The sequence below is a fragment of the Sparus aurata genome, chromosome 18, assembly GCF_900880675.1.
Source record: "Sparus aurata chromosome 18, fSpaAur1.1, whole genome shotgun sequence".
NCBI lineage: Eukaryota > Metazoa > Chordata > Actinopteri > Spariformes > Sparidae > Sparus > Sparus aurata.
The window spans coordinates 33001119-33070925 of record NC_044204.1 but is presented as its reverse complement, the minus strand read 5'-3'; the positions used below and the strand labels follow the sequence as shown (position 1 = coordinate 33070925).

Below are 69807 nucleotides of genomic sequence, written 5' to 3'. Positions count from 1 at the left end.
TAAGTGGTCAAGTCTTTTCTCCACATGTAGTTTAGGTTTATTATATTCACACATCAGTTTAGAGCAGGGAGCATCTGAATCTATCTGTTGTTGATCACTGCTATATTTGTTTTTATCCTCAGGATGCACAGACGATCTAAACTTTGGGATGAAGACTGTTGAAGTCGGAGATTATGTGACTCTGACCTGTGCCCACCAGGACTCTTGGCTCTCAACACAATTGTTTTGGATCCAGTTGGTTTCTGGAAACATGCCTGAATTGTTGGGAGAAACATATAACTTTGATTATGATGGTGTGAACAAAACTCCTCGCATTACAGCAAAACAAGGCGATGGAACACTTCTCCTGTATATTAATGAAGCACAATTAAGTGATACTGGACTTTACTACTGTGTAAAAGTAAAAAGCCTTAACATGAAATTTGTGGAAGGAACATTTCTAAGAATTCAAGGTAAACATCATTTATATCAGCAATGTATACATTTGGATGCTTTAAATGTATATATGAAGATGTCACATGTTTCATTAAGTTATAAATTAACATATTTTAATACTTTAATTTCATTAAAGGGAGTAAAACATCTTTATTTTCCAGGACCGGAACCTGATGTCACTGCCGTCATTCAACTTCCTCCATCTGATCCACTCCGTCCAAGAGACTCAGTGACTCTAAGCCAATGGAGGATCACTGGCAGTGGTCGGCCTGGGAGCCGACGGAGAATCACTGGCAGTGGTCAGCCTGGGAGCCGACGGAGGATCACTGGCAGTGTTCAGCCTGGGAGCCGACGGAGGATCACTGGCAGTGTTCAGCCTGGGAGCCGACGGAGGATCACTGGCAGTGTTCAGCCTGGGAGCCGACGGAGGATCACTGGCAGTGTTCAGCCTGGGAGCCGACGGAGGATCACTGGCAGTGGTCAGGACGTGATCAGGAACGTTGACTTTTTTTTGGGGGGGGGGGGCTACCAAGAGTGGGTCCACTGGGGATTTGTTTGGTCTACAGGATGAGGCACGGGGCTGTAAGCAGGGTTGAAGCGTGGGCTACTGAAGATACACACAAGGGCAAAATATCAAAATCAAAACACAAGATTAAGGCACAGAATCCTGAATCATGACACATAGTTCTCAGTCACAGAATCCTGAATCATGACACATAGTTCTCTACACAACGCTTTAACATTAAAGCTACTCCATCCTTATTTATTGTTAATTATATACTTTCTTTTCCAAAATCCAGCTGCTGTTGGCAGGCAGAAAATCAATGGTGGTCAAAAAAATCAACAGGTGAGGAATTTAAATGATGGATTAACTTTATTGAAACAGTTGTGATTGTTTGTGTTTTTTAACTTTGTCTTCTGGTGTATTTTCACAGAGAGATGTGGACATGAGACTTTATTCTGTGGTTGTTTTCACTGTGATGAAAACTGACAGAGGTGTGATGAAGCATGCAGAAGCAGCAGAGACAGAGAGGATCTACACTGCTGTCAAGGCCTTTGGGTTGGATCAGTGACTTAAAATGATGTGTTTGGTTGATGTCAGTCCATTTAGAGCTCAGTGGGTTTATATGCAGTTGCTAGTTGTGGCTATTAGGTAAAGCTTATATACATATTATACACATATAACTGGATAAACAAGTTAGATTGAAATAGATATATAGAAATACATTGAATGTGGAGTTGAACTCTTCCGATCGTGGTATTGACCTTCTTTTGCTGTTCGGGGTCTCCAGAGGCTCCAATGTATCAGTGAAGGCACTGACATGTTTCATGGCTCAGATATCAGAGGATCTGATCAGAAATTAGAGGAAAACACTGATTTCTGATCAGTTCTCCTGATATGTAACAAATTGATTCAATAAATACAAAACTCTGTGCTTTGTAGTGCCAAACTACTGACTTCATCTGTTATTGTTTCAAACAAGTTTTGGTTATTCTGCAGATTTCCTGTCTCGTAAAATCCAGCCGGTATTTAACTTGAACAAAAACGAGCTCACCCACAAAAACACTGGTCAATATTTTTTGGGGATATACACAGTCTGACTGATACACAGCTACCTTTGTCAATATGTTGTCTGTTGGGGATAACACATCGCCTGTGAACACTCCCTAATCAAACTGAGGTCCTCTGAACACAGTTGCAGAGCAGCTGACTCTGCCTGTAGAGAAAGGTGGTGCTGGTTGTGGTGAGCTGCTCTAAAAACAGAGTACAAACACTCTTGCGGCGTCTCTCTCCTCTTGATTCACCTTTTCACTTTCCTTGTGGTTAAATCGAGTGCTGCAACGTTCACTGGCTGCTTCAACTTCATTATCCTGCAAGATATATGGTAGTGTTTGTGTGTAAATGACGCATGTGTCAGAGATTCAGGCTGAAACCTAAAAGGTCAATCCAATCAGACTCCCTTAAAAAGTCACAGAGTTTAGTGAGCAGCTGAGTTAATATTAATAAACTTAGTTAAACTCTGTCTGCAACAAATTGTCAGTTATGTGTCCCTGCTTTTACATCCAGTAAATGTAACACATTAATTTAAAAAAATACATGATCAGTATATCATTGTGTTGCAGTACTGGAGTCTAACTGACATGTCAGACCGACATTTTGAGGTTTTGACAGTGAGCTGCTGTGTGTCTGTTCACCACAACTGTAGACAAACACTTATGGAAACTTTTATGTTTTAGTCACAATGAATCTTTCCTCAGAGAAATGCACTGATAAGAAAATACATTGCATGATTAACTTGAGGGAAAAACCTCTAAACTTAATGAACTCCTCCTTTGTTCTGTTGCTGCAACACTTTGTGAAGCTCTTCTGCACGTCGTGTCGTGAGAACGAGCAAAGCCACATGCAACAAGCTGCACTGACAGCTACAGGCTGCGGTCGACTGTTTGACCGACCACCGAGGCTGTTTACTCAGAACAGAACCTGACTACGGGCCTCAACAGGATACGTAGCGAGGGAAGAGCTGAGACAGGTTTCAGAAGGCTAATTTTAGTTGTACAAAAGACAAGTTTTAGTTTTATTTGCTGGTTAATGTGTTCATTACGGTACAACTAATGATTCTAAACTGGGTTTTTAAAGCTACAACAATAGAGGTCTACAACTGTACTGATCAGTTATATTGAAACACACAATCATTATGTTGGTGTATTGATTCCTGTCCACTTGAGACTTCAGTACACATGTGAAACCTGTTTGTAGATAATCAGGCAGACTTCATGTAAGTTCTCTTTCATTTTAGAAGTCTTGTTGAACAGATCAGGGTTTGTACCAGTGAGTGATTAGCACCTCCCCCCTCTGACAAGAACTACCAATCAGAAGGACTGAAAACTGAGTTGAAGGTGATCGTGACATAGCGTGACCTGGTAGGAGTGTCTCCAAACGTCCTGCTTCTTGTAACTGCCCCTTTTTAAAGTTGTTGTGATATCAAACACTTGCCATAAAAGGAATATACTTAAGTGTTACAGGCCACTTTCATGAGGCTGAAATAGTGAGTTAGAAAGGCAGAAGAGTCTCACCTCAGTTTGAAGTCCGACCACAACAACGCTTCAGTTTCCACGCAGCGTTTGTTTCTCAGCGGTGACTGTGAATGTGTGTTCTTGTGTGTCTGTTTTGGAAGTACGAAGCTGAAAAACAAACAACATGAAGAGCTTCTGTTTGAAACTCTATTTTACAGTTGGAGCTTTTCATGTAAAAGACAATGAGGTCAACAGTACTGACCCTGATAAAGACCACAGAACACAACACACCAGTCCAACAAATAGACTGCAGATCCTATAGATAGAAAGATTATGTGTGTCAGTGTGTGGTGTTGTGTTGGATTGTGTTATGTTGTGGTTTAACATAGTTCAGAAACTCTCAGTCGCCTTCAGCTGAATGTGTTTCTGTGACACTGTGAGAGTGTCGCTCTGCTGCTGACTTTCACCCTCTGAAGAGAAGTGAAGCGAGTGTAGAGGATGGACGCTGTGCTCTTCCTGCCTATGTGAGTGACAGGCAGAGGGGCGGGACATCATAATTTTTTTTAAATAGCTCCTGGGTCTTTATGTATCACCGTGTAAAATGGCTCAGTACATCTTTCTCTCAAGCACGGTACACTTTCTTGGCCCTGGCACGGTTGGAAGAAATATGGTCGCTCATGCTCGAGCACAGGCACGGGTGTGTAACATGGCCATGAAATTTAATCGTGCATATTTTGACGCCTCGCATAATCAAGAAATCCAGGAATTTCAGAGCCGTCTGCGACCAAAACCACACAAAATAAGCCACAAAAAGTCTGTGCTCTTCTCTGTGTCTGAGTGAATGATATCATGGTAGTTAAATCTTCCTGTCTGAACTTTGGCCAGAGCTTCATTTAATGATGGTTGAAATTGTTATTTTAAGCCAAACTGTGAATTTTCTCCTAAACGTAACTTAGTAGTTCTGGTGCCTTTATTTTGAAAAATGTAATCAAACATTGCCTTTTTGTTATTTCTGACTTGAACACAGGATGAAACTGTGGTGTTTTCACGGGCAGGTGACTGCAAAAGAGAGTTTGCGAGTTACACATTATGGCGTGATACATCCACGATTAATGTTCAGGAACTACTGCACCGTGTCATTTATGTAGCACCCTTATTTAAAGGACCGGTCCTGCCCAACAACACATGTGTTATCTTTTACCCTGTTTGATTAGATCTCCAGTCAGGTGGTAGTTGGGTGAAGACACGTTGATGTCATCAAACTTGACGTCCTGTTGAGGATCATAAATGCATACACCAACAAAGGAAGAGTGAGGGTATGTGAGCTAAATGCAGGTTGTCAATGCTCACACAGTTCTGTCAAATTTCTAATTATACATAACATGTGTAAAAACATCTGTGTGGGTGGACCTTCGTGTACATCCTCAACTTTACACCAAAGTGTGACGTTTATGCAATCTTTGTCCTTGTGGTCAGAAAACTCTCTTACTACATGTCATTTAGGGTGATGGGAGTGTGTTTCCTCAACATCTTCATCAGTAGAGTCAGTGTCAGATTAAAAGTCAAAGTCCAATAAAACCCACCACGAAACTCTAAACAGAAGCTTGCTGTTAGTTCTGTTTGTGTTTCTAGGTTGGAAAGTGGTCGATATCATTTCCACTGTGGTGGCTTACTGAAACTACACCGTAACGAGGAGCCAATCAGACTGCTCTGAAGTGATTCCCTCCCCCTTGATGCCGTTACATTAAGATGAATCTTCCTCTAATGCGATCTGATTTAACTGCTGTCTCAAGGGAATCAACAACAAAATGCTGATCGTGTTTTATTCACTGCTGATGCTCAGAGTCGGACGTAAGTAGTCAAGTCTTTTCTCCACATGTAGTTTAGGTTTATTATATTCACACATCAGTTTAGAGCAGGGAGCATCTGAATCTATCTGTTGTTGATCACTGCTCTATTTCATTTTATCTTCAGGATGCACAGACGATCTGAACTTTGAGATGAAGACTGTTGAAGTCGGACATGATGTGACTCTGACCTGTGCCCGTCACGACTCTGTGCTTTCAACATTTAATTTGTTTTGGATCCGGCTGGTTTCTGGAAACATGCCTGAGTTGTTGGGAGGAACACATAGCTTTAATTTTGATGGTGTGAACAAAACTCCTCGTATTACAGCAAAACAAGGCGATGGAACATTTCTTCTGCATATTAGTGAAGCACAGTTAAGTGATACTGGACTTTACTACTGTGTAAAAGTAAAGAGCCTTGACATGACATTTGTGGAAGGAACATTTCTAAGAATTCAAGGTAAACATCATTTATGACAGCAGTTTACAAATTTAGATATTTTAACTTTACATGAAAAAGATGTCACACGTTTCCTTGAATTGTAAATTATCATGTTCAAAATCTTTTATTTTCATTAAAGGGTGTAAAAGGTTTTTATTTTCCAGGACCAGAACCTGATGTCACCACCGTCATCCAACTCCCTCCATCTGGTCCAGTCCTTCCAGGAGACTCAGTGACTCTGCAGTGTTCAGTCCTCTCTGACTCCCAGAACAAACCGTGTCCAGGAGATCACAGTGTGTTCTGGTTCAGAGCCGGATCAGAAGAATCTGATCCCACTTTCATTTACTCTCATGGAAACAGTAGTGCTGAATGTGAGACGAGTCTCGAGGCTCGATCTCCACAGAAATGTGTCTACAGCTTCTCTAAGAACATCAGCTCCTCTGATGCCGGGACTTATTACTGCGCTGTGGCCACATGTGGAGAGATTCTGTTTGGAAATGGAACAAAACTGGACATTGAAGGTAAAGATTTCCCCCCAAAAAATCTATAATAATCATTCATTCTGATCTCTTCAAGACTCTTATTATTTTCTCCTTGTCATATTGTCTCAGCACTGTCGGATTTGCCGACGGCCAATACAGTTGTGTTTCTGCTCTGTGCTGCTCTGGCGATAAGTCTGATTGTGATTTCCTACCTGACTTACACCATGAAGAAGAAATCTTGTGGTTGTTGCAACGGTAACAGAAGTTTCTCATACTTCAATCCATCAAACAGCATTTTGCAAAAAGCTAACCACACAGGATTTACATTTAAATATCCATTGATAAATCTAAATTAACAGACAGCATCTTTTTATCTAATATACATTTTTATCATTTTGTTTTTTAATACAGACGCTGTCGTGGAAACAAATGCCAGTGTTGGTCCGCAAAGTCAGCAGGTAAGGAATGCAGAAGTTAAAAAGTTATTAACAAATGTAAATCTTAACATTCCTCATCTCATTAAATTGTTTCTGTATCTCTGCTCAGAGAGATGAAGACTTGTTGGTTTATGCTGCACCGACCTTCACCAAGAGGAAACCTCGCAAAGCAGACAGAAAGACAGTTAAACCAGCAGAGGCAGAGACGACCTACTCTGACATCAGGACTTTTGTGATAGATTAACAATCTCAACTATGGATTCGCTAATTCAACACAGTGTCATTTGGAAAAAAGGTACCGCTGCACAACAGTTTCACACCTGATATCAGTAAATTTCTCTCATTGTGACATTATTTTAGTATTTTTGTAATCACTGTAAAAAAGGTTTGTTCTGTAATTGTATAAAAGAGAATAAATTATCATAAAGGAAATTATCATGACAAGAACATTTAGGTTTAAATGGCTGTCAGTAATATCCTGCATCTCATATATATTAAGTCTTGCTTTATTTTTGAGCATTTTTTTTTATCGTTGAAGAGTTTAATCATGCAACCGATCCAACAGACTATTGAAAGGTTGTTGAATGAGGTTCCCGATCTGTCTGTTAACTCCTCCTGTATGTCTCAGTGCAGTGTAAAAATAATTGTACAAAATGAAATCAATGTTTTCTGTTTAAGCTTTGTGTGTTTCTGAACAACTTTTTTTTAACAATTATTAAAAAAGAAACCAAATCTATTAACCTGCACCATTTTCAGTTTTCTTGTTTGTTTTATTTTGTAATTTTTCATATTCAGTATGTTCATCATTGTTAATTTATTTTTAAAAATGACTACATGAAATTAAGAAAATTAGATTGATATATTGTTTTGTTTAATGTTCATGACATGTTTATTTATGATCAGTATATCAGTGTGTTGCAGTACTGGAGTCTAACTGTCCATCACTTTAGACTTCAGCATACATGTGAAACCTGTTTGTGGATAATCAGGCAGACTTCATGTAAGTTTCCCTTCATTTAAGAAGTCTTGTTGAACAGATCAGGGTTGGGACCAGTGAGTGATTAGCACCTCCCCCCTCTGACAAGAGCTACCAATCAGAAGAGCCAAAAACTGAGCTGAAGGCGATGGTGACATAACGAGACCTGGTAGGAGTGTCTCCAAATGCCCTGCTTCTTGTAACAGCCCCTTGTTAAAGTTGTTGTGATATTAAACACTTGCCATAAAATGAATGCACTGAAGTGTTACAGGCCACTTTCATGAGGCTGAAATAGTGAGTGAGAAAGGAAGAAGAGTCTCACCTCAGTTTGAAGCCCGACCACAACAACGCTTCAGTTTCCACGCAGCGTTTGTTTCTCAGCGGTGACTGTGAATGTGTGTTCTTGTGCGTCTGTTTTGGAAAGTACGAAGCTGAAAAACAAAGAACATGAAGAGCTTCTGTTTGAAACTCTATTTTACAGTTGGAGCTTTTCGTGTAAAAGACAATGAGGTCAACAGTACTGACCCTGATGAAGACCACAGACCACAACACACCGGTCCAACAAATACACTGCAGACCCTATAGATAGAAAGGTTGTGTGTGTCAGTGTGTGGTGTTGTGTTGGATTGTGTTATGTTGTGGTTTAATATAGTTCAGAAACTCTCAGTCGCCTTCAGCTGAATGTGTTTCTGTGACACTGTGAGAGTGTCGCTCTGCTGCTGACTTTCACCCTCTGAAGAGAAGTGAAGCGAGTGTAGAGGATGGACGCTGTGCTCTTCCTGCCTATGTGAATGACAGGTGGAGGGGCGGGTCATCATTCATGATGTAAAATATCTGAATTCCTTAAAAATGGCTCCTGGATCTTTGTTGATCACTCTATCAGTACATCTTTCTCTCAGGCATGCTACACTTTCTTGGCCATGGCATGGTTGGAGGACACACAGTCACTCATGCTTGAGCACAAGCACGTGGACATGAAGTATAATCATGAGTTGTTGTAGATATAATGGTTCGAACTGGAGTCACCAGGAAACACAGGTTGCAATCAATTATTATTTGTTTATTTTCCCAAAATGATAAAAATGTTGGTATTATAATGATTCCTGGTTGACTGCCATGGTTCTAAAAGAAAATAAACAAAATATAATATGTTGCCCAAACAAAATATACATCCACCTTCCAGAAATAATCAGAAGGAGTTAGCTTGAAGAATATATTACCCGAAGAAGAGAGGAGTCGGGCCGCCCCATCAACAGCATATTTGGTGTGACTGGATCTGGATCAGCAAGGTCAGAGGAGACATATCCGAGGATGCTTTCAAGCTCAACCACAACGACTGTTCCTGTCGTTGGTTGCTTTCCCAACGCAACATAGAGGGCCATTTTAACTGATTTTATTTCACATTCCCAGCTTCCACCAAAATGTGGGCCAGATGGAGTATTGAATTGGAAATTCACTTCACTTGTGTGTGGGCTAATTGCTGCTCTAAGTCTGGTTCCATAGCCTGGAAAGCATTTTGCAGCTCTGCCTCTCCTGCTCTGAAATTTGTCCCACAATCAGAGAGGAGTTCAAAAGGTTTCCCTCTGTGTGAGACCAATCTTCTGAAGGCCATTAAGAATATATCTGCATACGTACTGTCCAGTAGTCCAAGGTGTCTGCAGCGAGTTGTTAAACGTTTTAAGAGTATGCCCCACCTTTTCTCTGTACCACGACCAACTTTCTGCACGAAAGGTCCAAAACAGTCCATGCCTGTGGACCAGAATGGGGGCTTTGATAAGCGAAGGCAGGCTAGAGGAAGGTCTGCATTTTGGGAATGACTGGATTCGCACCCCATTTCTGACAGTCTTGATGCTGGTGTTGATGTTGGCGAATAGCTTGGCAACCATGAAGGATCCTGTATCTCCGTCTCATTTCTCCCAGGAGACACTCAGGCTGCTTAAATGCTTAATAATGAGTTTGGTTATGGGATATTTTGGATCCAATATAATTGGGTGGATATAGTCATGATCAAGGGTCTCTGCTCTGTGAAGTCTGCCTCCCACTGTGATTAAGCCAAGTTCAGGGTAATATTCAGGAGACAGGGAGTAGTTTGCTATTATTTGGAACAGATTTATCAGTTTTGAGGGCATTGAATTCCTCAGGGAAACACTCTGATTGGGATCTTTGCAGAAGATGTCTCTCTGAGTTTATGTAGTATTGGCATGTATGTTTGAGCTGTGATCTGCTTCCCCATAAAGCACATTCTTTGTTTCCTTTATTAGATCATCCCAACTCCTGTGTTTGTTCAGATTGGGGAGTTTTATGTAATCTGACATCACTTTCCCACAGAACATGGATCCTGACTTCCTCAAGAGGTTCTGATTCAGTTAGTACACATGGACTGACTGGCCATCAGTTAGCGTTCAGCAGGAGAAATGGAGGGCCTTGCCTCCATCTGTTTTGCTGGGAGAGCTGTAGGAGAGTTTTTACCTGTGTTATGTCATCAGCTGGGTTATTCTTCAAGTCAACCTCCAGCTCTTTGTGTCAACCCAGGTCTGAATCCCAGCGACTCTTGTTCCAACAAACACCTTTGTAGTGTCAGGAGTAGGATATTAGCCATGATAGGACTGTTGCTGAATCTGTCCAGGGTGCCACCAATTGAGAGGGGACAGTGAGCTCAGAACTGCGAAGATTAGCCAGCTGGGCACCACTTAGGGCTGCACACAGTTCAGAGGGATAGATAGTTGGTGTTTAGGGGCTATACGAGACCTAGCCATGATGAAGCTAACATTGGTGTTGTCAAGCTTGTCCTTAGTCTGAAGGTAGGAAACCGCACCATAGACACGTTCGGAGGCATCACAAAACACATGCATATGGGATTCTGACGTGGCTGTGCTGGTACAGAGGGGTAGATAACAACGAGAAGAGTGAATGTCAGGGAGATTTTGCAGTTCCAGCTCTCATGCTTGCCATTTCTTCAAAAATGTATCTGTTTTGATTATATTATCCCATCCTCTTTCCTGTTTCCATAGATCCTGTACTAAAATGTTTTGCACAGGTTGTAAAAGGAGTCAGATAGCCCAGGGGGTCATATTGGCTTGCCAGCACTTTGGAGATATTCCTCATTGTAGGTTGATGGTAGATGTTGGGTCTGGTTTTGTAACTAAGCATGTCTGTCAAGCAGTTCCATTTGAAGCCTAGTGTCCATTCTTTGGGGTCTCCATTTTCTGAGAGCCACAATTCATTAGTTTTGGACATGGCATCAGGTGGAAGATGGTGTCTTACAGCTGGATCGTTACTAGCCCATTGTCTGATGTGGAAAAACCACCATTAGCAAGCAGAAGTAAGGAAGCTTTGGAGGCAGTAATCAACATAACAACATTGTTGGACAGATTGAAGGACCTCCTCATTTCCATCGCAGTGATCTTGGACATGTTTATGGATTGCTGTAGGTGGCACAGCATGAGATACAGGTTGTTCCAAAAGGCAAGACTTGCCACTCATAAACACTAGGCTCCTGGTCTAGTCGCATCCCTGTCCATGTGAAACACAGTAGAGGTTTGTCCTCTTTCAAAAGGCGTACTTGATGAAACATACCTTTGATATCTCCACAGATGGCAATGGGATAGTGGCGGAATCTAAGGAGAACTCCAAGCAGAGAGGGACCAAGTGTCAGGCCAGGCAGGAGACATTTGTTTAGACTTTGTCCCATGTACTCAAAGGAGCAGTCAAATACAACTTCGTATTTGTTGTTGTGTTCAACAATGTGATGTGGGAAATACCAGGTTTCCTTTGTTGGTCTATCTGCTCACTAGGAATCCTTTGAATGTAGCCAGACTGCACAAGATTATCCAGTTCCTCTTGATATTTATCAGACAGTTTGGGATCTTTGAGGACAGAAATATTAGGGGCTATAAGCAGTGGAGCGGCATAGCGCATTACACCATCTATATTACTCTAGCTGTCTTAGAATACAGTAGCTCAAGAGCTATCTTGTCGGTTTTTGACCTTGTGACTGTCTTTTCATTCATGTAGGGCAAAGTGTCAATCTGCCAGAGTCTTTCAACATACCTGAGCAATTTGGTTTTTGAAGCAGGTAAAGGTGAAGAAGAAAGTGTTCTGGGTTTGCATTAAGGTGGCTGGTTCTTGGAGAGCCCATCCTAACCTGGTATGTACTGGCACTGGGCCACCAGGGGGTCCCATGAGTATTGGCTCTGTTGCTGTGATGAGATGGGCATAGTCTGAACCTATTATGACAAGAGGACATGTATGATCAATAGACTGTAATGGGATACTTCTGAGATGGTGATACTGCTTTTGTAGCTGCTTCACAGGGTTTGTGTGTCCTGACAGTCCAAGATACTCGGCAGAGAATGCTCCATCGATAACGTCTTTAATTTGGCTGGCTAATAGGGGAAATTTCAAAGGAGATAGATGCTCCATCCAATTGCACTATATCATGTCTTATTGTGCGTAATGAGATGGTTTCGGGCTGCGTTGCGAGGCCCCTAACACTGGACAGCTTGTGGGAGCAGGATAGGTCCATCTGCACTATCATCAAGGACTGCATACGTTTTAAGAGTTTGTTCACCATTGTGGATGCATACATTCACAGCCTTCAGCATTACTATACGTATAGGAGCGATGAGGTTTGTAAATATAAAGGAGCTCAGAGGGAGAGGATGTCAACATCGCTGTCGTCAATTTGGTTGCATTGACATCATGGAGAATAGTCAAGTGAATCTCTTGACAGATGTTACACAGTCTCTTTAGGGTACAACTGTCCATTTTGTGTATTCTCCCACATTTGTTGCATCTTTCTTTCTCTCTGATCCATTTGTCAATGACCCGTTTGGAGAGATTTTAAACCCTGTGCATGAACCAACTATTTATAAAGTGGGAGGAACAGTGAGAGGCGCTTTGACCACTATTCCACTTGGTCTCCTTGTCACGAGCCACTGACATGAAGGAGAACAAACCTACAGTTTCTAACATGCGTTTTAGGACACTTCGCATAATCAAGAAATCCAGGAATGTCAGAACCGTCTGAGACCAAAACTGAAAAATGTTATCGAACAGTGTGTGTTTGTTATTTCTTACTTGAACACCGAATGAGGCTTGTGTTCAAATGGTGTTTTCAGGGGCAGGTGAGTACAGAAGCAACAGTTTCACAGTGGACCAGCGAGAGTATTACATATTATGGCGTGATACATCCACGACTGATAATCAGAAATTACTGCACTGTATCATTTATGTAGCATGGTAAAATAAACCTTTGCCTCTTCTTTGAAGGCCTGGTCCTGCCCCCCAACACATGTGTTATCTACTACCCTATTTGATTAGACCCCCAGCCAGGTGTTAGTTGGGTGAAGACACGTTGATGTCATTAAACTGGGCATCCTGTTTGGAAGCATTAAGGTGAATACCAACAAGGGAGAGTGAGGGTATGTGAGCTAAATGCAGGTTGTCAATACTCACACTGTTCTGTCAAAGGTCTGATTATAAACAACATGTGTGAAAATGCCTGTGTGGGTGGACCTTTGTGTACATCCTCACCTTTATACCAAACTGTGTGTTTGTGCAATGTTTGAATTGTGGTCAGAAAACTTTTAATACATGTCATTTAGGGTGATGGGAGTGTGTTTCCTCAACATCTTCATCAGTAGAGTCAGTGTCAGTTTAAAAGTCAAAGTCCAATAAAACCCACCACGAAACTCTAAACAGAAGCTTGCTGTTAGTTTTGTTTCACGTGTTTCATGTTGGAAAAGTGGTCGATATTATTTCCACTGTGGTGGTTCACTGAAACTACACCGTAACGAGGAGCCAATCAGACTGCTCTGAAGTGATTCCCTCCCCCTCGATGCCGTTACATTAAGATGAATCTTCCTCTAATACGATCTGATTTAACTGCAGTCTCAAGGGAATCAACAACAAAATGCTGATCGTGTTTTATTCACTGCTGATGCTCAGAGTCGGACGTAAGTAGTCAAGTCTTTTCTCCACATGTAGTTTAGGTTTATTATATTCACACATCAGTTTAGAGCAGGGAGCATCTGAATCTATCTGTTGTTGATCGCTGCTCTATTTATTTTATCTTCAGGATGCACAGACGATCTGAACTTTGAGATGAAGACTGTTAAAGTCGGACATGATGTGACTCTGACCTGTGCCCGTCAGGAGTCTTTGCTTTCAACATTTAATTTGTTTTGGATCCGGCTGGTTTCTGGAAACATGCCTGAAATGTTGGGAGGAACATTTGACTTTAATCATGATGGTGTGAACAAAACTCCTCGTATTACAGCAAAACAAGGCGATGGAACATTTCTTCTGCATATTAGTGAAGCACAGTTAAGTGATACTGGACTTTACTACTGTATGAAGGTAGACAGCCTTGACATGACATTTGTGGAAGGAACATTTCTAAGAATTCAAGGTAAACATCATTTAGGACAGCAATTTACAAATTTAGATATTTTAACTTTACATAAAAAAGATGTCACATGTTTCCTTGAATTATAAATTATCATGTTCAAATACTTTTATTTTCATTAAAGGGTGTAAAAAGTATTTATTTTCCAGGACCAGAACCTGATATCACCACCGTCATCCAACTCCCTTCATCTGGTCCGGTCCTTCCAGGAGACTCAGTGACTCTGCAGTGTTCAGTCCTCTCTGACTCCCAGAACAAACTGTGTCCAGGAGATCACAGTGTGTTCTGGTTCAGAGCCGGATCAGAAGAATCTGATCCCACTTTCATTTACTCTCATGGAAGCAGTAGTGCTGAATGTGAGAAGAGTCTCGAGGCTCGATCTCCACAGAAATGTGTCTACAGCTTCTCTAAGGACGTCAGCTCCTCTGATGCCGGGACTTATTACTGCGCTGTGGCCACATGTGGAGAGATTCTGTTTGGAAATGGAACAAAACTGGACATTGAAGGTAAAGATTTCCCCCCAAAAAATCTGTAATAATAATTCATTCTGATCTCTTCAAGACTCTTATTATTTTCTCCTTGTCATATTGTCTCAGCACTGTGGGATCTGCAGACGGCCAATGGAGTTGTGTTTCTGCTCTGTGCTGCTCTGGTCATGAGTCTGATTGTGATTTCCTACCTGAGTTACACCATGAAGAAGAAATCTTGTGGTTGTTGCAACGGTAACACAAGTTTCTTATACTTCAATCCATCAAACAGCATTTTGCAAAAAGCTAACTTCACAGGATTTACATTTAAATATCCATAAATAAATCTAAATTAACAGACAGCATCTTTTTATCTAATATATATTTTTATCATTTTTTTTTAAATACAGATGCCATCGTGGAAACAAATGCCAGTGGTGGTCCGCAAAGTCAGCAGGTAAGGAATGTAAAAGTTAAAAGTTATTAGCAAATGTAAATCTTAACATTCCTCATCTCATTAAATTGTTTCTGTATCTCTGCTCAGAGAGATGAAGACTTGTTGGTTTATTCTGCACCGACTTTCACCAAGAGGAAACCTCGCAAAGCAGACAGAAAGACAGTTAAACCAGCAGAGGCAGAGACGACCTACTCTGACATCAGGACTTTTGTGATAGATTAACAATCTCAACTATGGATTCACTGATTCAACACAGTGTCATTTGGAAAAAAGGTACTGATGCACAACAGTTTCACACCTGATATCAGTAAAATTCTCTCATTGTGACATTATTTTAGTATTTTTGTAATCACTGTAAAAAAGGTTTGTTCTGTAATTGTTCGTCGTTTTCTTCCGCTTTATCCATGCGGGTCGCGGGTGATGTTACCGCTTTTATACCACCTTTTTCAAGGTGGAGCGGGGATACTGGGGCCAAATCCAGTGGCTCTATGGGCGAAGGCCAGGGTACTCCCTGGATGAGACGCCAGCTCATCGCAGGGCCCTTACTGATGGCAGTGGCTGCCACGAAGGTGCCAACTGCACATCAGGAGCAGTGTTGGGGTTCAGCATCTTGCTCAAGGATGCTTCGGCTTGTAGCTCAGTCCCGCCCAGGGGAGCCAGGGATTTGAACCAGTGACCTTCTGGTCACTAGTCCTCAGCTCTACCCACTGAGCCACAGCCGCCCCCATACTGTAATTGTATAAAAAAGAATAGATTATCATGAAGGAAATGTTCATGACATTGTTTTATCGTTGAAGAGTTTAATCATGCTACGGATCGAACAGACTTTGAAAGGTTGTTGAATGAGGTTCCCGATCTGTCTGTTAACTTCTCCTGTATGTATCAGTGCAGTGTAAAAATAATGTATGAAAATGTATGTTTTCTGTTTATGTTTTGTATGTTTTTCAACAACTTTTTCAACAATTATTAAAAAAATAATAATAATCTATTAACCTGCACGATTTTCAGTTTTCTTGTTTGTTTTATTTCATAATTTTTCATATTCAGTTTGTTCACCATTATTAATTTATTTTTTTAAATCACTGCATAAAATTAAGAAAATTAGATTGATATATTATTTTGTTTAATGTTCATGACATGTTTATTTATGATCAGTATATCAGTGTGTTGCAGTACTGGAGTCTAACTGTCCATCACTTTATACTTCAGCACACATGTGAAACCTGTTTGTGGATAATCAGGCAGACTTCATGTAAGTTCCCCTTTATTTAAGAAGTCTTGTTGAACAGATCAGGGTTGGGACCAGAGAGTGATTAGCACTTCCCCCCTCTGACAAGAACTACCAATCAGAAGGACCAGAACTAAGCTGAAGGCGATGCTGACATAGCGTGACCGGGTAGGAGTGTCTCCAAACGTCCTGCTTCTTGTAACTGCCCCTTTTTAAAGTTGTTGTGATGTCAAACACTGGCCATAAAATGAATGTACTGAAGTGTTACAGGCCACTTTCATGAGGCTGAAATAGTGAGTGAGAGAGGCAGAAGAGTCTCACCTCAGTTTGAAGCCCGACCACAACAACGCTTCAGTTTCCACGCAGCGTTTGTTTCTCAGCGGTGACTGTGAATGTGTGTTCTTGTGTGTCTGTTGTGTTCGAAAATCTATTTTACAGTTGGAGCTTTTCTTGTGAAAACAATGGGGTCAACAGTACTGACCCTGATAAAGACAACAGAACACAACACACCGGTCCAACAAATACACTACAGACCCTATAGATAGAAAGGTTGTGTGTGTCAGTGTGTGGTGTTGTGTTGGATTGTGTTATGTTGTGGTTTAATATAGTTCAGAAACTCTCAGTCGCCTTCAGCTGAATGTGTTTCTGTGACACTGTTAGAGCTTGCTCTGCTGCTGACTTTCACCCTCTGAAGAGAAGTGAAGCGAGTGTAGGGGACGGACGCTGTGCTCTTCCTGCTTATGTGAGTGACAGGCAGAGGGGCGGGTCATCATCAATGATGTAAAGCATCTGAATTTCTTAAATCAGCAGCATATTTGGTGTGACTGGATCTGGATCAGCAAGGTCAGAGGAGACATATCCGAGAGGTTTTGAATTCAGGATGCTTTCAACCGCAACCAGAACTGTGTGCAGGACTGTTCCTGTCATTGGTTGCTTTCCCAACGCAACATAGAGGGCCATTTTAACTGATTTTATTTCACGTTCCCAGCTTCCACCAAAATGTGGGGCAGATGGAGGATTGAATTGGAAATTCATTTCACTTGTGTGTGGGCTAATTGTTGCTTTAAGTCTGGTTCCATAGCCTGGAAAGCATTTTGCAGCTCTGCCTCTCCTGCTCTGAAATTTGTCCCACAATCAGAGAGGAGTTCAAAAGGTTTCCCTCTGTGTGAGACAAATCTTCTGAAGGCCATTAAGAATATATCTGCATACGTACTGTCCAGTAGTCCAAGGTGTCTGCAGCGAGTTGTTAAATGTTTGAAGAGTATGCCCCACCTTTTCTCTATACCACGATCAACTTTCTGCACGAAAGGACCAAAACAGTCTATGCCTGTGGACCAGAATGGGGGCTTTTGATAAGCGAAGGCAGGCTAGAGGAAGGTCTGCATTTTGGGAATGACTGGATTCGCACCCCATTTCTGACAGTCTTGACGCTGGTGTTGATGTTGGCGAATAGCTTGGCAACCATGAAGGATCCAGTATCTCCGTCTCATTTCTCCCAGGAGACACTCAGGCTGCTTAAATGCTTAATAATGAGTTTGGTTATGGGATATTTTGGATCCAATATAATTGGGTGGATATAGTCATGATCAAGGGTCTCTGCTCTGTGAAGTCTGCCTCCCACTGTGATTAAGCTAAGTTCAGGGTCATATTCGGGAGACAGGGAGTAGTTTGCTACTATTTGGAACAGATTTATCAGTTTTGAGGACATTTAATTCCTCAGGGAAACTCTCTGATTGGGACCTTTGCAGAAGATGTCTCTCTGAGTTCATGTAGTATTGGCATGTATGTTTGAGATGTGATCTGCTGCCCTATAAAGCACATTCTTTGTTTCCTTTATTAAATCATCCCAACTCCTGTGTTGGTTCAGATTGGGGAGTTTTATGCAATCTGACATCACTGTGCCACAGAACATGGATCCTGACTTCCTCAAGAGGTACTGATTCAGTTAGTACACATTGACTGACTGGCCAGCAGTTAGCGTTCAGCAGGAGGAATGGAGGGCCTTGCCTCTATCTGTTTTGCTGGGAGAGGTCTAGCTCTACCTCCAAATTTTTGTGTCAATCAGGTTCTGAATTTCAGCTGCTCTTGTTCCTTGCAGCGACCTTGCAGCGCCAGCAGTCAGACGTTCGCCATGGTAGGATTGTTGTTGAACCTGTCCAAAGTGTCACAGATTGACAGGGGATAATGAGTTCAGAACTGAGAAGATTAGCCCACTGGGCACCAGTAAGGGCTGCACACAGTTCAAGGCGAGGGTAGCTGGCGTTTAGGGGCTATACGAGACCTAGCCATGATGAAGCTAACATGGGTGTTGTCAAGCTTGTCCTTAGTCTGAAGGTAGGAAACCGCACCATAGACACGTTCAGAGGCATCACAAAACACATGCATATGGGATTCTGACGTGGCTGTGCTGGTACAGAGGGCTTGATAACAACGAGAAGAGTGAATGTCAGGGAGATTTTGCAGTTCCAGCTCTCATGCTTGCCATTTCTTCAAAAAGGTATCTGTTTTGATGTCAATATCCCATCCTCTTTCCTGGTTCCATAGATCCTGTACTATGATTTTTGCACGGGTTGTAAGAGGAGTCAGATAGCCCAGGGGGGTCATATTGGCTTGCCAGCACTTTGGAGATATTCCTCATTGTAGGTTGATGGTAGATGTTGGGTCTGGTTTTGTAACTTAGCATGTCTGTCAAGCAGTTCCATTTGAAGCCTACTGTCCGTTCTTTGGGGTCTCCATTTTCTGAGAGCCACAATTCATTAGTTTCGGACAATGCATCGGGTGGAAGATGGTGTCTTACAGCTGGATCGTTACTAGCCCATTGTCTGATGTGGAAAAACCACCATTAGCAAGCAGAGGTAAGGAAGATTTGGAGGCAGTAATCAACATAACAACATTGTTGGACAGATTGAAGGACCTCCTCATTTCCATCGCAGTGATCTTGGACATGTTTGTGGATTGCGTAGGTGGCACAGCATGAAGTACAGGTTGTTCCAAAATGCAAGACTTGCCACTCATAAACACTAGGCTCCTGGTCTAGTCGCATCCCTGTCCATGTGAAACACAGTAGAGGTTTGTCCTCTTTCAAAAGGCGTACTTGATGAAACATACCTTTGATATCTCCACAGATGGCAATGGGATAGTGGCGGAATCTAAGGAGAACACCAAGCAGAGAGGGACCAAGTGTCAGGCCAGGCAGGAGACATTTGTTTAGACTTTGTCCCATGTTCTCAAAGGAGCTACAACTTTGTATTTGTTGTTGTGTTCAACAATGTGATGTGGGAAAAACCAGGTTTCTTTTGTTGGTCTAATCCACTCACTAGGAATCCTTTGAATGTAGTCAGACTGCACGAGATTATCCAGTTCCTCTTGATATTTCTCAGACAGTTTGGGATCTTTGGATAGGTGTCTTTCTGTAGCACAGAGACAGAGGCAAGACAGCTTCCTTTGGAGCTTTCAGGACAGAAATAGTAGGGGCTATAAGCAGTGGAGCGGCATAGCACATTACACCATCTATATTACTCTAGCTGTCTTAGAATACAGTAGCTCAAGAGCTATCTTTTTGGTTTTTGACCTTGTGACTGTCTTTTCATTCATGTAGGGCAAAGTGTCAATCTGCCAGAGTCTTTCAACATTCCTGAACAATTCACAAGGTGAAAAGAACGTGTTCTGGGTTTGCATTAAGGTGGCTGGTTCTTGGAGAGCCCATCCTACCCTGGCTTTGCCAGTGGGCCACCAGGGGGTCCCATGAGTATTGGCTCTGTTGCTGTGATGAGATGGGCATAGTCTGAGCCAATTATGACAAGAGGACATATATGATCAATAGACTGTAATGGGATACCTCTGAGATGGTGATACTGCTCTTGCAGTGTGTTGTGTGTCCTGACAGTCCAATATACTCGGAAGAGTATGCTCCATCGATAACATGTCTTTAATTTGGCTGGCTAATAGGGGAAATTTCAAAGGAGATAGATGCTCCATCCAATTGCACTATGTCTTACTGTGCGTAATGAGATAGTTTCTCATTAATGAGACTGTGCGTAATGAGATGGTTTCCGGCTGCGTTGCGAGGCCCCAACACTGGACAGCTTGTGGGAGCAGGATAGGTCCATCTGCACCATCATCAAGGACTGCATACGTTTTAAGAGTTTGTTCACCATTGTGGATGCATACATTCACAGCCTTCAGCATTACTATACGTATAGGAGCGATGAGGTTTGTAAATATAAAGGAGCTCAGAGGGAGAGGATGTCAACATCACTGTGGTCAATTTGGTTGCATTGACATCATGGAGAATAGTCAGGTGAATCTCTTGACAGATGTTACAAGGTCTCTTTAGGGTGCAACTGTCCATTTTGTGTATTCTCCCACATTTGTTGCATCTTTCTTTCTCTCTGATCCATTTGTCAATGACCCGTTTGGAGAGATTTTAAACCCTGTGCCAGAACCAACTACTTATAAAGTGGGAGGAACAGTGAGAGGCGCTTTGGCCACTTTTCCACTTGGTCTGCTTGTCACAAGCCACTGACATGAAGGACAACAAACCTACAGTTAGGACACTTTGCATAGTCACGAAATCCAGGAATGTCAGAGCCATCTGAGACCAAAACTGAAAAATGTAATCGAACATTGTGTGTTTGTTATTTCTGACTTGAACACAGAATGAGGCTTGTGTTCGAATGGTGTTTTCAGGGGCAGGTGAGTACAGAAGCAACAGTTTCACAGTGGACCAGCGAGAGTATTACATATTATGGCATGAAACATCCACGACTAATGTTCAGAAATTACTGCACTTTTATGTAGCACTGTAAAATAAACCTTTACCTCTTCTTTAAAGGCCTGGTCCTGCCCCCAACACATGTGTTATCTAATACCCTATTTGATTAGACCCTCAGCCAGGTGTTAGTTGGGTGAAGACATGTTGTCATTCACCTGGACGATCTGTCGAGAAGCATTAAGGTGAATACCAACAAAGGGAGAGTGAGGGTATGTGAGCTAAATGGAAGTTGTTAATGCTCACACTGTTCTGTCAAAGGTCTAATTATAAACAACAAGTGTGAAAATGCCTGTGTGGGTGGACCTTCGTGTACATCCTCACCTTTATACCAAACTGTGAAGTTTGTGCAATGTTTGTCCTTGTGGTCAGAAAACTCTCTTACTACATGTCATTTAGGGTGATGGGAGTGTGTTTCCTCAACTTCTTCATCAGTAGAGTCAGTTACAGATTAAAGGTCAAAGTCCAGCAAAACCCACCATGAAACTCTAAACAGAAGCCTTCTGTTAGTTTTGTTTCATGTGTTTCATATTGGAAAAGTGGTCGATATTATTTCCACTGTGGTGGTTCACTGAAACTACACCGTAACGAGGAGCCAATCAGAATGCTCTGAAGTGATTCCCTCCCCCTCGATGCCGTTACTTTAAGATGAATCTTCCTCTAATACGATTTAATTTAACTGCTGTCTCAAGGGAATCAACAACAAAATGCTGATCATGTTTTATTCACTGCTGATGCTCAGAGTCGGACGTAAGTAGTCAAGTCTTTTCTCCACATGTAGTTTAGGTTTATTATATTCACGCATCAGTTTAGAGCAGGGAGCATCTGAATCTATCTGTTGTTGATCACTGCTCTATTTCATTTTATCTTCAGGATGCACAGACGATCTGAACTTTGAGATGAAGACTGTTAAAGTCGGACATGATGTGACTCTGACCTGTGCCCGTCACGACTCTTGGCTCTCAACACAATTGTTTTGGATCCGGCTGGTTTCTGGAAACATGCCTGAGTTGTTGGGAGGAACCTATAGCTTTGATTTTGATGGTGTGAACAAAACTCCACGTATTACAGCAAAACAAGGCGATGGAACATTTCTTCTGCATATTAGTGAAGCACAGTTAAGTGATACTGGACTTTACTACTGTTTAAAACAAAAGCAACTTGACATGACATTTATGGAAGGAACATTTCTAAGAATTCAAGGTAAACATCATTTATATCAGCACTTTATATATTTAGATGTTTAAATGTATATATAAAGATGTCACATGTTTCCTTAAAATATAAATTAACATATATAAAAACTTTTATTTTCATTAAAGGGCGTAAAAAGTCTTTATTTTCCAGGACCAGAACCTGATATCACCACCGCCATTCAACTCCCTGCATCTGGTCCAGTCCTTCCAGGGGACTCAGTGACTCTGCAGTGTTCAGTCCTCTCTGACTCTCAGAACAAACCGTGTCCCGGAGATCACAGTGTGTTCTGGTTCAGAGCCGGATCAGAAGAATCTGATCCCACTTTCATTTACTCTCATGGAAACAGTGGTGCTGAATGTGAGACGAGTCTCGAAGCTCGATCTCCACAGAAATGTGTCTACAGCTTCTCTAAGAACTTCAGCTCCTCTGATGCCGGGACTTATTACTGCGCTGTGGCCACATGTGGAGAGATTCTGTTTGGAAATGGAATAAAACTGGACGTTGAAGGTAAAGATTTCCCCCCAAAAAAATTATAGTAATCATTAATTCTGATCTCTTCAAATCCATTTAAACTCTTATTATTTTCTCCTTGTCATATTGTCTCAGCACTGTGGGATTTGCAGACGGCCAATACAGTTGTGTTTCTGCTCTGTGCTGCTCTGGCGATAAGTCTGATTGTGATTTCCTACCTGAGTTACACCATGAAGAAGAAATATTGTGGTTGTTGCAATGGTAACAGAAGTCAATCCATCAAACAGCATTTTGCAAAAAGCTAACTTCACAGGATTTACATTTAAATATCCATAAATAAATCTAAATTAACAGACAGCATCTTTTATCTAATTTTCATATTTATTACTTTGTTTTTTAACACAGATGCTGTCGTGGAAACAAATGCCAGTGGTGGTCAGCAAAGTCAGCAGGTAACAAATGCAAAAGTTGAAAAGTTTTTAGTAAATGTAAATCTTAACATTTCTCATCTCATGACATTTTTTCCATCTATGTTCAGAGAGATGAAGACTTGCTGACTTATTCTGCACCGACCTTCACCAAGAGGAAACCTCGCAAAGCAGACAGAAAGCGGGTAAAACCAGCAGAGGCAGAGACGACCTACTCTGACATCAGGACTTTTGTGATAGATTAACAATCTCAACTATGGATTCACTGATTCAACACAGTATCATTTGGAAAAAAGGTACTGATGCACAACAGTTTCATACCTGATATCAGTAAAATTCTCTCATTGTGACATAATTTTAGTGTTTTCGTAACCACTGTAAAAAAGGTTTGTTCTGTAATTGTATAAAAGAGAATAGATTATCATAAAGGAAATGTTCATGACAAGAACATTTAAGTGTAATGGCTATCAGTAATATCCTGCATCTCAGATATATTAAGTCTTGCTTTATTTTTGAGCAGTTTTTATCGGTGAAGAGTTTAATCATGCTGCCGATCGAACAGACTTTTGAAAGTTTGTTGAGTGAGGTTCCCGATGTTAAATTCTACTGTATGTGTCAGTGCAGTGTAAAATAATTGTACAAAATGAAATGTATGTTTTCTGTTTATGCTTTGTGTGTTTGTTATAAAAGATACAGAATCTATAATCAAATTAAAACGTGTGTACCTTAACATGCACAATTTTCAGTTTCCTTTTGTGTTTGTTTGTTTTATTTAATCATTTTTCATTTTCAGTTTGTTCGGCCTTGATTAATTTATTTTCAAAAATCAGTACAGTAGTAATCACTGTAGGATGCAGCTGGTATAAGAACATTAGATTGAAGTAACATCTTGTTTAATGTTTGAAGCGCAGTAGAAAAACTACGAGAACAATTTGGGAACATTTGGGAACTTTGTCAAACTGTGAAAATGTGGGTGTATTCTATATTTAGTTTGTTTGGACACACAACACTTCTTCAGACTTAAATTACTGTTGACTGCCTGTGACTCACAAAACGAGACACATCACCGTCCCAAAAATGACAGCGTCAAGTGACAAGCTGACAGGACTATGTCGGGGTTCAGTTTTGTTAGGTTCAGGAAAACATTTTTTACATAGTTTGGGTTCAAATAAGTATGTTATTTATGTAACTTAAATTACATACGTCATGCTGTCATGATAATTACTATGCTCCAAGAACAATCATAAACACGTGTATGGCCATTAATGATCGCTGGTAATATAAACCAGACAAATGCATTAAAACAAAGCAATACACACTGCTTGTTCTCCATAATGACAAAGAAAAAACAAAACAAAAGGTTGTTGTTGTCTCATTTCCTGTTTTATTTTGAAATTCTGCCTTCATGCGTGTTGCTTTTCAGTTCAGTTCCATTCCTCTCCCTCACCTGTCCTCTCCCCGCCTCACTCCACCTGCACCTCATCACCTCGTTTGTGTGTGTGTGTGTGTGTGTGTGTGTGGCTTCTGTCTGGTTTGTACTTTGTTGTTTGTACATTGTATTTAGGGATTTTGCACTTCTTGGATTTTGGATTATTTTCATCTTTAGTTATTAAAGCTCGCATTTTGTTTCTCAATTCTTTCTCCCTTGTGTTTGCTGCATTCAGGTTCTCATCGTTTTACCAAAACTAACAGAGGAAGCGTTTTGAGGCAAATCTTACCTGGTAATATTTCTGACCAATGAGAGAAGAGCTTGCTCAGCCATGGCCATTCAGTTAGTCCCTGAATCGAACCAAAAAGCGAACAAACAAAGGGTCTGAAAGCGGTCGTGGCTCACAGGCCTGCTCTGAGACGGTGCTGCTGGTTGTGTGATCACACCACACATGAAATACACACAGAGAGTGTGTGTGTGTGTGTGTGTGTGTGTGGGTGTGTGTGTGTGTGTGTGTGTGTGTGTATGTGTGCGCGTGTTGAGAAAACAACAAGCAAAGCCACATGCAACAACTGCACTGCCTGACACAAGCTGCGGTGGGCTAGTTCTCCACCCTTTGACCGACCATCGAGGCTGTTTACTCAGAACAGACCTGACTGTGTGCTTCGACAGGATATGTAGCGAGGGTAACAACGCAGTGAGGGAGGAGGCGGCCTGCACGAGGTGTCAGCAGGCCGTTCTTTAAGTTAAACAAAGTGTAGACGCTCAGTTTTTCTTCCTGTTTAATGTGCTCATTCAAAGAAGAAATAATGTCTTTGAATTGTGTGGGTTTTTTTTTAAGATGCAACCATAAACATCTGCTTAGTGCGCTGAGAGCTGACAAATCAGAGCAGATTTTTTCAGGAGTGGAGGCCTTAAAGAGACAGTGTTAGGACAGAGGGTGAACAGAGGCGCTGCAGCACTGATAAAACAAAATTCAACAAATATCAAAGCATGCAAACATCTTTTAGTCAAGGTCTAAAATAAAAGTATGAACATGAAAATGACACCCAGAAATAAAGATGAAGTTGTTGTCTACTCCGCTACACATTATTAATTCTCCTAAACAGCCGACGTAGCTTCGGACGTAACATGAATATTAAAATCTATTTGAACAGATGATGCACCCACTTCAGATAGGGTGCACATTAATGCTTCGAGCTGCATGGAGCATACATTGTTTGGAGGTAAAACATTTTTTAGTTATTTAAGAGGACACTGCACCAGTGTTTTGCTGTGAAGCTCTAGAAATGTTTTAGTGGAGTACTGCTACTTTAAGATTGCAATTAAAGCTCCTGCTCTCCCCTAAAAGATCAGGCAGGGGCCGGTTACCTTCAGAGGGACCAACGTGTAATAAAAAAACACACTTCTAAAAATAATACACTGTAGTTTCATTCCTATTCGAGGCCAGCTTCCTGAGTCTAAAGCAGAAAATGAGAGCGGCAGAGAAAGCCCCTCTGTGTTGACACCTTAGCTTGAAGCCCGACCACAACTATGCTAAAGTTTCCATGCGTCATTCGCTTGTCAGTAAATGTGTGTTTGTGTGTGTGTCTGTGCGTGTGAAAGTACAAAGGACACACAGTACATGAAAGTACTCACTGCAAGACTTTTTACAGCTGTAGCTCTGTATCCTGTGTCCACCCTTTTAACTGTGTCTGTGCATGATGTGTTCAGAAGGTGAACGCAGCATTAAAATGTGTGGTTATTTATCATGTGTCACACCTCCAGCACCACTTTATCTTTAATATCTTTATCGGCAAACCAACATCCTGAGGTCAACAACACGCTGACCCTGCTGAAGGCCACAAACCACAACGCTGCTGCAGATTTGACTCTTATCAGTCGCGATCTAAATGCGGTGTCTTCTTTGTAGGTGAAGTTGTTTCATAACTCTCACTGTGAGGCTGTCGTGCTGCTTCGTAACAAAGTCTCAGGTTCAAATCTGTTGCTCTTTTATTCTTATTTATCACTCAGCATGAAACTGAGACAGTAGTAGGAAGGTGTAGCAGCCGTCCCTGATTGTGTCCACCTTGTGATGTGCTGACACCCGTTATGTATATCTGGAGCTCACAGTCTAACGTGGATATTGATCGTTAGGGTTACATAGTCACTGTGTTACTACATTTACTGTTGAGCTTGTTCTCCTCGATCGAGCCTCATTAAATACTTCAACATGAGGCATCATGTCACCTGAGACCAGATAAACAGAGATTCATCAACATGTTTCACCATCACAGATACCTTGACATGTTTGTAATATACATCAATCATTTAAATTCCTTATGATCAATAATGGATCTCATCACTACCTGTATGTGAGAGAAGCTGCGTGTTGAAACAAACCACAGAGAATCGACCTCTGATACTGTGGATCCTGTCACCACTGTGGTTTTTAGCACTTTTCCACCAGGGAGGTTATTTTGTCCATTTTCAACTCAATCATCAGAATAAATGTGAGCTAAGAACATTTCTGTGAAACCACAGAGAACTTCAGCCAAACGAGTTTGTTCCAGTTGCGTCCTGCTTGCAATTGTTGGTCCCTCATCTAAAATATGCAGTAACTTCACACCTACTTCTGCTGACACTCAGACTCAAACCGCAGGTTCAGCAGGCCTCGTCACTTCAGTGTACTAAGTTAATTACCATCCAAGTTAAGACAACATCACACCCCATAAATCACTAAATATTGGCACCTCTCAGCTATTTTAGTGTTTCTGTTAACCGACCATCAACGTTAATAAATATGGTCGTGACTGAAGGCAACACAGAAACGTGTTGTGTTGTGTCTCTTTTCTCCTGACAACCAAACCAAACAAGTTAAAACTACATTTCATTTGGTGACGTGTGTGTTTCCTCAACAGCTGAACAATATGAGTGAGCGTCAGATGAAGTGGAAAATCAAGGTCAAATCATTTTTTTGTGTCTAGTTTCAGTGTCAGTTTTAGAAACCCAGCATGAAACAGAAGCTTGCAGCTGGGGTTGTGTTGTGTGTTCAGGTTGGAAAGATGGTTGATATTTATATCCTCTGTGGTGGAACAGCGACACGCCAACGTAACCGGAGGCCAATCAGATTGCTCTGACACTGTTGCCTCCCACTTGATATGATTATATTAAAGTGAATCTTCTTAAATTCATCTGATTCGACTGAAGTCTCGAGAGGAATAAGCAGAAAATGATTCTACTTCATTTACTGCTGACGCTCAGCGGAGTGGGTGAGTATAAGTAGAAGTATCAGATTTACTCCTGATATGCATTTAAAGTATTGAAAATTATCTCAGACTTATTTAGTATAGGATTTACACATCATTCTTTATCTTTTGTTGATTTAAAATAATGTCTTTTCAGGATGCACAGTGGAGCGGAGCTTTGAGACAAAGACTGTTGCTGTTGGAGAGAACGTGGCTCTGATATGTAGCTGTGGACCGTTAGATACCGTGTTCTGGATCAGACCTGTTTCCGGAAAACATCCTGAATTCTATAAAACATTTAGCTCTACAAGTTTTGATCCTCGCATCCGAACCACAGAAGAGCCTGGAACTTTTGTCCTGCGCATTACAAATGCAACTCGGAGAGATACTGGAGTTTACTACTGTTTGAAAGTAGAAAACAAAAACTTTACATTTTTGAAAGGAATCGACCTGAAAGTTCAAGGTAAATACATCACAGAAAGCATTAGAGAGTAAAAAAAAACAAAAAAAATCTATTTATCTATTTTCAATTCCTCAGGATCAGAACCTGAAACCACTTCAGTTCCTCCTTCTGACCCGGTCCGTCCAGGAGACTCAGTGACTCTGCAGTGTTCAGTCCTCTCTGACTCTGATAACAAAACATGTCCAGGAGGACACCGTGTGTGCTGTTTCAGAGACGGATCAGATGTTGATCCAAGTTTTAATCATATACAAGAAAACCCAGAAGGAGTCTCTACACAGAAATGTATGTACGGCTTTGTCAGGAACGTCAGCTCCTCTGATGCAGCGACTTGTTGCTGCGCTGTGGCCACATGTGAGGAGACAGTTTGTGCCAACAGATCAGAACCTGACAGTGAAGGTAACAGCATCATATTTCTGTATATGGAAATAAGCATTTGTGTGCTATTGAGTTCAAGTTTTGCTCTTAAAACTATTTTCTCGTGTTTATATCGTGTCAGAAGTCGACAGGCAGAAAGATACAGCTCTCTACCTGCTTTGTGCCGCTTTGACTCTAACTCTGATCATCATAGCCTTTCTCCTCTATTCAATCAAGAAACTCATGAAACAATCGTGTGGTTGTTGCACCGGTAAGCAAACTCACTCACACATGGATCTATAATACAGTATTTGAAAAACTGGATTCACATCAGTGCTTCTTATTTTATGAAACAGCTGCTGTTGCTCTGTTAACAAACCCGGCAGCAGACGGTGTCGATCACCAAAGTCAGCAGGTAAGGTACGAAGAGATAAGATGTAGCCAGGAAGTTATCAGCATGTTTGTGATCGGCCGTCTCGTAACATTTCTCTGTATGTTTTCTCAGACAAGTGATGACGCTTTGGTTTATTCTGCGCCGAGATTCAGAAAATCTGGCCGAGCAGACAGAAAGGAAGCAAACGCAGAGGAGGTGGAGTGTATCTACACTAACGTCAAGGCACTGGAGTTGGATTAAAAGTCAGCGTCATATTATTATTTCATAACTTTAAACATGTATTATATGGAATTTCACATTGTATTTATATGTTTTGCAAAAATGATAGCGCAGATAAGCTTTTGGCACTTTCAGACCTTCACTGCAGGGATCCTACATCTGTAAACGTTTGTTTCGTTGTGAGTCACGACTCTTGAACTTCCTCCGTGTCTCATATTCTATGTTTGTGTCAATGTCATGCAGAGGTGTCGTACTACGAGGAAACCTTCTCTTTCTTCCTCATAAATAAATACACATTATGACCAGTTATGAGACCAAACTGATTAAAGATACACCTTTCAACCTTGAATGTCTTGTTTGATGAATGAGTGCAGAAACAACCAACACAAATATTAACTGAAATATACATGACCTTGATTTCATAGTTTGTTATTAACTTGTTCTGTTATGATCTGATCAGTCAACACATACAAGATCCAAGTGCCTTAGTTCATAGTTGGGGACTGCTGCATATAGGAAGTACAGATACTCAGAACATAGTGAAACCACACTGTCGGCACAACTCGGGTCAAAGTTCAACCGTCATCAACATTTGATACAGAGCTGCTGAGTAAGGGGATGTAACTAAGTACATTTACTCAATTACTGTACTCCGGTTGAATATTGTGGCATGAGTATTTTCAATGTCTGCTGAAATTTGGTACTTTTTACTACATTTATTTGATAACTTAAGTCGCTAGTTTCTGTGCTGATGACACGCTGCATCGGAGCCAAAGCTGCACGTCTTTAAATTTATTTATTTTATCCACGATCAGATTTTGGGGGGAAAACAAGCCGATCAGAAAAATTATGAATGACAGATGTGATGATCACCCAGGACGTTAATCTGTTGCCCCATAACATACAGCACATCCATGTATGTAAATAAAGCATATGCATAATTTACTACCCCGCTTGAATTTTCCCATAATTTACACATACGATGTTTATCAATTTAAAAGAACATGTTTCAACTTCATGAGGTCCCAGTTTGTCATGTGTGACTTGTGCAAACTCGTAATTGTAAAGACTACACACCCAACAGTTGTGTTATTGATGTTGTCATATTGAACGGTCATCACAAAACCCACAACTGTAACCTTCTGGAGCTCATCCTGTTATTTGGCAGCTCGCAGAACTAACACTTTCACATAATTGCATTTGTAAACGACCAGTTATTGTTGTTTTCATCTTTTCTATGCGTCAAGGTGACAGCCATGTTGGTAACGTATGTTGGGGGATGATGTACAGTAGGTCACTGAGCGGTTTAACACAAACTAGGTAATATTTGGTAATTTGGTCACAATTCAAACAGGATCAAGTGTTTATTTGTCTCCTCCCACACTGAATTTTGTACTGATGTTTTGTAAAGTAAGGTACCTTGAAGTCCACCAGAAGGTTCATGATGTGACTTCCTCTTTAAACACACAGATATTTATGTAAATTGTCTACTTATTACTAAAACATATATCATCAATAAAATTTACATGGATGTATGAGAAACTACTTCTGAAAACAATCCTACGATAAAATTCTCTGTGTTATGATCCTGGTATTTGTTGTTCTCTTACTTCCTGTTTTATTTTGAAATCGTGCCCTCATGTGTCGCTTGTTGCTTTTCAGTTCCTCCCTCAGTGAGATTTCCCTCTTTTTAGTGTTTTTCCGTTCCCTTCCCTCACCTGTCCTGTCCTCACCTCACTCCACCTGCACCTCACCCCCTCGTTAGTGTGTGTGTGTGTGTGTGTGTGTGTGTGTGTGTGTGTGTGTGTGTGTGTGTGTGTTTATAGTCTTTCCTCTTGTCTTTGTCAGTTCGTCCCGTGTTACTCACCTGTGATGATACTTCCAGAGCCTGTCTCCGTGTCTTCCTGTGTCTTCCTGTTGTATGTCTTTCTGTTCTTTGTTCCTGGCTTTATATTTCTGTTTTATTCCTCATGTTTTTCATGAGTTGATGTTTTTCCAACTTCTAAATTGATACTTGTTAAATAAAGCTTGCCTTTCATTCCAAAAGCCTGTCTGCCTCCCGTAACAGCTCTGCAGCTTATCAATGCAGAAGTGACCACAATGCCAAGCTACAGCTGTCAGTGATGATGTAATATGATTACGTCAACTATTGATAGTATGTTATAAAGTGAGCTGGGATGAGGAACTGGTTTTGGATGAAATGGTCTGCTATCAGCTGTTGGTTTCAGTTCATCATTCAGTTTCAAGGTACATTTATGTGTATTGTGTGTATTTAATGTTAATGTGTCCTTGAGTCCTGTTACCTCTATTTTATGGAGTGTTGAGTGTTGTTGTATGAGAATGAGTTCAGGAGTCTCACAGTCTGAGGTGAAGCTGCTTCATAGTCTGGTGGTACAGCAGCAGGTACTTCTGTATCTTGTGCCAGGTGGCAGCAGGGTGAATAGGTAGTGGTAGTGAGGTGGGTGTCGTCTTTTAGTATCCTGTGTGCAGACATCTCACTTCAACAATGTCGCCGATGCTCTGTAGATGGTACCAGTGATGTTCTGGGCGGTTTTAATCATGATTAGCCAAGTCAGTTTGTGACGTTTCCAGTCAGGATGCTTTCTATTGCTCCTCTGTAAAATATAACCAGGATCTTGCTTAGGTGTGTGTGTCTTTGCCTCCTTTTTTCTAAAATCAACAACCAGCAGTGAGCAGTAGACGGTGTTCTGTGCACCACTCTGCAAGATTTGTCAGACGGGGGGTTAAAGGGAAGACTATGGAAAAGGGGAAGGTGGACCCAAATGCAGTTACGGACGAGAGGCAAGGATATGGGGAAACAAAAGGCGAGCTTTATTTAAAAGCTGAACACAAAAACAGAAGCAGGCAAAACGGGAGGCAAGAGGCAAAGTAGCAACCAAAAACAGCAAGACAAAGTACAAACCAAATAGCACAAAGTTCAAATCAAAAATGCAAAATGCAAAACTCAAATCCAAAACACATACCGTGGGGAACAAGGAACAGACAGGAGCAGGAGCAGGCACATGAACAGGAACATGGACATGGCCGAGACAGAGGCTGACAATTACAAACAGAAGACATCCAGAGTACATACAATGACCAGACAAGGAGTGAGGGGAACACAGAGACTAAGTACACAGACACTGATGACAAGACGAGGAACAGGTGAGGTGGACCGACAGGTGAGATAACGAAGGGGAGGAGCACATGAGAACATGAAGGGAACAAAGCAATAGACAGAGGGAGCCAGAGGGAACATAGGAAAAAACACAGGAGAACTTAAAGGACACATGAGGGCATGGGAAAAACAAGACACAAGACAAGATACATAGACACGGAAATCAAATACAAGAAACCACAAGACAAAACCAGACACAACACGACAAGATTGTTATTTCCTCCTATTATGACCTGTCACCAAGTCCTCTTGATTTCTAGGAATGCCGTCATGGGTATAACAGTGTGAAGAGGAGGGGGCCGAGCACACAGCCCTGGGGATTCATTGAGAACATCGCAGGGAAAAAGTTGCACCAGTGTGAAGCTGTCAATCTCAGCTTGAGTCAGCTGATGGTGTTGCCTGCAACTCAGCTTGTGGTTAAAGAACATGAAATGGGTCATGCAATCAGTGCTTCGTAGTGAAGTCAACTAAATCAGTTACAAACTGTCAGCTGGTCAAAATGGCCGTTTTGGAGGAGGAAGGGGAGGATCACCTCTCTGGTTTGTCAAAGTAACACCAGTGACTATATGACATAAGGGTAAATCTAACCTACCACTAAACTGACAGTTTCACAACTTTTCCTCTGCTCTGATTCACAGCCACTCCCAAACACTCAGTCTCACTCTCTCACTCTTGACACTAACCCTTTGCAACATGCACACTATGCTCATTCATATTTTAAGGTGCTACAATTCATATCCGGCCATAAAAAACACCTGAAATGACGGCAGTTTGAATGGAGGCACGTAGAGTCCAGAGTCTAGTGATGCATCCGTGTGAACTGGAAGGTTTTCTTAACGTTGACGGCCGGCACATCGTGAGTAGTTTTGAGATTTCTACTGGTCTCGTCACAAATCTTGAACGATGAACTTGTCTGCTGCCATCAGTGTGTTTCTGTTGAAGATCCATAGTAGTTGCAGTTTAACTGATTTTGTAACATCCACCATTTTGTCAAATCTGTGACCTGTACAAAATTCAATCTTTCATGTTCTTCACACATGCACTTGTTAAGAGTGTTGTCTGTATGTGTTCTATATTACAGCTGTTTTGTGATTACCAATTCATGATTTGGTCCTTTTGTTTTTCTGTGACCAGTTTGCTGTTGACAGTCTAGCCATTCCACTAGCTGTCTCGGGCTAACATACTGCTAATGCAACTTTCCACACATCTGTTATCTTTTCAGTTTCCTTCTTACTGCACTATCTCACATTTACAATAACTTTGTTGTTGTTCAGGGAATCTTAACCCCTGTGGCTTCCTGTTTCCAGTGAAAACTTCAAAGTGTGCTTGCGTGTGTTTCAGTAATGTGTAATGGACGAAAACAAAGCGAGGGTTCGCAAAGACATGAATGAGACCAATGTGACAGGAAGTGGCCTTGATCTGTGTCCTGTGATGCAATTGACAGTGTCACATACTGTATAGCTGTCATGTCACTACACCGCCTGTATTCAGTTAAATACAAACGAGGTTCCTGAGAGGACACAACGTCAAGATGATCCTGTTGTGGTTCACTTTGCTTGTGCTTCATCGAGGATGTGAGTGATATCTGATTGGAATGTCAATTACATGCACGGAAATTCTTACAGTTTCTTGTCTTATCATGACAAATTTCTTCATCCTACGTTAATCGTTATTTACTGTTTTGCGTATTGTTTGTTTTTTTCATTTCATTTAGATACACTGGTGCCAGTAACCACAGTTGAACTCGGTGAACCTGCAACCTTCACGTGTGCTTTTTCTAACGCTCTGATCAGCCGTAGAAGCATCCAGTGGTACAAGCAGAGTGCCGGAGATTTACTGAAATTAATAGTGACGCGGCAGAAATCTACACAGCCTGAGTATGCACCGGAGTTTCCGGCCTCAAGATTTCAGGTAAATAGTAATGACAATTTTAGCAACCTGACCATCCTGAGGACAAGGCAAGAAGACGAGGGCATGTATCACTGTGCAGTATCGGAGTGGATTATAAAGACGGTATGGAGCGGGACGTATCTGTTACTAAAAGGTAATCTCGTGGTCTACTTTTGGTCTACCAAGGTTTTTGCCCATGCCTCAAATTGATAAAAAGCTGCAAAACGTAAATGTTTACAAAAATAACCGTTTAAACGCACTACAAGGAGCTTTAACTACTTTAACCACTTCAACTTTACTGTTTTACTTTGTTTTTATGAGGCGGACCCTGCCACCTTTTCTAGGTTCGAACAGTGTTCTGAGAAGAGCTTGTCTGACTTTACTTAACCGCCTCATTGATATTTTGAGTATCAAATGAGTTTGAATATGTTCTCCAAACAAGGTAGTGCCCCTCAAGTGTCCCAAAATGTCGTATTTCATTTAAAATTTCATTTATTACCAATTAAATATAGAATTCAGATACTTTTTCAATAGTTTTTACTTTAGCCGATGATTGAGTTGGTGGTCACCTGTGTTGTCTTGGTTAACTGAGAAAACTACTTTTTCACGCTTTTTTAAAAAACGTTTTCTGTGAACCGAACTTCCACAGCTTATTTTAAGCTGAGATCTCTTGTGCTGGATGAAACAGCTCTACATTTGTTCAACCCAGTAAACTATCACGTCAAACTATGAAAGTAACATACAAAATGTGCATCTTTTCAACACAGTTTTGCATCACACAGGAAACACTCAGAGGACATCGAACTACACCGTTGTTCAGCAGCCGACAGCCTCTGATCCAGTCCGTCCAGGAGACTTGAAGACTCTCCAGTGTTCAGTCCTCTCTGACTCAGAGACTAAAACATGTCCAGGAGATCACAGTGTGTTCTGGTTCAGGGTCGGATCAGATAAATCTCATCCAAATATCCTCTACACTGATGGAAACAGACGTGATGAATGTGAAGACAGATCTGACACTCAGAAAAGCTGCGTTTATCACTTCTCTAAGAAGGTCAGCTCCTCTGATGCTGGAACTTACTACTGTGCTGTGGCCACATGTGGAGAGATACTGTTTGGAAATGGAGCTAAAGTGGAAACTGGTATGATTCTGAATTCAGTACTGGAAGTCATTTATAAGCATGTTGATGACATGATTATTGATGCGTTTTTCTCTTTGTTGTCCAGATTGTCCAAGAATGAGTTCTGACTTTATTCCTCTGGTGATATCAATAACCTGCTTGGTCATTTCCCTGATTGGAAATATTGTTTTCATCTGTCGCCGAACTTCAAAATCAAAATTTGAACAAGTAAAAGGTAAGTGTTGTTGACTGAATCAAAACATTAATATTCTGATGGTTTTGTTTAAAAAGTTTTCTATATTGTACAAGAGAGTATGAATTAATGCGGCAAAAAATATTTGTTGCACAGTTTTAGCCTTCGGATTGTAGATTAATTAATATTATACAAATTAATAATAGAAATGTGTTGAATACATTGATGATACTTTTGGAAAAATCAGATTAACGTAACATTCCTGTTTTCATTCGATGTCTGCCACAGAAAGCACAGCTTCAGAAGCAAGAAGTGACGTCTCAGCTCAGCCAGTATATGATATTGTAAGTACTGATACCAAGTTACATTATTTGTTATTTTAATAACATAATTCCAGAATGTGTGTCTAATGAGCCTTTTGCTGCACAGACTGACAGTGGAGATGATCTGAACTATGCTGCGCTGCATTTATCTGGAAGAGGAGCAACAGCCGGGAGGAAGAAGAAAGAAGAGGAGACAGAAGAAAGTGTGTATTCTCAAGTTAAACGCTGAATTTGAATCTGATGAATGTATATCAGATTGATCTCTGATAGTAACATACAGTATACATGATTCCATTTTGACTTTACTGAGTTAAGTGTTTGATGATAAAAGCCAAAATCATAACATGCTTGTTCTGTTCCATATTTTACTATTAACCTTTTTGTTTTTGTCATTCTCTCATCTTAGTAATATTAATCCTTGCTGGTTTTCATTATAGAGTTATTAAAGCCTATAACTTTGCTAAATTTCTCTGCTCTGCCTGTTTTTATATAAGTTGTAAATATTCCTAGTTTTTATTAAAAAAAATAAAATCCTAATGCTAAAATATCAGATTGTTCAGTCTTAAATACATCAGTTGTCCTAATTACTATACAGATGTGATTTAATTGGATCTTCATGTACAAATTAACTGTTGAACAGTTGACAAAAGTTATAGTCAAGATACCGAACAGATGTTAACATGAGATCCAGATCAGCACAACGTGGAGTCCCCCAGGGTATGATTGGTGTACCATTACTATTTAATCTGTACATTCATCTTTTATGTCAAATCCGACATGACAATAACAGTTTATCACTGTACGCCGATGACACTCTACTGACATTTGATTTGTTATTTTCACCAAGTGACTAATAGTCTTTAAGATGTTGAGCAAGTAAATAGTGAGATACAATTAGATTTTCTGGAAGAAAGAGGAAAGTTGTTCCTTGGCTTGGTTGGTCTTCCGAAAAGGACTGTTAAACAACTTAAACTTACAACCTAAACAACTTAAAGTTTTGTTCTAACAAGGAGTCCTAATTAGATTGCTCTGGTTTCCTAAATCTTTACATATCCTTCAACAGTTTCTTATACATATCAGTTTATTGCTGCCATGCCACAAATGTAAAATGTTTATTAAGTTTTTCTTAACCTGTGTAAAACACTGTGAATTGCCACTCTAACTGAAGCATGCTATGTGTAAATAAAGCTGCCTTGTGTACAGACGGGGTCTAAGACATCCGCCTCTGTTCAGTGTCACTTTGATCGTACTCTGGCTTTGTTGATCTTCAAACAGACACTACTACCAACTCAAAACGAGCAGGTGAGAGGCGTTCTGTGATTGGCTCAACAGAGCCACAAGTCTCAATTCTTTTGGACAGATCTTGTCAACTCCTCTTTTTATTGGTCCAAACACTTCTCAGTGGTAGAGCTCCGGGGTGACTGACATACAACTTTTCAAATCAGGGCTGTAGTGGTCCAAAAAAAATCAAAGTGTGGGTGTAAGCATAAAGGGCAGATGAATTGCCTCTGGACAGTTTTGTGTACTGTGCTGTGTGTAAAAAATAAATAAATAAATACATCTCGAAGTTGTATATGGTCAGATTACAGATGTCATTGTTTGGAGTATATCCGAATAAAAACCACTGATGTGTTGCTCAAATCTTTATTTCAGCGGGAGAAAACCTAGACCACTCGGCTCATACAGTCCTTCAGCTCACCTATTAGCCACAGAGCTAATGTTATGCTATAACATAGAGTTTACCAACAGTAAAATACATAGTATAGTATATTATTATATACATTATATAACGACTTGAGTAGTTTCATTGGTGTCCATACATCACAATTTACTTGACAACAAGACCATGGTAAGAACATTTGAATTTCACAAAATATTTTATCCATTTATTGTCATCCTTTAATCTTCAGGTTCACATACAGTCAATACATTTTTCAAAGTTATGTAATTAAAATCTGAAACGTAATTGCTGTGAAATATATAATAAAAAAGGTATAAACTTAAATACCTATATTAAAGTTTGTGTATTATTAAGTCAGCTAGAGAAAAGATATCCAAACACACTGTATAAAGCAACAATCAGTGTCATCAGTATAAACGCCTCATTCTCATTGAAGTCTGTGGGGAAGCAACAGCATCATTTTTTACACTGTTATTCAGGACAGTACAGTGAACCAACTCACATGTTTTCACACACTTTCACATTCAGCATCTAAGTTGAGAATACATACTTTCTTCAGTCTTCAATTCTTTCTTCTTACGTCCTCTTGAAGCTTTCCGTCCAGTTACAGGCAACGCAGCATAGTTCAGATCATCTCCATCTTCCACCTGTGCAGCAGATAAATGTCTATTTTACAATATAGTCATGTTTTTAGGCAGAGCTGCTGGGAATTATGTTAATAAAATAACAGTATGTATAATATCACTTACTGGTTGGCTCGAGTTGTCATTTCTTGCTTGTGAAGGTATGCCTTCTATTCCTGATGTTCAATAAAAAACAAGAATTTTTCAAGAAGGAAATTCAACAATTTTCAATTTTTAAAGTCACATAACTGGAGTACTTAAATTGATGATTCAGTCACCAACACTCACCTTTACATTGTTCACATATTGATCTTGAAGCTTTGTGACAGATGAGAACAATATTTCCAATCAGAGAAATGACCAAGCAGATTATTGCCATCACCAGAGCAATTAATTCAGGACTCATTCTTCGCTCTAGACAACAAAGAGAAAAACTTACCACTCATGATGTTATTCAAATGTTATGAATACCAGGAATACATACAGAATCATACCTGTTTCCACGTGAGCATTTCCAAACAGTATCTCTCCACATGTGGCCACAGCACAGTAGTAAGTTCCAGCATCAGAGGAGCTGACCTTCTTAGAGAAGTGATGAACGCAACTTTTCTGAGTGTCAGATCTGTCTTCACATTCATCACGTCTGTTTCCATCAGTGTAGAGGATGTTTGGATGAGATTTATCTGATCCGACTCTGAACCAGAACACACTGTGATCTCCTGAACATGTTTTAGTCTCAGAGTCAGAGAGGACTGAACACTGGAGAGTCTTCAAGTCTCCTGGACGGACTGGATCAGAGGCTGTCGGCTGCTGAACAACAGTGTAGTTCGATGTCCTCTGAGTGTTTCCTGTGTGATGTTTCAGTTAAGGTAAAGAACTTTAACATAATGGAGCTGAAAGTGGTTAAAGTGACTCCAAAACATTGCAAAAAACAGATCACATATTTACCTTTTAATGACAAATAGGTTCCACTCCAAAAAGTATCACTCCAGTCTATGACTGCACAGTGATACGTTCCCTCGTCTTCTTCAGTTGTTCTCAAAATGGTCAGATTACTATTATTCTTCTCAACTTTTAGATCAAATCTAGAGGCAGAAAACTCTGGTCCGAACACAGGACTTGAATGTTTCATGAATGTTACAATTAATTTCAGATCATCTCCGACACTCTGCTTGTACCAGTAAAGACGTTTACCACCCGCCTCATCTAAAGTCAGAACACATGTGAAGGTCACAGGTTCACCAAGTTGAACTGTGGTCACTGGAACCAGAGCATCTAAAAGAAATTAAAATGTACAATAGATTAATCAGTAATTGACAATTAGAGTAAGAAAAAAGATAATAACACTAACCACCATACTCTACATCTAGCTTGCATTAAGACACTTAAATGAGAAAATATGATAGTCATGATTGGACAGCACTTACATCCTTGATGAACGAGAAGCAGTGTGACGCAGAACACGATCATCTTGACACACTGACTTTATGTGGAAACTTGTTTGTATTTCAAAGTGTGAAGGTGGTGACGTGTTCAAGTGGCTCAGACCATCAAATGCTTCTGATTGGTTATCACAGAATATTCAAAGTGCATTTCCTGCCACATGGGTGTTGTCCTGCTCTATGCGGAGCATGTTACCTCTCTCTCTCTCTTTCTCTCTCTGTCTCTCTCTCTTATGTCCTCACCAAACTATGGGGTGTTAAAAAAGATTTTTATTCTGCATTTCAGTTGCTTCTTAACATTTATTCTCATTTTGGAATGGTTTTTCATTTTTACCTGCTGACAACTACGGGGGTCATGGGCATAGGAAGCATTTAAAATGTGGGTGGGACAATCAGAAAAGGGTCTTTGGGTTCTCTCGTCCTACATTTTTAACAGAGAATGTGTAGATGTCTATTCGCATATTCTTATTGCTATAAATTCTTAGCACATGTGTAATTTCATACAGTTCACATATTTAAAGATATCAAATAGTACAGAAATAATATGATGACTTATATGGGTTGATAGCTTTGTGGCACAGATCCCTGATTTATAGATTTTTTGGTGGTTAAAAGTACATATCACAAGACCTGCCCAACAATGTCTCTGATTGGTTGGCCTTGTTAGTTGTGCTCGCTATGCTTGACTCAAACGGTTCAGTAGTTCTGATAATGTCTGTTTTCAGAAGGTTATAAGCTGTAGTTTTGCGAATAAACACATCGACTCTTTAGCCTTTCTTCCGGTCCTCTCCTGCTCCTGTCAGAATCACTCATCCTCAGGAGTTGCACTTCATAGTGTCTCTGTGCTCGACCTGAAGAGCAGACAGACGCCACCTGGCCTGTCTCTTCCTAACAAGACCCTCTTTAGAGCGGCTCCAGAGGATGAATAATCCAGACAGAAGCAGCAGCAGACAGAGAGAGAAGTTGAAGAGGTTGGTCTGTTTACCCGTAAAACTATATCTTATAAACCACCTAAAGCAGACATTTACAGAGGTACTGCTGATGGAGGTTCTCTGTGTTAAATTTAAGTGCTGTATCGTAGGCAACTGGACTTGTTTCAGTTTCCTGAAGACGTTTTAACTCTCATCCAAGAGGCTTCTTCAGTTCTAACCAACTGGAAGGGAGTTACAGGATTTTAACCTCTGTGTGGGAGTGTCCTTACAGAGTCGTTAAGGACACATGTGAGCTCTGAGTTTCAGAGTCGTTTGGCCCACTTGTGGGTAGTTGATCCAACCGGTCTTCATGTTGGTTGCTATGGCTAGGTGAGCCCAGGTGTGAATGGTTGTTAAGCTGTCTGGGGAGGGAACTCAGTGCAGCATTGTAGGTGGGTGATAAGTAATGTCTTAGGCCGCCCCCTCTGTTCAAGGACGGTCCAGAGGTACTTTGTGAGTAAACAGTTTAAGTCAATTACAGAGAACCTAACAAACAATGCCAACCAATCAGAGGCAGAGTATGCTAGGTCTTGCAAGAACATGAGTGGGATCATTATATCATGTGTGAGTGAGTGTTTTGTGTGTGTGTGTGTGGGTGTGTGTGTGTGTGTGTGTGTGCTACACTTAAATCTACCTGGGGATACAAGATAGCAGTTAGAACGTGGTATAGAGCTACATTGATTTTGGAATTGGATTTGATAATGCAGCATGTAATAATTGTTAGCTAAGTATGTTTCTTGCGAAAACCAAAACTGAAAGTTCCTCTATGTTGCTGCTTCACGTTTGTTTTAGTTGTGTGGTTTTATATATATTATGTATAATGTATAATATAATGTATATATATTCCGTCTTTATGTTTTCATGCACTGTGTTTTCTTGCTGACACACATTGGTGAAATAATAACATAAAATTAAATTTTCAAAGAGCTCTGACTTTGGAAGCTACATCCTTAATTTGACCCATCACACTGCTGAAGTCTTTCTCCGAAATCCATTGTTCCACTAAAGCTATTATGATTGGGACAATATCCACTGCAACCAGTAATGCCTGAGAGGACCAGTTGAATTGTCTTCCCATTTAAATTCTTGCACAGTGCTCAACTTCTGTTTTCATGTGGATTTAAGTTTTGATCTCCAAGACTAGATTTGCCTCTACCTGAGATCTGTGGCCACACTTGCTACGTTTCTTCCGACGTTATGTTTTCTGCTGTAACCAGGCCTGTTGAACATCAACATTTAACGCTCACAAAGCTTTTCATCAATTTATTTCAATCTTCAGATTTCAAATACAGACAATATGTTATTTCAACTAATACAATGAAAGCACATATCAAATTGTTTGAAAGTTATGTAATGAAAAGTTATAGACTTTAATAACGCTGTTTGTTTGTGTTATTTCTTGACCTGAGTCAGCTAGGGCAAGTAAACACAAACACATATATAATGCAATGATCGACATACAAACATGAACTATAAAAAGCATGTGCTGCACGATGGTTGTGGTTTTTATCATGAAACACCTCATTCTCATTATAGTTTCAAGGGAAGGCACAATGTTATTTATTTACACTGTCAATCAGCCAGTACTGTAAACCAACGATTCACATGATTTCATGGACACACTTTCACATTCAGCATGTAGCTTCAGAATACACACTTTCTTCAGTCTTCAACTCTTTCTTCTTACGTCCTCTTGAAGCTTTCCGTCCAGTTATTTGCAACGCAGCATAGTTCAGATCATCTCCACCTTCCACCTGTGCAGCAGATAAATGGCTCTTTACACAGTATAGTCATGTTTTTATGCAGAGCTGCTGGGAATTATATTAATTAAATAACAGTACTTACAATATCACGCACTGGTTGGTTTGAGTTGTCATGTCTTGCTTGTGAAGGTATGCCTTCTATTCCTGCCATTCAATAAAAACGAGAACATTTTGTTCTAAATCTTATTTTTACATAAGAAACCTTCACTGATTCAACACATTTCAATCAAAATTGAAAATGAATACAGTCGGAAATCTATCATTACTGAGATTGCATAATATGCAACAAAAAAACATTTGGTGACTTAAATTGTGCTGCATGTTTGATGATACATTAATAATAAAGTGAAAAATAACAGATATTTACTGATATATATTATTCTATCTCAGGTTCATCCTGTCCTGTGTGATGGTACTCTTCTTACATTGTATGAACTTTTCAAGTCATACTATTGTTTATTCGGTCAACAACACTTACCTTGTTCACATATTGAACTTGAAGTTCGGTGACAGATGAAAACAATATTTCCAATCAGAGAAATGACCAAGCAGATTATTGCCATCACCAGAGCAATTAATTCAGGACTCATTCTTCCCTCTAGACAACAAAGAGAAAAACTTACCTGTCATGATGTTATTAAAATGTTATGAATACCAGTATTAAATTCAGAATCGTACCAATTTCCACTTTAGCTCCATTTCCAAACAGTATCTCTCCACATGTGGCCACAGCACAGTAGTAAGTTCCAGCATCAGAGGAGTTGACCTTCTGAGAGAAGTGATGAACGCAGCTTTTCTGAGTGTCAGATCTGTCTTCACATTCATCACGTCTGTTTCCATCAGTGTAGAGGATGTTCGGATGAGATTTATCTGATTCGACTCTGAACCAGAACACACTGTAATCTCCTGGACATGTTTTAGTCTCAGAGTCAGAGAGGACTGAACACTGGAGAGTCTTCAAGTCTCCTGGACGGACTGGATCAGAGGCTGTCGGCTGCTGAACAACAGTGTAGTTCGATGTCCTCTGAGTGTTTCCTGTGTAAAGTAAAACTCTGTTAAATGCATGTTTAAAGTTTAAATTAATCTGAGCTTAACACATTCAGTGACAGTAAGTCAGTTAAGTTGAAGAACAGAAGCTGAAATTGGTCAAAGTGACTCCAAATTATTGCAAAAAATAAATCACATATTTACCTTTTAATGACAAATAGGTTCCACTCCAAAGATTCTTATCCCAGTCTATGACTGCACAGTGATACATTCCCTCGTCTTCTTCAGTCGTTCTCAAAATGGTCAGTTTACTAATATTCTTCTCAACTCTCAGATCCATTCTAGAGGCAGGAAACTCTGGTTCAAAAACAGGTTTTGAATGTAACCTTGATAATACAATTAATTTCAGATCATCTCCGACACTCTGCTTGTACCAGTAAAGAGGTTTACTGCCCAACTCATCTAAACGTAGAACACATGTGAAGGTCACAGGTTCCCCAAGTTGAACCGTGGTCACTGGAACCAGAGCATCTAAAAGAAATTAAAATGTACACTAGATTAATCAGTAAATGACTGTTAGAGTATAATGTAAAAAGATGAATAAGATTAAAGATAATCACACTAACCACCATACTCTACATCTAGTTTGCATTAAGATTTTTAAATAAGAAAATATAATCGTCGTGATTCGACAGCACTTACATCCTTGATGAAGGAGAAGCAGTGTAACGCAGAACACGATCATCTTGACACACTGACTTTATGAGGAAGCTTGTTTGTATTTAAGAGAGTGAAGATGCTGACGTGGACGTGATACATCAAACCATCTAAAGCTTCTGATTGGTTATCACAGAATGTACATTCAAAGTGCATTTCCTGCTACACGGTTGTTGTCCTGCTTTATGTGGAGCATGTTTCCGCTTTCTCATGCGCTCTCTATTTGATGTTAATTAAGATTTTTTTCCACTGCATCACGCGGCTTCCTGCAGCTACAGTTGTCTCCTCTTCACCACCACCACACTAACATAAACACATTATACGCACACACAAGCACACCAGCATACTCTTAAGGAACATATGAGCGAGAGTTTGTCTCTACAAAATCTGCTTACTGTAAACAGGTTGGAAAACGGCCTTATGTAGTTTCATCCAGACCACATATTTACAGATATTAAACAGATAAAAAAGTACAGAAATCATATGATGAATAATTTATAGGCTTATAGCTTTGTGGCACAGTCCCCTGATATATAAAAATTTTGGCGGCTAAAAGCACATATCGTAAGACCTGCCCAACTATGTCTCTGATTGGTTGGGCTTGTTAGTTGTGTTCTCTATGCTTGACTCAAACTGTTCAGTAGTTCTGGTAATGTCTGTTTTCAGAAGGTTATAAGCTGTAGTTTTGCGGGTAAAGACATTGACTCTTCAGCCTTTCTCCTGGTTCTCTCCTGCTCCTGCCAGAGTCACTCATCCTCAGGAGCTGCACTTCAGAGTGTCTCTGTGTTCGACCTGAAGAGCAGACAGACGCCACCTGGCCTGTCTCTACCTAACAAGCCCAAACACACTGCAGTTGCAACACTGGAGTCCTCATGATGTCTTTACATGCACGGAAACTACAAGTCACAGCACGCTGCAGCAGCTCTACCACTGGCTGTTTGTTTTAAACAACTGTGAGGAAAACACAAGCACAGCCCATTATCACCGAACAGCCACTGAACATGCAGTTAGGAAATAGCATGTCCATCCATCCATTTTCGTCCGCTTATCCGGGGCCGGGTCGCGGGGGCAGCTGCCTGAGCAGGGACACCCAGACTTCCCTCTCCCCGGACACTTCCTCCAGCTCTTCCGGGAGGATCCCAAGACGTTCCCAGGCCAGCTGAGTGACATAGTCACACCAGCGTGTCCTGGGTCTTCCTCGGGGTCTCCTCCCGGTGGGACATGCCAGGAACACCTCCCGAGGGAGGCGTCCCGAGGGCATCCGAAACAGATGCCCGAGCCACCTCAGCTGGCTCCTCTCGATGTGGAGGAGCAGTGGCTCTACTCTGAGCTCCTCCCAGGTGACAGAGCTTCTCACCCTATCTCTAAGGGAGCGCCCTGCCAACCTGCGGAGGAAACTCATTTCGGCCGCTTGTATCCGGGATCTTATTCTTTTGGTCATGACCCAAAGTTCATGGCCATAGGTGAGGGTAGGAACGTAGATTGACTGGTAAATCGAGAGCTTCGCCTTTCGACTCAGCTCTCTCTTCACCACGACAGACCGATACAACGACCGCATTACTGCACCCGCTGCACCGATCCGCCTGTCAATCTCACGTTCCATCCTTCCCTCACTCGTGAACAAGACCCCAAGATACTTAAACTCCTCCACTTGAGGCAGGAACTCTCCCCCAACCCAGAGGGAGCAAGCCACCTTTTTCCGGTCGAGAACTATGGCCTCGGATTTGGAGGTGCTGATTCTCATCCCAGCCGCTTCACACTCGGCTGCAAACCGCCCCAGGACATGCTGGAGGTCCTGGTTCGAAGGAGCCAACAAGACCACATCATCCGCGAAAAGCAGAGATGAAATCAAGTGGCTCCCGAACCAGATCCCCTCCGGCCCGTGGTTGCGCCTAGAAATTCTGTCCATAAAAATAATGAACAGAACCGGTGACAAAGGGCAGCCCTGCCGTAGTCCAACATGCACCAGGAACAGGTCTGACTTACTGCCGGCAATGCGAACCATGCTCCTGCTCCGGTCGTACAGGGACCGTACAGCCCTTAGCAGAGGGCCTCCAACCCCGTACTCCCGGAGCACCTTCCACAGAATGCCACGAGGGACACGGTCGAATGCTGTCTCCAAGTCCACAAAATACATGTGGACTGGTTGGGCAAACTCCCATGAACCCTCGAGCACCCTGCGTAGGGTATAGAGCTGGTCCAGTGTTCCACGGCCAGGACGAAAACCGCATTGTTTCATATTTAGGAAATAGCATGTTAGATAGCTAATTCTTGTATCTTTTGTTTTCTGTTTATACCAGTAAATGTGTTCCGGCCCACTGAGCTCCCTCCCTGTCTCTGGTTGTACAGCAGACTACCAGGTCTCTCAACTTGATTTCCATCCCTTTTGACCAATAAACTAAAGTCCACAAAAAATGTCTGTCAGCATAACTGACGCGTTATTATTTGCTTACTGTTTGTTGAGTGGCCATCGGGTGTTAATGGCTTGTGTTTTTTTTCTTCTTTACTGGGCAGGTTGTAAAAGAAACAGCCAGCAGTGGATCGGCAGAGTGTGAGCTGTAGTTACCCTGGTAAACACACCACAACGACTGGCATTCACAGCTGCAGTGTCTCTGGGCTGGTTAGTTAGAGCAGACAGGCCAGGTAGTGGAGCAGCGGCAGGGCAGCCCACCTGTCAACTCGACCTGTCAACACTACCTGACAAGCTCAGAGACCCTCTAAAGAGCGACTCCAGAGCATGACTAATCCAGACAGGGGCACAAGAAGACAGAGAGAGAAGCTGAAGAGGCTGGTGTGTTTACCTGTAAAACTACAGTTTATATACTATCTAAAGCAGACATTACCAGAGGTACTGCTGATGAAGATCCTCGATACTTCAGGTCATGGTAAATCTAAGTGCTGTATCGAAGATAACTTGACTTCTCTCAGGTTCTTGAAGATGTTTCACCTCTCAACCAAGAGGCTTCTTCAGTTCTAACTAACTTGAAGGGAGTTGTAGGTTTTGAAACTCTGTGTGGGAATGTCCTTACAGAGTCATTAAAGACACGTGAGCTCTGAGTTTTGTGTGTGTGTGTGTGTGTGTGTGTGTGCTATGTTTAAATCTACCTGGGTGCAAGGTAGCAGTTAGAACGTGGTATAGAGTTTCATTTATTTGGGAATTGGATTTGATAGTGAACACATGATACTTTTAAGCCAAGTATGTTTTTTGCAAAACCACACATCAGTTAAAACTGAAAGGTCCTCTATGTTGCTTTTTCACATTTGTTTTGGTTGCGTGGTTTTATATATATTATGTATCATGTATAATATTATATACATATTCCCTCTTTATGTTTTCATGCACTGTGTTTTCTTGCTGAGCCACATTGGAGAAGTTCAATTTTCATTCCATTTTCAATCCATTCTTCCACTAAAGCTAATGTGATTCAAGCAATATCAATTTCTGTTTTCATGTGGATTTAAGTTTTGCTCTCCCAGACTAGATTTGTCTCTAACTGTGATCTGTGGCCAGACTAGCTCATTATGCAGATGATGCGTTTTCTGCTGTAACCAGGCCTGTTGAACATCAACATTTAACACTCACAAAGCTTTTGATCAATTTGTTTTAATCCTCAGATTTGAAATACAGACAATACATTCTTTTAATTTATACATTGAAAGCAGAAACTGAATTGTTTGGAAGATATATCAAGAAAAAGTTATACACTTTAGTAGCTCAGTTAAAGTTTGTGTGTATTATTACTTGACGTAAGTCAGCTAGGGAAACTAAATGTAAACACATAATATGATGCAATGATCGATATACAAGCATGAGCTATAAAGAGCATGTGCTGCAGGATGGTTTTAGCTTTTATCATGAAACACCTCATTCTCATTATAGTTTGAAGGGAAGCCACAACATTAATTATTCACACTGTTAATCAGCCAGTGCAGTAAACCAACGATTCATATGGTTTCATGGACACACTTTCACATTCAGCATCTAACTTGAGAATACACACATTCTTCAGTCTTCAACTCTTTCTTCTTACGTCCTCTTGAAGCTTTCCGTCCAGTTATTCGCAACGCAGCATAGTTCAGATCATCTCCCCCTTCCACCTGTGCAGCAGATAAATGGCTCTTTTACAGTATAGTCATGTTTTTATGCAGAGCTGCTGGGAATTATGTTAATAAAATAACAGTACTTACAATATCACGTACTGGTTGGCTCAAGTTGTCATGTCTTGCTTGTGAAGGTATGCCTTCTATTCCTGCAATTCAATAAAAACAAGAACATTCTGTTGTAAATCTGATTTTCACATAAATATCCTCCACTGATTCAACAAATTTCAGTCAATATTGAAAATAAATACAGTTGAAAGTCTTTCATTGTTAAGATTGTGTAATGTACAAGGACAACAATTTGGTGACTTACGTTGTTCTGCACGTTTGATGATACATTAATTAATAATGTGCAAAATAACATATATTTACTGGGTATTATTTTATCTGGGAATGTGAGGTTGATGTTCATCCGGTCCTGTGTTATAGTAATCTTCCGACATTATATAAACTTTCAAGTCATACACTTGATGATTCAGTTAATAACACTCACCTTTAACTTGTTCACATATCGATCTTGAAGTTCGGCGACAGATGAAAACAATATTTCCAATCAGTGAAATGACCAAGCAGATTATTGCCATCACCAGAGCAATTAATTCAGGACTCAGTCTTCCCTCTAGACAACAAAGAGAAAAACTTACCGCTCATGATGTTATTCAAATGTGATGAATACCAGTATGGAACACAGAATCATACCGATTTCCACTTTAGCTCCATTTCCAAACAGTATCTCTCCACATGTGGCCACAGCACAGTAGTAAGTTCCAGCATCAGAGGAGCTGATGTTCTTAGAGAAGTGATGAACGCAGCTTTTCTGAGTGTCAGATCTGTCTTCACATTCATCACGTCTGTTTCCATCAGTGTAGAGGATGTTTGGATGAGATTTATCTGATCCGACTCTGAACCAGAACACACTGTAATCTCCTGGACATGTTTTAGTCTCAGAGTCAGAGAGGACTGAACACTGGAGAGTCTTCAAGTCTCCTGGACGGACTGGATCAGAGGCTGTCGGCTGCTGAACAACAGTGTAGTTTGATGTCCTCTGAGTGTTTCCTGTGTGATGTTTCAGTGAAGGTAAAGAACATTAACACAATGAAGCTGAAATTGGTTAAAGTGACTCCAAAACATTGCAAAAAACAGATCACATAATTACCTTTTAATGACAAATAGGTTCCACTCCAAATATTCTTATTCAAGTCTATGAATGTACAGTGATACATTCCCTCGTCTTCTTCAGTTGTGCTAAAAATGGTCAGATTACTAATATTCTTCTCAACTTTCAGATCCAATCTAGATTCAGGAAACTCTGGTCTGAACACAGGTTTATAATTATTCCTAAGTGCCACAATTAATTTCAGATCATCTCCGACACTCTGCTTGTACCAGTAAATATCACGGCGAAACTCATCAGAAGGCAGAACACATGTGAAGGTCACAGGTTCACCAAGTTGAACTGTGGTCACTGGAACCAGAGCATCTAAAAGACATTAAAATGTACAATAGATTAATCAGTAGATGACAATTAGAGTATAATGTTAACAAAGATAAATAAGATAAAAGATGATCACACTAACCACCATACTCTACATCTAGTTTGCATTAAGATACTTAAATAGGAAAAATAAACGCCATGATTCGACAGCACTTACGTCCTTGATGAAGGAGAAGCAGTGTAACGCAGAACACGATCATCTTCACACTGACTTTATAAGGAAACTTGTTTGTATTTAAGAGAGTGAACGTGGTGACGTGTTCAAGACGCTCAGACAATCTCATGCCTCTGATTGGTTATCACAGAATATACATTCAAAGTACATTTCCTGCCACACGGGTGTTATCCTGCTCTATGTGGAGCATGTTACCTCTCTCTCTCATGCAGTCTCTATTTGATGTTAATAAAGTTTTTTTTCCACTGCATGCTGTGGTTGTCCCCTCACCACCACAACACTTAGATAAACACGCACACGCACACACACACGCACACACACACACACACACACACACACACCAACATCCTATTAGGGGACATATTAGCAAGAGTTTGTCGGCTGGAAATGTAGTAGAGCCTTTTCATATGAAAGTCAGGTCATACTGTACATTAAAGTGATTTGACATGTTTTCTTTTAGAAATGTCCATATGATGTAAATGTATCAGTGGTTAGCAGAAACTTTAACTGTTAACTTTTTGTCCTGGTGACTGGGCTGTTACTCAACCACTTCTTTGCTGATACTCCTCTCTGTTGAAAGCGGTCACCTGCCTCAAGACCCACTAACAGCAACATCACTGATAGACTAATAGCTTTGTGGCACAGGCTCCTGATACAGTGGGGCAAAAAAGTATTTAGTCAGCCACCAATTGTGCAAGTTCTCCCACTTAAAAAAATTAGAGAGGCCTGTCATTTTCATCATAGGTACAACTATGAGAGACAGAATGGGGGGAAAGAATCCAGGAAATCACATTGTAGGATTTTTTATGAAGTAATTGGTAAATTCCTCTGTAAAATAAGTATTTGGTCACCTAAAAACAAGCAAGATTTCTGGCTCTCACAGACCTGTAACTTCTTTAAGAGGCTCCTCTGTCCTCCACTCGTTACCTGTATTAATGGCACCTGTTTGAACTTGTTATCAGTATAAAAGACACCTGTCCACAACCTCAAACAGTCACACTCCAAACTCCACTATGTCCAAGACCAATGAGCTGTCAAAGGACACCAGAAACAAAATTGTAGACCTGCACCAGGCTGGGAAGACTGAATCTGCAGTAGGTAAGCAGCTTGGTGTGAAGAAATCAACTGTGGGAGCAATTATTAGAAAATGGAAGACATACAAGACCACTGATAATCTCCCCCGATCTGGGGCTCCACACAAGATCTCACCCCGTGTGGTCAAAATGATCACAAGAACGGTGAGCAAAAATCCCAGAACCACACGGGGGGACATAGTGAATGACCTGCAGAGAGCTGGGACCAAAGTAACAAAGGCTACCATCAGTAACACACTACGCCGCCAGGGACTCAAATCCTGCAGTGCCAGACTTGTCCCCCTGCTTAAGCCAGTACATGTCCAGGACCGTCTGAAGTTTGCTAGAGAGCATTTGGATGATCCAGAAGAGGATTGGGAGAATGTCATATGGCCAGATGAAACCAAAATACAACTATTTGGTGAAAACTCAACTTGTTGTGTTTGGAGGAGAAAGACTGCTGAGTTGCATCCAAAGAACACCATACCTACTGTGAAGCATGGGGGTGGAAACATCATGCTTTGGGGCTGTTTTTTCTGCAAAGGGACCAGGACGACTGATCCGTTTAAAGAAAAGAATGAATGGGGCCATGTATCGTGAGATTTTGAGTGAAAACCTCCTTCCATCAGCAAGGGCATTGAAGATGAAACGTGGCTGGGTCTTTCAGCATGACAATGATCCCAAACACACTGCCCGGGCAACAAAGGAGTGGCTTCGTAAGAAGCATTTCAAGGTCCTGGAGTGGCCTAGCCAGTCTCCAGATCTCAACCCCATAGAAAATCTTTGGAGGGAGTTGAAAGTCCGTGTTGCCCAGCGACAGCCCCAAAACATCACTGCTCTAGAGGAGATCTGCATGGAGGAATGGGCCAAAATACCAGAGACAGTGTGTGAAAACCTTGTGAAGACTTACAGAAAACGTTTGACCTCTGTCATTGCCAACAAAGGGTATATAACAAAGTATTGAGATGAACTTTTGTTATTGACCAAATACTTATTTTCCATCATAATTTGCAAATAAATTCTTTAAAATTCAGACAATGTGATTTTGCAGCATCGCGTGGCAGTCGGGGACAGTGCCTCTGGACCGGCAGACCGGGCTGGTGGTCCCCCTATTCAAAAAGGGGGACCGGAGGGTGTGTTCCAACTATCGGGGGATCACACTGCTCAGCCTCCCTGGGAAAGTCTATTCCAGGGTACTGGAGAGGAGAATTCGGCCAATAGTCGAACCTTGGATTCAGTAGGAATAATGCGGTTTTCGTCCGGAACACTGGACCAGCTCTATACCCTCCACAGGGTGCTCGAGGGTTCATGTGAGTTTGCCCAACCGGTCCACATGTGTTTTGTGGACTTGGAGAAAGCATTCGACCGTGTCCCTCGTGGCATTCTGTGGGAGGCGCTCCGGGAGCACGGGGTCGGAGGTCCTCTGTTAAGGGCTGTACGGTCCCTGTACGACCAGAGCAGGAGCTTGGTTCGCATTGCCGGCAGTAAGTCAGACCTGTTCCCGGTGCATGTTGGACTCCAGCAGGGCTGCCCTTTGTCACTGGTTCTGTTCATTATTTTTATGGACAGAATTTATAGGCGCAGCCACGGGCCGGAGGGGATCTGGCTCAGGAGCCACTTGATTTCATCTCTGCTTTTCGCGGATGATGTGGTCTTGTTGGCTCCTTCGCGCCAGGACCTCCAGCATGTCCTGGGGCGGTTTGCAGCAGAGTGTGAAGCGGCTGGGATGAGAATCAGCACCTCCAAATCCGAGGCCATAGTTCTCGACCGGAAAAAGGTGGCTTGCTCCCTCCGGGTTGGGGGAGAGTTCCTGCCTCAAGTGGAGGAGTTTAAGTATCTTGGGGTCTTGTTCACGAGTGAGGGAAGGATGGAACATGAGATTGACAGGCGGATCGGTGCAGCGGCCGCAGTAATGCCCCACTGTATATAGATTCATGGTGGCTAAAAGTATATGTCGTAAGACCTGCCCGACTATGTTTCTGATTGGTTGGCCTTGTTAGTTGTGTTCATTATGCTTGACTCAAACTGTTCAGTAGTCCTGGTAATGTCTGTTTTCAGAAGGTTATAAGCTGTAGTTTTGCGGCTAAACATATCGACTCTTTAGCCTTTCTCCCAGTCCTCTGCTGCTCCTGCCAGAATCACTCATCCTCAGGAGCTGCACTTCAGAGTGTCTCTGCACTCAGACAGAAGAGCAGACAGACGCCACCCGGCCTGTCTACCCAACAAGCTCAAAGACACTGCAGTTGCGACAGCGAGTCCTTATGGTGTCTTTACATAAAGGGCAACTACGGTTCACAGTACACTGCAGCAGTTCTACCGCCGGCTGTCAGCAAATTGTAAGGAAAACACAAGCACAGCCCATTATCACCAGACAGCCACTGAACATGCAGTTAGGAAATAGCATGTTAGATAGCTAATTTGTGTCTCTTTTGTCTTCTGTTTATACCAGTAAATGTATACTGGCCCACTGAGCTCCCTCCCTGTCTCTGGTTGTACAGCAGACTACCAGGTCTCTCAACTTGGTTTCCATCCTTTTTGACCAGTGAACTAAAGTCCACAAAAAATGTCTGTCAGCATAACTGATGCGTTATTATTTGCTTACTGTATGTTCAGTGGCCGTCTTGTGTTAATGGCTTGTGGTTTTTTTCTTTTGTGGGCAGGTTGTAAAAGAAACAGCCAGCAGTGGATCGGCAGAGTGTGAGCTGTAGTTGCCCTGGTAAACACACCACAATGACTGGCTGCAGTGTCTCTGGGCTCATTAATTAAAGCAGACAGGCCAGGTAGTGGAGCAGCGGGGGGCAGCCCACCTGTCAACTCTACCTGTCAACTCTACCTAACAAGCTCAGAGACCCTCTGAAGAGCGGCTCCAGAGCATGACTAATCCAGACAGGAGCAGCAGAAGACAGAGAGAGAAGCTGAAGAGGTCGATGTGTTTACCTGTACAACTACAGCTTATAAATAACCAAAAGCAAACATTTACAGAGGTACTGCTGATGGAGGTTCTCAAGGTCATGGTCAATCTAAGTGCTGTTTTCTTAGGCAACTGAACTCGTTTCAGTTTCCTGAAGACGTTTCACCTCTCATCCAAGAGGCTTCTGTAGTTCTAACTAACTGGAAGGGAGGTTCCGTTCCATTCCATTTTCTTTCCGTTTTTCCGTCAGGGTCGTGGGGATGATACCGCTTTATCGCCCCTTTTTTCAAGGGGGTTGCAGGGTTACTGGGGCCAAATCCAGTTACTCGATGGGCGAAGGCCAGGGTACACCCTGGATGAGTCGCCAGCTCATTGCGGGACCTTTACTGATGGCAGAGGCTGCCCCACAGGGTGCCAACTGCACATTAGGAGCAATTTTGGGGTTCAGTATCTTGCTCAAGGACACTTCAACATGTAGCTCAGTTCCACCCTGGGGAGCTGGGACTCAAACCAGTTCCAGTAATCCAATCACTGGCCCACCACCTCTACCCACTGAGCTACAGCCGCCCCGAAGGGAAGGGAGGTACAGACTTTTAAACTCTGTGTGGGAGTGTCCTTACAGAGTCATTAAAGACACATGTGAGCTCTGAGTTTCAGAGTCGTTAGGACCACTTGTCGATCGTTGACCCAACCAGCCTTCACGTTGGTTGCTAAGGCTAGGTGAACCATGGTGTGAATGGCTGTTGTGCTGTCTTGGGAGTGTAGCGCCCTCTAGACGTCAAGTCTATCTCACCGAGGTGCACTCACCAAGTTCGTTATTTTTCTCTAACAAACTTTATATTAGTTAGCTAATTAATGCAATCAGGTAAGTGCACTGTAACACACTGTTTATTATCAACTGTCACTTTCATGACTGTGTTTTAACCACTACAGCACTAAATGACATTTAACCAATGAATTTTCTAGTATAGAAGTAGTATTTTCTAGTACTAGAATAGTATAAACAACACTAGTTATAACATGCAAAGATAAAGAAATAGCCACAGGTAAATGTTAATTATGGACTTTAGTAAATATTCGGCAAAAAACAATATTGAAATAAGAGAAAAATGAATAAAAATGGTAATAATTCAATTTCTAGTCTTGGTATTTCAGGTAAGTTTCAGTCAATAACCCAAAATCAAAGATATCTCTCACAGTTCCAATAATCAAAAATGTCTCTTCAATGTCTCCAGTAAATCACTCAATATCAACAACAAACACTCAAAACAACTCAAAATATCACACCTGAAGCTGCCACTCTAACTACTTAAATGAAAATAAAATGGGTACCCTTTAATGAGAGGATCGATGCAGGCCTGAGACGTCGCTTGAGTTCACAGAAACCTTAATTCAACATGGCTGCTTTGCGCCTTGCGCTGAGGAAACAAAGGCTAAAACAAAAACCCCAGTGATAATGACCTCACTGTAATGCCGTAGTCCTGGTCCGTCTCGTCCGGCAGTGGGTTGCTTGGACGGTGGCCGCAGACGAGTCACTCGAGCTCCAAGTGATGTCTGTGTCAGACAGTCACGCGGTCTCTCCAGTAGGTGTTCACACAGCAGGCAAACGTCGGCTTCACTTATGGGAGTGCTGTATTAGCTGCTCTTTTGTGAAGGTCGTCAGGCAAGCTCACATGAGTTATGCTAACTTTAGCTGTAATCCTCATGGAACATTTATCTCTGGAGTCTGCCTCCTTTCAACTCGACAATAGGTTAAGTTCAATGAACAGTCACAACGAGACTTTCTGTCCAATTGTCTCATGTACCTTCCTTAACCAGCGTCTTCATCAACCTTTTCTTTCAGGGCTCCGCTCCGCCATGCAGCTCCTCGCTTGCCTCTCTCCTCCTCTCCCTCTGATTCCGCCTCCGCCTGACCTCTCACCCCGCTCTCTCATGGGAATTCCTCAGGTAAGAAAAATTAAACTAATGTATATTTTCACTTTTAAATATTACTCTTACATTCTTCTTAAACAAAAATATGCACTTATTACATAGAATAAGAAAATAAAACAATAACTACAAAAAAAAGGGTTTTTTTTTTTTATTCCACTATTTATTTATTTAACTTTTTAACAGGGTTACAGGGGGGAACTCAGTACAGCATTGTAGGTGGGCGATAAGTAATGTCTAAGACCGCCTCCTCTGTTCAAGGATGGTCCAGAGGTACTGTGTGAGTAAACAGTTTAAGTCAGTTACAGAGAACATAGCAAACAATGCCAACCAATCAGAGGCGGAGTAGGGTAGGTCTTGCAAGAACATGAGTGGGATCCATTACATCATGTGTGTGTGTGTGTGTGTGTGTGTGTGTGTGTGTGTGTGTGTGTGTGTGTGTTTGTGTGTGCTGCATGTAAATCTACCTGGGTACAAGGTAGCAGTTTGAACGTGGTATAGAGATTCATTGATTTGGCAATTGGATTGTGTTTTTTGCAAAACCACAGATCAGTTAAAAAAATGTTCCTTATGTTGCTGCTTCACATTTGCTTTGGTTGTGTGGTATTGTATATATTATGTTTAATGTATAATATTATGTATATATTCCCTCTTTATGTTTTCGTGCACTGTGTTTTCTTGCTGCGCCACATTGGAGAAGTAGTAACGCAAAGTAGAATTTTCAAAAAGCTCTGACTTTGGAAGCTACATCCTTAGTTTGACCAATCACACTGCTGAAGCCTTTCTCTGAAATCCATTGTTCCACTAAAGCTAATATGATTGGAACAATATCCGCTGCAACCAGTAATGCCTGAGACAACCAGTTGAATTGTCTTCTCATTTCATTTCTTGCACAGTGCTCAACTTCTGTTCTCATGTGGATTTAAGTTTTGCTCTCCGAGACCAGATTTGCCTCTACCTGAGATCTGTGGCTTCTTTAGTCCTCAAATTTCAAATGCATACAATACATCCTTTCAACGTACACAATTCAAGCAGAAAAACAATTGTTAAAGATATGAGAGGAAAAAGTTCAGATTTTAATAGCTCTGACAAAGATTGTGAGTAATATTTCTTGACTTATGTCAGCTAGGGCAAGTAAATGCAAACACATATATAATGCAATGATCGATATATAAGCACGAAATATAAAGAGCATGTGCTGCAGGATGATTGTGGCTTTTATCATGAAACACCTCATTCTCATAGTTTGAAGGGAAGCCACAACATTATTCATTTACACTGTCAATCAGCCAGTGCTGTAAACCAACGATTCACATGATTTCATGGACACACTTTCACATTCAGCATCTAACTTGAGAATACACACATTCTTCAGTCTTCAACTCTTTCTTCTTACGTCCTCTTGAAGCTTTCCGTCCAGTTATTCGCAACGCAGCATAGTTCAGATCATCTCCACCTTCCACCTGTGCAGCAGATAAATGGCTCTTTTACAATATAGTCATGTTTTTATGCACAGCTGCTGGGAATTGTGTTAATAAAATAACAGTACTTACAATATCACGTACTGGTTGGCTCGAGTTGTCATGTCTTGCTTGCAAAGGTATACCCTCCATTCCTGATGTTCAATAAAAACAAGAACATTTTGTTCTAAATCTGATTTTTATATAAATATCCTCCACTGATTCAAATAATTTCAGTCAATATTGAAAATAAATACAGTTGAAAGTCTTTCATTATTAAAATTTTGTAATGTACAGTGACAACAATTTGGTGATTTACGTTGTTCTGCACGTTTGGTGATACATAAATAAATGATGTGCAAAACAACATATATTCACGGATGTGCATTATTTTATCCGGGAACTTGAGGTTGATGTTCATCCGGTTCTGTGTGATGGTACTCTTCCGACATTATATAAACTTTTCAAGTCATACAATTGATGATTCAGTCAACAACACTCACCTTTAACTTGTTCACATATCGATCTTGAAGTTCGGCGACAGATGAAAACAATATTTCCAATCAGGGAAATGACCAAGCAGATTATTGCCATCACCAGAGCAATTAATTCAGGACTCATTATTCGCTCTAGACAACAAAGAGAAAAACTTACCACTCATGATGTTATTAAAATGTTATGAATACCAGTATTGAACACAGAATCATACCGATTTCCACTTTAGCTCCATTTCCAAACAGTATCTCTCCACATGTGGCCACAGCACAGTAGTAAGTTCCAGCATCAGAGGAGCTGACCTTCTTAGAGAAGTGATAAACACAGCTTTTCTGAGTGTCAGATCTGTCTCCACATTCATCACGTCTGTTTCCATCAATGTAGAGGATGTTCGGATGAGATTTATCTGATCCGACTCTGAACCAGAACACATTGTGATCTCCTGGACATGTTTTAGTCTCAGAGTCGGAGAGGACTGAACACTGGAGAGTCTTCAAGTCTCCTGGACGGACTGGATCAGAGGCTGTCGGCTGCTGAACAACACTGTAGTTCGATGTCCTCTGAGTGTTTCCTGTGTGATGTTTCAGTTAAGTTAAAGAACATTAACACAATGAAGCTGAAAGTGGTTAAAGTGACTCCAAAACATTGCAAAAACAGATCACGTAATTACCTTTTAATGACAAATAGGTTCCACTGCAAAAATTCTTATTCAAGTAAAAGACTGCAGAGTGATACATTCCCTCGTCTTCTTCAATTGTGCTAAAAATGGTCAATTTACTGATATTCTGCTCAACTTTCAGATCCAATCTAGATTCAGGAAACTCTGGTCCGAACACAGGTTTATAATTATTCTTAAGTGCCACAATTAATTTCAGATCATCTCCGACACTCTGCTTGTACCAGTAAATATCACGGCGAGACTCATCAGAAGGCAGAACACATGTGAAGGTCACAGGTTCACCAAGTTGAACTGTGGTCACTGGAACCAGAGCATCTAAAAGAAATTAAAATGTACAATAGATTAATCAGTAGATGACAATTAGAGTGTAATGTTAACAAAGATAAATAAGATAAAAGATAATCACACTAACCACCATACTCTACATCTAGTTTGCATTAAGATACTTAAATAGGAAAAATAAACGTCATGATTGGACAGCACTTACATCCTTGATGAAGGAGAAGCAGTGTAACGCAGAACACGATCATCTTCACACTGACTTTATAAGGAAACTTGTTTGTATTTAAGAGAGTGAACGTGGTGACGTGTTCAAGACGCTCAGACAATCTCATGCCTCTGATTGGTTATCACAGAATATATATTCAAAGTACATTTCCTGCCACACGGGTGTTATCCTGCTCTATGTGGAGCATGTTACCTCTCTCTCTCATGCAGTCTCTATTTGATGTTAATAAAGCTTTTTTCCACTGCATGCTGTGGTTGTCCCCTCACCACCACAACACTTAGATAAACACGCACACACACACGCACACACACACACGCACACACACACACACCAACATCCTATTAGGGGACATATTAGCAAGAGTTTGTCAGCTGGAAATGCTGAAGACACCCAGATTTGTTAAGAGGGTGGGGGCAGCAGTGGAGACGGCTCTATCGAGTAGAGCCTTTTCATATGAAAGTCAGGTCATACTGTACATTAAAGTGATTTGACATGTTTTCTTTTAGAAATGTCCATATGATGTGAATGTATCAGTGGTTAGCAGAAACATTAACTGTTAACTTTTTGTCCTGGGGTCCGTTTCACAAAGCAGGTTTAGTGAAAACTCTGAGTCTGTTAACCCTGAAATGAGGGAAACTCTGAGTTTTCCGTTTCAATCAATCAATCAATCAAATTTTATTTGTATAGCCCTTTACAATATCCGGACGGTACCCAAAGTGCTTTACATCAAAGCAATAAAATAGTACATAAAAACACACGAAAGTGCTACAGTGCTGCAAGAAAACACAAGAAAGTGCTACTAGTGCTGCAGGGTGTTAAAGGCCCTCTAAAAGTGCATAAAATAAAAACAGGCAAAATAAGTACACCTAAAAGCAGGACTACCCTAGTCAGAGTTAAATGCCAATTTAAAAAAGTGTGTCTTCAGCTTTGATTTAAAAAGGCTGAGGTCAGTAGTGGTGCGAATGTCAGGGGGCAGTCTGTTCCACAGCCTGGGAGCTGTGACAGCAAAAGAACGATCGCCCCACTGTTTAAGTCTTGACCTTGGGACCTCTAACAGGAGCTGGCCGGAAGAACGGAGGGCCCTGCCATGATCACGGACAGTTGAAATCTCTGACAGGTAGGAGGGAGCCAGGCCATTAATGGCATAAAAAGCAAACAATAAAAGTTTAAAATCAATTCTAAAACGAACTGGAAGCCAGTGGAGTGACGACAGCACAGGGGTAATGTGTTCACGCCTGGACGTGCCTGTTAAAAATCGTGCAGCAGCGTTCTGGACAAGTTGGAGACGTGAAATTAAAGACTGGCTGAGGCCGACATAAAGTGCATTGCAATAGTCCAGTCTTGAACTGATGAAAGCGTGGATCGCCTTCTCGAGGTCCTGCCGACTTAAAAAAGGCTTCACTTTGGCCAGGAGACGCAGCTGAAAAAAACTTGTGCTGACAACAGACCTAATCTGTTTATCGAATCTGAGCCCGCTGTCAAATGTTATCCCAAGATTCTTTACATGTGGTTTAAAAAAGGGCGCCAGAGTCCCAGAGCTTGTAATTAAAACATTTGACATAGATGGCGTGCCAAACAAAATGCATTCGGTTTTGCTGTCATTCAAGTGCAAAAAGTTCAGAGCCAGCCACTGTTTTATATCAGTGATACAGTCCAGTAACTGAGTAGGTACAGTGTTTTCATCGGGTCTCATGGGCAAATATAACTGTAAATCATCAGCATAAAAATGAAAAGACAGATTGTGTTTTTTTATAATTGATCCCAGAGGTAGCATATACAATGAAAACAGAATAGGGCCAAGAATAGAGCCTTGAGGCACCCCACAAGAGAGGGATGCCTGTGAGGAGCAGAGGTCACCAATCGTTACAGAGAAACTCCTATTTGCCAGGTATGACCTAAACCATTGGAGGGCGGTGCCACGGATGCCTGCATACTGCTCTAGGCGAGATACAAGGATAGCATGGTCGACTGTATCGAAAGCCGCTGTGAGGTCCAGCAGTACCAGCACAGCGGGGTTCCCAGCATCCACGGACAAGGCAATATCATTATGCACCTTTAACAGTGCTGACTCGGTGCTATGCCGGGATCTGAAGCCAGACTGAAATTTATCCAGGACAGAATTAATCTCTAAAAAAGTTTGTAATTGAATAAAAACAACTTTTTCCAATACCTTAGAAAGAAAAGGCAAGTGAGAGACAGGTCTAAAATTGGAAAGCACAGAGGGGTCAAGATGTGGTTTTTTGAGGAGGGGCCTAACCACAGCGTGTTTGAAGGCAGCTGGGACAGACCCTGAGCTAAGACAGGTGTTTATAAAAACCAGCAAACTTGATCCAACAGAACTAAAAACCTCCTTCAGAAACTTGGCTGGAATAATGTCTAAGGGACAGTTAGTGGGTTTTAGGCCACTAACCACCTTAGTGAGAGATGAAAGAGAAATAGTCTCAAACTGCTCGAAAACAGCAGATTGTGCAGGAGGAACACACACATCATCATCATCAGGGGACATAAGCACATTACTGATATTCTGCCTGACTGATGCCACTTTGTCTATAAAAAAAGAGACAAACTCTTCACAGGTTGTGGTGGAGGCATCGGACAGGACAGTAGAGCATGGGTTTATAACAGAGTCAATGGTTTTAAATAGCACTCTCGGATGATTATAGCTGTTGGCTATAACAGAGGACAAATATTCTGACTTTGCCTCCTTCACAGCTCTCTGATAAGCAGCCAAACTGTCCCTTAACCAACCCAGTGATACATGCAGTTTCACAAAGAGTGGTAACTCAAACCAGACAAAGAGGGGTAACTCTAGCCTGTTTCACAGAGAGAGGTAACTTAAGCTCTCGGTCAGTTACCATGGTAACATACTCTATGAACCTAACCTGGTCGGGACCAGGTTTTTCTCAACAAACCTCGAGTTTCTCTCTGTCTCCGCCCTCTTTCAGCCACACACGGTATTTGATTTCCTCATTCATTCAGTCAGCAGGTGATTTTTCGCGTAGTATAGTTCTGCCGTCTGTTTTTTGAGAAAATCATTTCAAAAATCAGTCAGTAGGCCTACATTAGAAATTATATTAGGTGGCGACTGTTTTCACTACCATGGCATGTCCTTTTGATAATGATCCCATGGATGAAGGTGCAGCATTACTGCGCAGAGAATTAAATATTCGTCGGGAGATGACTGTGAGACGGCGCATAGATGTTCTTGCATTTCCAGAGAATTATCTTTTTGAGCGGTACCGTTTCACGTCACAGTCCATCATTTACATACACAACCTACTCCGTCCTTACATTTCTAACATTGCCAACCGCAGTCATGCTCTCACATCCCAGCAGATATTGTGTGTTGCGCTGTGTTTTTTTGCAAATGGGAGTTTTTTAAACAACGTCGGAGATGCAGAGGACTTGAGCAAGGCAACTGTATGCAGAGCGGTCAGAGAAGTGTGCCTTGCCCTGTAAAGGCTACTACCCATCTTTATAATTTTCAGCTCCTCTGCCTCCATTAGAGGTGGCGATGCTAGGCCACCACCCGTTTTACGGGCATCTGCTTTCTTTCTGTTGGCTGAGTAGAAGTCTGTGTTAGTTTAAATAGGCGTAATTATTTAACAGAACATGATATAGATGAGAAGACATTCATGTGTGTGAAAACAGCATTATGTTGGGGATAAAACAACTGTACAGTCAAACAGCCACTTAATATTTACTTTACAATGTAAAACATGACCAAAATGAGGTACCCCCATGAGATTATGCCGAGGTCTAATGTTTTTATGTTTCATCTTAAGCTGCAGCCAAGTGCACTTCTCAGCCAGGGTTGCACCTAAATGAAATAAATTAATAGGCTACCACTCAAGCAGTTTCCCCCTGTAATATTATTGTGATTGCAAAGGACTACATTTAAACTTACGCATTGACCCGAGCACCAATGTTCTCCCACGCCTTCTCCCTCTCTTTTGCTGCTGCAGCGGTGTTACACTTCCTTCTAAAAACGTGCTCAAACTCACCGTATGAGCGCATTAATATTTCCAATTTCAGTGGGGTGAAAAACGTAGCCCTCCTCTTCCCCGTTGCCATGGTGACTCGTCGAATCGGGGCTCCATTGATGCTGTCTTTTTATACTTGTGGTGCACACGCTTAACTCCAGGTTAAACTACCCCGAGTTGATCAAACTAACTCAAATCAGCTGTTCTGGAACCGAAAACTCAGAGTTTCCTATTTCAGAGTAGATCAACTCAGAGTTCAGGGTTAGACTCAGAGTTTGTTGAACCTGCTTTGTGAAACGGACCCCTGGTGACTGGGCTGTTACTCAACCACTTCTTTGCTGATACTCCTCTGTGATGAAAGCGGTCACCTGCCTCAAGACCCACTAACAGCAACATCACTGATAGACTAATAGCTTTGTGGCACAGGCTCCTGATACAGTGGGGCAAAAAAGTATTTAGTCAGCCACCAATTGTGCAAGTTCTCCCACTTAAAAAAATTAGAGAGGCCTGTCATTTTCATCATAGGTACAACTATGAGAGACAGAATGGGGGGAAAGAATCCAGGAAATCACATTGTAGGATTTTTAATAAATTAATTGGTAAATTCCTCTGTAAAATAAGTATTTGGTCACCTACAAACAAGCAAGATTTCTGGCTCTCACAGACCTGTAACTTCTTTAAGAGGCTCCTCTGTCCTCCACTCGTTACCTGTATTAATGGTGCCTGTTTGAACTTGTTATCAGTATAAAAGACACCTGTCCACAACCTCAAACAGTCACACTCCAAACTCCACTATGGCCAAGACCAAAGAGCTGTCAAAGGACACCAGAAACAAAATTGTAGACCTGCACCAGGCTGGGAAGACTGAATCTGCAATAGGTAAGCAGCTTGGTGTGAAGAAATCAACTGTGGGAGCAATTATTAGAAAATGGAAGACATACAAGACCACTGATAATCTCCCCGATCTGGGGCTCCACACAAGATCTCACCCCGTGGGGTCAAAATGATCACAAGAACGGTGAGCAAAAATCCCAGAACCACACGGGGGGACATAATGAATGACCTGCAGAGAGCTGGGACCAAAGTAACAAAGGCTACCATCAGTAACACACTACGCCGCCAGGGACTCAAATCCTGCAGTGCCAGACTTGTCCCCCTGCTTAAGCCAGTACATGTCCAGGACCGTCTGAAGTTTGCTAGAGAGCGTTTGGATGATCCAGAAGAGGATTGGGAGAATGTCATATGGTCAGATGAAACCAAAATAGAACTATTTGGTAAAAACTCAACTTGTCGTGTTTGGAGGAGAAAGACTGCTGAGTTGCATCCAAAGAACACCATACCTACTGTGAAGCATGGGGGTGGAAACATCATGCTTTGGGGCTGTTTTTCTGCAAAGGGACCAGGACGACTGATCCGTTTAAAGAAAAGAATGAATGGGGCCATGTATCATGAGATTTTGAGTGAAAACCTCCTTCCATCAGCAAGGGCATTGAAGATGAAACGTGGCTGGGTCGTTCAGCATGACAATGATCCCAAACACACCGCCCGGGCAACGAAGGAGTGGCTTCGTAAGAAGCATTTCAAGGTCCTGGAGTGGCCTAGCCAGTCTCCAGATCTCAACCCCATAGAAAATCTTTGGAGGGAGTTGAAAGTCCGTGTTGCCCAGCGACAGCCCAAAAACATCACTGCTCTAGAGGAGATCTGCATGGAGGAATGGGCCAAAATACCAGAGACAGTGTGTGAAAACCTTGTGAAGACTTACAGAAAACGTTTGACCTCTGTCATTGCCAACAAAGGGTATATAACAAAGTATTGAGATGAACTTTTGTTATTGACCAAATACTTATTTTCCATCATAATTTGCAAATAAATTCTTTAAAAATTAGACAATGTGATTTTGCAGCATCGCATGGCAGTCGGGGCCAGTGCCTCTGGACCGGCAGACCGGGCTGGTGGTCCCCCTATTCAAAAAGGGGGACCGGAGGGTGTCCCAGCCTCCCTGGGAATGTCTATTCCAGGGTACTGGAGAGGAGAATTTGGCCGATAGTCGAACCTTGGATTCAGTAGGAACAATGCAGTTTTCGTCCGGAACACTGGACCAGCTCTATACCCTCCGCAGGGTGCTCGAGGGTTCATGGGAGTTTGCCCAACCGGTCCACATGTGTTTTGTGGAATTGGAGACAGCATTCGACCGTGTCCCTCGTGGCATTCTGTGGGAGGTGCTCCGGGAGTACGGGGTCGGAGGCCTTCTCTTAAGGGCTGTACGGTCCCTGTACGACCGGAGCAGGAGCTTGGTTCGCATTGCCGGCAGTAAGTCAGACCTGTTCCCAGTGCATGTTGGACTCCGGCAGGGCTGCCCTTTGTCACCGGTTCTGTTCATTAATTTTATGGACAGAATTTCTAGGCGCAGCCACGGGCCGGAGGGGATCTGGCTCGGGAGCCACTTGATTTCATCTCTGCTTTTCGCGGATGATGTGGTCTTGTTGGCTCCTTCGAGCCAGGACCTCCAGCATGTCCTGGGGCGGTTTGCAGCCGAGTGTGAAGCGGCTGGGATGAGAATCAGCACCTCCAAATCCGAGGCCATGGTTCTCAACCGGAAAAAGGTGGCTTGCTCCCTCCGGGTTGGGGGAGAGTTCCTGCCTCAAGTGGAGGAGTTTAAGTATCTTGGGGTCTTGTTCACAAGTGAGGGAAGGATGGAGGAAGGATACTTCGACATGTAGCTCAGTTCCACCCTGGGGAGCTGGGATTCAAACCAGCTCCAGTAATCTAATCACTGGCCCACCAGCTCTACCCACTGAGCTACAGCCGCCCCGAAGGGAAGGGAGGTACAGACTTTTAAACTCTGTGTGGGAGTGTCCTTACAGAGTCATTAAAGACACATGTGAGCACTGAGTTTCAGAGTCGTTAGGACCACTTGTCGATCGTTGACCCAACCAGCCTTCACGTTGGTTGCTAAGGCTAGGTGAACCATGGTGTGAATGGCTGTTGTGCTGTCTTGGGAGTGTAGCGCCCTCTAGACGTCAAGTCTATCTCACCGAGGTGCACTCATCAAATTCGTTATTTTTCTCTAACAAACTCTATATTAGTTAGCTAATTAATGCAATCAGGTAAGTGCACTGTAACACACTGTTTATTATCAACTGTCACTTTCATGACTGTGTTTTAACCACTACAGCACTAAATGACATTTAACCAATGAATTTTCTTCCTCATGTGTACCCTTTCACTGGTAGTTCTCCCTCTTCAGCACTCTTAGATAAAGTACCAGTATAAACAACACTAGTTATAACATGCAAAGATAAAGAAATAGCCACAGGTAAATGTTAATTATGGACTTTAGTTAATATTCGGCAACAAACAATATTGAAATAAGAGAAAAATGAAGAAAAATGGTAATATTTAAATTTCTAGTCCTGGTATTTCAGGTAAGTTTCAGTCAATAACCCAAAATCAAAGATGTCTCTCATAGTTCCAATTATCAAAAATGTCTCTTCAGTGTCTCCAGTAAATCACTCAATATCAACAACAAACACTCAAAACAACTCAAAATATCACACCTGAAGCTGGCACTCTAACTACTTAAATGAAAATAAAATGGGTACCCTTTAATGAGAGGATCGATGCAGGCCTGAGACGTTGCTTGAGTTCACAGAAACCTTAATCCAACAAGACTGCTTTGCGCCTTGCGCAGAGGAAACAAAGGCTAAAACAAAAACCCCAGTGATAATGACCTCACTGTAATGCCGTAGTCCTGGTCCGTCTCGTCCGGCAGTGGGTTGCTTGGACGGTGGCCGCAGACGAGTCACTCGAGCTCCAAGTGATGTCTGTGTCAGACAGTCACGCGGTCTCTCCAGTAGGTGTTCACACAGCAGGCAAACGTCGGCTTCACTTATGGGAGTGCTGTATTAGCTGCTCTTTTGTGAAGGTCGTCAGGCAAGCTCACATGAGTTATGCTAACTTTAGCTGTAATCCTCATGGAACATTTATCTCTGGAGTCTGCCTCCTTTCAACTCGACAATAGGTTAAGTTCAATGAACAGTCACAACGAGACTTTCTGTCCAATTGTCTCATGTACCTTCCTTAACCAGCGTCTTCATCAACCTTTTCTTTCAGGGCTCCGCTCCGCCATGCAGCTCCTCGCTTGCCTCTCTCCTCCTCTCCCTCTGATTCCGCCTCCGCCTGACCTCTCACCCCGCTCTCTCATGGGAATTCCTCAGGTAAGAAAAATTAAACTAATGTATATTTTCACTTTTAAATATTACTCTTACATTCTTCTTAAACAAAAATATGCACTTATTACATAGAATAAGAAAATAAAACAATAACTACAAAAAAAAGGGTTTTTTTTTTTTATTCCACTATTTATTTATTTAACTTTTTAACAGGGTTACAGGGGGGAACTCAGTACAGCATTGTAGGTGGGCGATAAGTAATGTCTAAGACCGCCTCCTCTGTTCAAGGATGGTCCAGAGGTACTGTGTGAGTAAACAGTTTAAGTCAGTTACAGAGAACATAGCAAACAATGCCAACCAATCAGAGGCGGAGTAGGGTAGGTCTTGCAAGAACATGAGTGGGATCCATTACATCATGTGTGTGTGTGTGTGTGTGTGTGTGTGTGTGTGTGTGTGTGTGTGTGTGTGTGTGTGTGTGTGTGTGTTTGTGTGTGCTGCATGTAAATCTACCTGGGTACAAGGTAGCAGTTTGAACGTGGTATAGAGATTCATTGATTTGGCAATTGGATTGTGTTTTTTGCAAAACCACAGATCAGTTAAAAAAATGTTCCTTATGTTGCTGCTTCACATTTGCTTTGGTTGTGTGGTATTGTATATATTATGTTTAATGTATAATATTATGTATATATTCCCTCTTTATGTTTTCGTGCACTGTGTTTTCTTGCTGCGCCACATTGGAGAAGTAGTAACGCAGAGTAGAATTTTCAAAAAGCTCTGACTTTGGAAGCTACATCCTTAGTTTGACCAATCACACTGCTGAGGCCTTTCTCTGAAATCCATTGTTCCACTAAAGCTAATATGATTGGAACAATATCCACTGCAACCAGTAATGCCTGAGACAACCAGTTGAATTGTCTTCTCATTTCATTTCTTGCACAGTGCTCTACTTCTGTTCTCATGTGGATTTAAGTTTTGCTCTCCGAGACCAGATTTGCCTCTACCTGAGATCTGTGGCTTCTTTAGTCCTCAAATTTCAAATGCATACAATACATCCTTTCAACGTATACAATTCAAGCAGAAAAACAATTGTTAAAGATATGAGAGGAAAAAGTTCAGATTTTAATAGCTCTGACAAAGATTGTGAGTAATATTTCTTGACTTATGTCAGCTAGGGCAAGTAAATGCAAACACATATATAATGCAATGATCGATATATAAGCATGAAATATAAAGAGCATGTGCTGCAGGATGATTGTGGCTTTTATCATGAAACACCTCATTCTCATAGTTTGAAGGGAAGCCACAACATTATTCATTTACACTGTCAATCAGCCAGTGCTGTAAACCAACAATTCACATGGTTTCATTGACACACTTTCACATTCAGCATCTAACTTGAGAATACACACATTCTTCAGTCTTCAACTCTTTCTTCTTACGTCCCCTTGAAGCTTTCCGTCCAGTTATGTGCAATGCAGCATAGTTCAGATCATCTCCACCTTCCACCTGTGCAGCAGATAAATGGCTCTTTTACAATATAGTCATGTTTTTATGCAGAGCTGCTGGGAATTATATTTAATATAATAGCAGTACTTACAATATCACGTACTGGTTGGCTCAAGTTGTCATGTCTTGCTTGTGAAGGTATGCCTTCAATTCCTGATGTTCAATAAAAACAAGAACATTTTGATCCACTAAATAAGTATTTTTAAATAAGTATCTTCCACTGATTCGAATAATTTCAGTCAATATTGAAAATAAATACAGTTGAAAGTCTTTCATTATTAAGATTGTGTAATGTACAAAGACAACAATTTGGTGACTTACGTTGTTCTACACGTTTGATGATACATTAATTAATGATGTGCTAAATAACATATATTCACTGATATGTATTATTTTATCCGGGAACTTGAGGCTGATGTTCATCCGGTTCTGTGTGATGGTACTCTTCCAACATTATATAAACTTTTTAAGTCATACAATTGTTGATTCAGTCAACAACACTCACCTTTAACTTGTTCACATATTGATCTTGAAGTTCGGCGACAGATGAAAACAATATTTCCAATCAGAGAAATGACCAAGCAGATTATTGCCATCACCAGAGCAATTAATTCAGGACTCATTATTCGCTCTAGACAACAAAGAGAAAAACTAACCAGTCATGATGTTATTAAAATGTTATGAATACCAGTATTGAACACAGAATCATACCGATTTCCACTTTATCTCCATTTCCAAACAGTATCTCTCCACATGTGGCCACAGCACAGTAGTAAGTTCCAGCATCAGAGGAGTTGACCTTCTTAGAGAAGTGATAAACGCAGCTTTTCTGAGTGTCAGATCTGTCTTCACATTCATCACGTCTATTTCCATCAGTGTAGAGGATGTTTGGATGAGATTTATCTGATCCGACTCTGAACCAGAACACACTGTGATCTCCTGGACATGTTTTAGTCTCAGAGTCAGAGAGGACTGAACACTGCAGAGTCTTCAAGTCTCCTGGACGGACTGGATCAGAGGCTGTCGGCTGCTGAACAACAGTGTAGTTCGATGTCCTCTGAGTGTTTCCTGTGTGATGTTTCAGTTAAGTGAAAGAAGATTAACACAATGAAGCTGAAAGTGGTTTAAAGTGACTCCAAAACATTGCAAAAACAGATCACGTAATTACCTTTTAATGACAAATAGTTTCCACTGCAAAAATTCTTATTCAAGTAAATGACTGCACAGTGATACATTCCCTCGTCTTCTTCAATTGTGCTAAAAATGGTCAATTTACTAATATTCTT

The 69807-nt window shown here is 41.4% G+C and overlaps 8 protein-coding genes across 9 annotated transcripts in view; 4 read left to right on the top strand and 4 right to left on the bottom strand.

The window, feature by feature from the left end:
• The first annotated feature begins 5248 nt into the window (after positions 1-5248).
• Positions 5249-7002, top strand: LOC115568720 (signal-regulatory protein beta-2-like). Its single transcript, XM_030396279.1, has 6 exons — positions 5249-5301; positions 5425-5757; positions 5904-6260; positions 6351-6476; positions 6633-6679; positions 6768-7002. The coding sequence occupies exons 1-6, from the start codon at positions 5259-5261 to the stop codon at positions 6900-6902; spliced, it is 1041 nt and encodes a 346-aa protein (XP_030252139.1). The 5' UTR covers positions 5249-5258; the 3' UTR covers positions 6903-7002.
• Positions 7003-13531: 6529 nt separating this feature from the next.
• Positions 13532-23395, top strand: LOC115568722 (uncharacterized). Its single transcript, XM_030396281.1, has 6 exons — positions 13532-13591; positions 13714-14046; positions 14193-14549; positions 22770-22895; positions 23040-23086; positions 23173-23395. Exons 1-6 carry the CDS (start codon positions 13549-13551, stop codon positions 23305-23307), a joined length of 1041 nt encoding a protein of 346 aa, XP_030252141.1. The 5' UTR covers positions 13532-13548; the 3' UTR covers positions 23308-23395.
• Positions 23396-27667: 4272 nt separating this feature from the next.
• LOC115568731 (uncharacterized) lies at positions 27668-29497 on the top strand. Its single transcript, XM_030396292.1, has 6 exons — positions 27668-27742; positions 27876-28181; positions 28257-28577; positions 28678-28806; positions 28892-28950; positions 29041-29497. The coding sequence occupies exons 1-6, from the start codon at positions 27703-27705 to the stop codon at positions 29167-29169; spliced, it is 984 nt and encodes a 327-aa protein (XP_030252152.1). The 5' UTR covers positions 27668-27702; the 3' UTR covers positions 29170-29497.
• A 4274-nt stretch (positions 29498-33771) lies between these two features.
• LOC115568718 (uncharacterized) lies at positions 33772-37054 on the top strand. 2 transcript variants are annotated; one of them, XM_030396278.1, is made up of 6 exons: positions 33772-33900; positions 34041-34370; positions 34999-35355; positions 35441-35569; positions 35816-35871; positions 35957-37054. In XM_030396278.1, the coding sequence occupies exons 1-6, from the start codon at positions 33858-33860 to the stop codon at positions 36077-36079; spliced, it is 1038 nt and encodes a 345-aa protein (XP_030252138.1). In that variant the 5' UTR covers positions 33772-33857; the 3' UTR covers positions 36080-37054. The 2 variants fall into 2 exon arrangements, with proteins under 2 accessions (XP_030252138.1, XP_030252137.1); XM_030396277.1 differs by having other exon boundaries at positions 34984-35355.
• Positions 37055-37480: 426 nt separating this feature from the next.
• On the bottom strand, positions 37481-39439 carry LOC115568670 (immunoglobulin superfamily member 3-like; the record flags this gene model as incomplete). The annotated part of the gene is made up of 5 exons (XM_030396174.1): positions 37481-38178; positions 38281-38330; positions 38443-38568; positions 38649-39002; positions 39103-39439. Coding segments are annotated over 5 exons (990 nt in total), but the record flags the coding sequence as incomplete, so codon positions are not given.
• Positions 39440-41896: 2457 nt separating this feature from the next.
• LOC115568730 (uncharacterized) lies at positions 41897-44067 on the bottom strand. The gene is made up of 6 exons (XM_030396291.1): positions 44020-44067; positions 43522-43848; positions 43009-43365; positions 42809-42928; positions 42413-42474; positions 41897-42321 (listed from the first exon to the last, which is right to left on the bottom strand). The coding sequence occupies exons 1-6, from the start codon at positions 44060-44062 to the stop codon at positions 42199-42201; spliced, it is 1032 nt and encodes a 343-aa protein (XP_030252151.1). The 5' UTR covers positions 44063-44067; the 3' UTR covers positions 41897-42198.
• Positions 44068-47627: 3560 nt separating this feature from the next.
• Positions 47628-49833, bottom strand: LOC115568727 (uncharacterized). Its single transcript, XM_030396287.1, has 6 exons — positions 49788-49833; positions 49292-49615; positions 48835-49191; positions 48629-48754; positions 48223-48284; positions 47628-48132 (listed from the first exon to the last, which is right to left on the bottom strand). Exons 1-6 carry the CDS (start codon positions 49828-49830, stop codon positions 48010-48012), a joined length of 1035 nt encoding a protein of 344 aa, XP_030252147.1. The 5' UTR covers positions 49831-49833; the 3' UTR covers positions 47628-48009.
• Positions 49834-68104: 18271 nt separating this feature from the next.
• Positions 68105-69807, bottom strand: part of LOC115568728 (uncharacterized) — a 2126-nt gene continuing 423 nt past the window's right edge. The window contains exons 2-6 of the mRNA XM_030396288.1: positions 69690-69807; positions 69233-69589; positions 69027-69152; positions 68613-68674; positions 68105-68521 (exon numbers count right to left, since the gene is read on the bottom strand). The exon at positions 69690-69807 is cut by the window's right edge and continues 206 nt beyond it. Coding sequence (XP_030252148.1) covers positions 68399-68521; positions 68613-68674; positions 69027-69152; positions 69233-69589; positions 69690-69807 — 786 coding nt within the window. The 3' untranslated portion in view covers positions 68105-68398. The remainder of the gene's footprint in view (positions 68522-68612; positions 68675-69026; positions 69153-69232; positions 69590-69689) is intronic.

Bases quoted from the DNA above. Each gene is read 5' to 3' on its own strand.
- LOC115568720 (XM_030396279.1), top strand. From the start codon at position 5,259: ATGCTGATCGTGTTTTATTCACTGCTGATGCTCAGAGTCGGAC. The intron at 5,758-5,903 runs GTAAACATCATT...TTTATTTTCCAG, and splicing joins AACATTTCTAAGAATTCAAG to GACCAGAACCTGATGTCACC. The intron at 6,477-6,632 runs GTAACAGAAGTT...TTTTTAATACAG, and splicing joins ATCTTGTGGTTGTTGCAACG to ACGCTGTCGTGGAAACAAAT.
- LOC115568722 (XM_030396281.1), top strand. From the start codon at position 13,549: ATGCTGATCGTGTTTTATTCACTGCTGATGCTCAGAGTCGGAC. The intron at 13,592-13,713 runs GTAAGTAGTCAA...TTTTATCTTCAG, and splicing joins GCTGATGCTCAGAGTCGGAC to GATGCACAGACGATCTGAAC. The intron at 14,550-22,769 runs GTAAAGATTTCC...ATATTGTCTCAG, and splicing joins AACAAAACTGGACATTGAAG to CACTGTGGGATTTGCAGACG.
- LOC115568731 (XM_030396292.1), top strand. From the start codon at position 27,703: ATGATTCTACTTCATTTACTGCTGACGCTCAGCGGAGTGG. The intron at 28,578-28,677 runs GTAACAGCATCA...ATATCGTGTCAG, and splicing joins ATCAGAACCTGACAGTGAAG to AAGTCGACAGGCAGAAAGAT. The intron at 28,951-29,040 runs GTAAGGTACGAA...ATGTTTTCTCAG, and splicing joins TCGATCACCAAAGTCAGCAG to ACAAGTGATGACGCTTTGGT.
- LOC115568718 (XM_030396277.1), top strand. From the start codon at position 33,858: ATGATCCTGTTGTGGTTCACTTTGCTTGTGCTTCATCGAGGAT. The intron at 34,371-34,983 runs GTAATCTCGTGG...TTTTCAACACAG, and splicing joins GACGTATCTGTTACTAAAAG to TTTTGCATCACACAGGAAAC. The intron at 35,356-35,440 runs GTATGATTCTGA...TTTGTTGTCCAG, and splicing joins TGGAGCTAAAGTGGAAACTG to ATTGTCCAAGAATGAGTTCT.
- LOC115568730 (XM_030396291.1), bottom strand. From the start codon at position 44,062: ATGATCGTGTTCTGCGTTACACTGCTTCTCCTTCATCAAGGAT. The intron at 42,929-43,008 runs GTACGATTCTGA...TTTGTTGTCTAG, and splicing joins TGGAGCTAAAGTGGAAATTG to AGGGAAGAATGAGTCCTGAA. The intron at 42,322-42,412 runs GTAAGTACTGTT...TCTGCTGCACAG, and splicing joins ACCAACCAGTGCGTGATATT to GTGGAAGGTGGAGATGATCT.
- LOC115568727 (XM_030396287.1), bottom strand. From the start codon at position 49,830: ATGATCGTGTTCTGCGTTACACTGCTTCTCCTTCATCAAGGAC. The intron at 49,616-49,787 runs GTAAGTGCTGTC...AATGTCTTTTAG, and splicing joins GCTTCTCCTTCATCAAGGAC to ATGCTCTGGTTCCAGTGACC. The intron at 48,755-48,834 runs GTATGATTCTGT...TTTGTTGTCTAG, and splicing joins TGGAGCTAAAGTGGAAATCG to AGGGAAGACTGAGTCCTGAA.